Source organism: Brassica napus, chromosome C6 (genome assembly GCF_020379485.1).
Source record: "Brassica napus cultivar Da-Ae chromosome C6, Da-Ae, whole genome shotgun sequence".
NCBI lineage: Eukaryota > Viridiplantae > Streptophyta > Magnoliopsida > Brassicales > Brassicaceae > Brassica > Brassica napus.
Window position 1 is genome coordinate 34,829,281 of NC_063449.1, and position 72,089 is coordinate 34,901,369.

The following is a 72,089-nucleotide window of genomic DNA, read 5'->3' on the forward strand; positions in this document are numbered from 1 at the left end:
ACTATACTATGAGATAGATTATTAATATGCAATATATTTTCGTATTCATTAACATACATATATCAATATCATATTAATTTTTGAAGATGACAAACTCTATACCCATATTCATTGAACATATAAACTAAGTATAATATAATAATATATATTTAAACTAAAAATAAGATTGACAATCAATAAAAAGATATATATATATCTCCAGTCAAAAATGAATATGATACAAAAAAATATAATTTTAAATTAAAGAAAAAGGAATTCCGTGAACCAACCAGCATTGATAAACACATCTGGCTCAACATTATAGTTCAATTACGTTATATCTATTTTATTAACCATTGACCATTAGCCTATATATTAAAAACATTGCCATTTAGTCCATCTCAAAAGTTTCTACTCTACTTTCAACATGGTTTATAATCTCTCTTATTATTAAAACAAAAACATAAGATATTGATTTAGAAGTTTCTATATATATCCGGAGTTATTATATATTCGGAGAATTTTTTAGAAGCACATTATATTTAAATTATAAATTTAGAATTACATATAAATCAAAAATTCTCTGGTATCTTAAGACTTATTCTTGGGATCACCCCCTAGGGCGAACCTCTAGGTTCACCAACCAATAAAATTGTGTTATTTCATATTTGATATCTTTTAAAAAATGAAACAAATATTCTCAAATTATATTATGTCTTTAAAATTAAAAGGTAAAAAAAAAAAAAAAATAGTTGTAATTACAAAAAAAAATATTTTTAACTTCGTCAGCAAAACATTAAACCGTAAATCCTAATCCTTAAACCCTAAATCCTAAACCATAAACCTTTGGGTAAACCCTAAACTCTATGATAAATCCTAAACTCTAAATCAAAATCACTAAACATTAAAACACTCAAGGATTTCGGGTTTTAAGTTTAGGATTTAGGGTTTAGGGTTTAGGGTGTTAGTGTTTTTTTATTTAGAGTTTAGGATTTATCCAGGGTTTACGGTTTACCCAAGGGTTTAGGGTTTATCCAAGGGTTTAGGGTTTATGGTTTAGGGATTAGGATTTAGGGTTTAGTGTTTTGCTGATGATGTTAAAAATATTTTTTTTTTAATTTTTTTTTTCTGTAATACTTTTTTTTTTAATTTTAAAAAAATAATATAACTTGACAATATTTTGTTTCTTTTTTTAAAAGATATCGAATTTGAATTAATGAAATTCTATTAGATGTTGAACTTAGAGGTTTACCCTATGGAATGAACCCAAGAATAACTCGTATCTTAATATCAACACTTCTTAGATGAGTGGTAAGGTAAACATTATTCCCCCAACCATCTCGAAACAATAATCGTTTGCATCACTTATTAAGTTGGTATATATTTTATTTTTAAAAAGTGAGTGGTAAACATTGTTCCCCAAGAATTTCCAAATAAATATCTTTTCTCGGTTAGAAAGTTAGTATATATTTTATTTCGAAAATAAATGAGAATAACTAATAGTTAAGATCTTTCTTTAATCGAAATCTCCAAATTAAACTTTCAAAACACAATAAATTGGTTATTCTAACTTCTTATTCTTAAGGACAATCCAAAATTGATATCTATGCCAGTAACAGAAACATCAATTTAAACGTTTCCATAAAATGTTTTATGGAATAAACCATTCTTCAAGTAACTTCGACTAACTATAAAATCTAACTTTCAACCATATCTCTTGATTTGATATTTCTTATTCATGATTCACTTTCACAGGTAAAGAGAATATTTCTTAAAATAAATAAATAATTGGTATTCCACTCACGGAAAACTATAAATATATATAGTTCAAATTGAGTAAAATACATATATCACATAAAATAAGTGTTATACAACTCGAAATTATATAACTATAAATAATATACAACATGTGTATAAAATTTGCAAAACAAAAAAATCTCGCGCAGGTGCGCGGGTCATGATCTAGTTAGAGTTTAAATGGTGACCAAAAAATTAAAAGGAACATTGATTACTTATCTTTCCAAAAACATCACCATTCACAGAGATAATTTTTACTTCTTGTTTTCTTTTCCATTTATTTTTTGTAGAAAAATATAGAACAATAATATTCTTTTTTAAATTTGGAAAGAAACAAACATTCCTTTTCTTTTATTCATATACATTTTTTTTCCTATACGTTCCTATTGTCCCTAAAAAGATCACAGTCGAAACCTAATCTTTAATAGGGTTATTGGTTCTTGTATTTTAATGTATTTGAAAATCCGAACTAAATCTAGTGTTATTGGTTTTATAATTTTCAAATATGTATTAAAATCATGTGTTATTGGTTTAATGATTCATAAATTCTATATCAAATCAAGTGTTATTCAATCGTATGAATTTACTAATAACTTTGATTTTATAATGGATTTGAATGGATTTTTTAAATTTTTTGGTTAAAAATACAAAGACTCAAATCCGATTGGAAACCTCTGGATTTGTAAATACTAATCTGAAAAAAAATTAAAATCTATATATTTTTCTTGGATTTATAAATACTACATAGATTTCTAAATCAATCAAAATATATAAACCAATAACACCTTCTGAGTAAAAGAAATCTAAATAACTATCCGCTTGACAAACACTTAAAGCCCAGTAGACATGTTTGTCGTTAAAAGGCCAAATTTATAGGATGTGCTGCATGGCGATGTTTAAATCTATTTTATTAAAATAGAATTACAAATAAAAAATAATTCTAAGACTTATAACTTAATTACAATACAATGTCATTGAAGTAATTAATAAGTTTAAATATAAATTAAATTTTTTCCTAAATCTATTCCACAACAAATTCATGATAAATATTACACTTAATGCACATTAATGCACATTAATACTATAAACCTTAATATGTAAAGTAGAAAATCTATTTCCATAAATTCGTGTGTATTATCCTCTATTAAATAATGTTTATTACATTTTTCAAAATTTTATTTTTAATGAAATCAATTAACAATATTTAAAAAATTTAAAGGATAAGCCGTAGTTGGGAATAAAAACTTAATAATGAGAACATATTTAAAAAGATCTATTTTACTTGATAATTCTAAATTTGTACCTAATTTAAATTTTCAAATAACCAATTTGACTAATCTATTTAATTGACGATATTGTTTTAGACATATATAACTAAAATGCTACTAGAAAATTATTTTTAAATTATGTATGTTATTACATATGTTCAATTTAATTTTACCTTAAATTATTTCTCCTTAGTAAGAATTTGAAATATTAGATTTGGTAATAACATGTATATTTAAGTATTAGTATTAAAAAAAATTAAAAACACATATGATTTTTCTTATGAGAATTGTAATAGGGAAAGTTTCAAAAGAATATTTTTCAAGTTTTGTATGTAAAGAAAAACATTTAGACAAGATAACAATGTTCTAAAAAAAGAAAAAAATGTTCATATAAAATAAAAATCCTATATATAATAAAATATTAAAGTCAATAAGTTAAAATAAAATTAATTTGATAATAATATAAATACAAGAAATGCAATTACTCATTCTAACAAATTACTCATTTTAATAAGTATAATATAAATATTTTACTAAAAATGCAAGACGAAGATTTATATATCGGGCTGAGAAATTAAAAATTAAGACTACTTATATAACGGGATGGAAATTTAAATATAGTTATTATTTATAACCAAAAACCTATCAAAACATCTCAAATATTATTTTCGCATATATATGTTAGTTTATGGAAAACAAACACATAAACTAAAAATAAATTAAAAATATACTTTGTATATTTTAATTATTATGCGTAATGTCATAATAAAAATATATAATACGTGAAAAAATAAATAAATATTTTATTATTTATAGAAAACAATAGTATATTCCTAAAAAATGAAAAAGTGGTTTCTTTTTCTTACTAGGAACTCAAATGTTGTAAATAATTCGTTCCAACGCGTATCAAACTCGACCAATGAAAGACTACTAACATTTCCTTTACCACTAGCCAACTCGATATTGGGTAAATAAAAATGATACCGGTTAAATAAAAATAAATATTCTCGTGATATTTACATTTACACTTATATAAATCATTTTACTTTTATTATTAATGGAATTATGTAACAACAATATATGTATTATGTGATGTATTTTTGTCATCATTTTATTATAATTTTTATAGATTATATGATGGTGTAAAAAATATTTAGTTACATTATGTAAAAAAAAAAAACACCAGCTCGGTCGGGCTGATCCAACTCTAAATCTTTTCCATAACAAATTCATGATAAATATTACACTTAATGCACATTAATACTATAAACCTTAATATGAAAAAAAAAACCTTAATATGTAAAGTAGAAAACCTTTTTCCATAAATTTGTGCGTATTATGCTCTATTAAATAATGTTTTTATATTTTTCAAAATTTTATTTTTAATGAAATCAATTAACAATATTTAAAAAACTTAAAGGATATGCCGTAGTTGAGAATATAAACTTAATAATGAGAACATATTTAAAAAAATCTATTTTACTTGATAATTCTAAATTTGTACCTAATTAAAATTTTCAAATAACCAATTTGACTAATCTATTTAATTGACGATATTTTTTAGATATATATAACTAAAATGCTATTAGAAATTATTTTTAAATTATGTATGATATTACATATGTTCAATTTAACTTTACCTTAAATTATTTTTCTTTAGTAAGTATTTGAAATATAAGATTTGGTAATAACATGTACATTTAAGTATTAGTATTAAAAAAATTAAAAATACCTATGATTTTTCTTATGAGAAAATTTTAATAAAGAAAGTTTCAAAAGAATATTCTTCAAGTTTTGTTTGTTAAGAAAAACATTTAGACAAGATAACAATGTTCTAAAAAAAAAAAAGTTTATATAAAATAAAAATCATACATATAATAAAATGTTAAAGTCAATAAGTTAAAATAAAATTAATTTGATAATAATAGAAATACAAAAAATGCAATTACTCATTCTAACAAATTACCCATTTTAATAAGTATGATATAAATATTTTACTAAAAATGCATGACGAATATTTCTATATCGGGTTGAGAAATTAAAACTAAGACTACTTATATAACGGGTTGAAAATTTAAATATAGTTATTATTTATGACCAAAAACCTGTCAAAACAGCTCAAATATTATTTTCACGTATAGATTTTAATTTATGGAAAACATACACAAAAACTAAAAATATATATTTTAATTATTATGTGTAATGTCATAGTAAAAATACACAATACTTGAATAAATAAATAAATAAATATATTATATTATTTATAGAAAACAAAAGTATATTTCTAAAAAATGAAAAAGCGGTTTCTCTTTCTTACTGGGAATCCAAATATTATAAATAATTATTTTCAACGCGTATCAAACCCGACCAATGAAAAGTTACTATCATTTTCTTTACCACTAGCCAACTCGATATCAAGTAAATAAAAATGATATTGGTTAAATAAAAACAAATATTCACGTGATTTACAGTCATATAAATCATTTTACTTTTATTATTAGTGGAATTATGTAACAACAATATATGTATTATGTGATGTATTTTCGTCACTACATAATTTTTGTAAATTATATAATAGTGTACAAAATATTTAGTTACATTGCGCAAACAAAAAAACATTAATTCGGTCGGGCGGGTCCAGCTCTAGTACGAGATAAAAGGAGATGAATAAGAGATGATTGTATATGTGTATGTTTTTAATAGATGTATATTAAATAAATTATGAGTAAACATGATATTTTTAAATTTTAGTCTGAGTAAAAATATAAATAATTTATATCTTAGAAACAACAGGCTTTAATAAAATTATAATATCAATAAAAATTAAACGTTTTAAATAATAAAAGATTTAAATAGAATTTAAAAATTCCTAGAATAGTAATAATAGATTTTACTAAAATTTCCATAAACCAATAAACATAAATTCCCAAAATTTTATAGCTTATATAGAATTTGTCTACCAATAACCTCTTTAGTTCGAAAAATTCACTTAAAAGTTTTAGGTTAATTTTTTTACCCAAACATTAAAAACTTAATAATTAGAAAATTGTGCAAAAAAAAGAAAGAAGAAAAGATAATTCCTCTCAGTTCTTCTTCTTCTTCTTCTTCTTCTTATCTCTCTCTATCTAACGAAACCAATTGTTACAGTTGACAAGTAAATATCTCTCTCTACCAATTAAAGCTTCTTCTCTCTTTCCACGACATCTCCATTAGACCCGCTCCGTGCCCAAATCTTCTCTCATTAGGGTTACTGATCCATTCAACAACAAACCCACATCACCTGCGTCCCTTGGCTCTCTTTCTCTACGCTATGACCTCAAAAAACAACGGCTTGTCAGCGGCGCTTGTCTCGAATCTCCAGGACGTGCTTTCCAAGAGAAAAGGAGTAGTGGACGATGGATCGGCGGAGGAGCCTCCTTCTACTTCCGATGTTACGGCCAAGGAGGAGGAGGATAAAGAGAGTGATGATGACTCCAGACCCATCGTTTTAGTCACGAATGGAGATGGGATTGATTCGCCAGGTCTCGTCTCTCTCGTTGAGGCTTTGGTTCGTGAAGGGCTCTACAATGTCCATGTCTGTGCTCCTCAAACGTGCGTCCGATCTCTCATCCCCCCTTTTTGTTAATATTCTTGTTTAAAGTTTCGAACTTTTGGTAAGGCTTGTGAATTGGAATGTGGCAGGGACAAGTCGGCTTCTTCTCACTCTATGACTCCTGGAGAAACCATTTCTGCAAGTTCCGTTGACATCAAAGGTGCCACATCCTTTGAAGTTTCAGGTTTGTTGATTTGATTGAATGGTTGTTGTTATTACAGTTTTCTAAAGTTTTCACGACATTTCTAATCTGAAAGTTGGAGTCTTTGTTGAAACAAGATCCATTGATCTTCTTCAACTTGTTGGGCTAGTTTAGTGTCTTGATTCAAGATGATGTGATACAGTACAGTCTCTGTTGTTGTTGTGTCTCAGGGACTCCTGTGGATTGCATCTCATTAGGATTATCCGGAGCCCTTTTCGCTTGGTCAAAACCAATACTGGTTAGCATTTTTTTTTAATCATCCCATCATACATTTTTTATTTGGTATCTTTTTCCTTACTTGTTTACTTCAGGTAATTAGTGGAATCAATCAGGGATCTAACTGTGGTCATCAAATGTAGGTGCTTTTGTCTTTTGTATATAACTGGTTATTCTTTGTCTCCCCATCTCATCTCTGCTATGTGTTTCCTGATGCGAGAATCTTCCAGATTCTATTCCGGTGCAGTAGCTGCAGCTAGGGAAGCCTTGATTTCTGGAGTACCCTCTTTGTCAATATCACTGAACTGGTGAGTTGATCATGAGGAATGCCTGTGTGCTGCTGTAGTATTATATCACGGGACGTTTAGGCTATACATTTTTGCTTATATATTATAGGAAGAAAGACGAAAGCCAAGAAAGTGACTTTAAGGATGCTGTTGGCGTCTGTTTACCTTTGATAAACGCAACAATCAGAGACATTGAGAAAGGAGTTTTCCCTAAAGATTGCTCTCTCAACATAGAAATTCCAACATCACCCTCATCAAACAAGGTTTGTTTGCTTCTCAGAAACTGTCTTGGGTTGGTTTGAATTCTGTATGCTAAGAACACAATCTATGCTTGCATTAGAGTCTCACTGGCTAAGTTGACGTTTCATGTACATATGAATAGGGTTTTAAGGTAACAAAACAAAGCACGTGGAGGAAGAGTCCTAGCTGGCAAGCTGTTTCAGCTAACCGTCACCCTGGTGCTGGGAATTTCATGTCGAACCAGCAAAGCCTAGGAGCTCAACTTGCCCAGCTTGGTAGAGATGCTTCAGCTGCGGTGAGTTAACTCCTCCTATTCAAAAGTTTTAAACCTCAACTTTGTTATTTCTGTAATTTTTTGTTGATTAGATACTGATATTAAGATATCTGGCAATCTCAGGGAGCTGCTCGCCGTTTTACCACGCAGAAGAAGAGTATTGTGGAGATCGAATCGGTTGGTGTTGCTGGTAAAACTGAGAGCCGTGTTAAGAAATACTTCCGCCTAGAGGTAAAGAAAAGTTTGAACCCTTCTCTTCACAAACCCTATAGATATTTAGTATGTACCATGGCGTTCACAGATTCTGACTAAAGTATGTTTATGTGCAGTTTGTGGCCAAAGAACAAGAACATACGGATGACGATTTGGATATCAAGGCTCTAGAAGATGGTTTTGTAAGTTGTCACGAACGATCATGCTTTCGTTCTGTATCATTGATAATAAGAGTTTGTCTAGTTATCTTGAACCTTTTTGGCAATGACAGGTTTCTGTGACTCCCCTGTCTCTACTTCCAAACATAGATTCAGAAACTCAAGCCGCGGCATCAGAATGGATCTACAAATACCTTAACGCTGATCAATGAAAAAGGGTGATGTGGCCAAAACACTGCCAACACATCTGGTAACTCGATTCTGCATTTGTTTGTTCGTGTGGTCTTTGTTGTCATTTTAATCCTTTTAGTTTATTTGTTTATTTGATCCCCCTAGAAGTCTCGGGGGGTTGTTTTTGTTGGCTCGTTTGTTTGTTTGTTTGTTTGTTTGTCAGTAGCTGTTTGGGAACGCTTACTTTTGTAATTGGCAAAAAGGGTTGATCTGGTTTTAATGTGAAATGGTGGCTATAGATTTAACCTTAGTATATGATATTGAATCATGATAGTGCAGTGATTTTGATTTAATATAATCTGGCAAGCATCTCGTCCTTGGTTCAAAATGGCGCATGGCGAGGTGAGGCGATGAGTGTCTCGCTTCTCGACTTGCGCCATGGCGACACAAAGCGAGCGCTTTGTGTGTGAAGGCAAAAACTATAGTGCAAAAATATAGGTATAGATAGAATACAAGTTTAGAACCAAAGTGCAAAACAGAGTACTTATTAGTGAACAAAAAGATCAGGAGAAACATCAAACATCAAAGTCGTGAAATAGAGAGAAGAACAATAGCACATGGAACCCTAACTTTAAACTTAGGTTACGGTATATAAGACTAACTTAGGGTTTGAAAAGAGCTTTTATGTGACGCTAAAGATGTGTTACAAATCTAACTCGGTTTAGCAGTTTAAATTTGGCAAACCAATTCGGTTTGACTTAAAATCAATTAAGGCGTTGCTTTAGGAGCCTTAGGTTTAGTAAGAAAGCGTAGAAAGCGCTCGCTTTGTGTAAGTCGCCACGCCTTGAGGTGCTGAGGCGATGAAGACATCGCCAGACCTCGCCTAGCGCCATGGCGCCAAAAGCGAGCGCTTTTTTAAACCAAGATCTCGTCTCAGTTTTTACCTTCTTCGATCTCAGTCCTCCAATGATAACAACCACAGATCATATTTTAGGATAGAAGAAGAAAAATGTATTACATGTTTTGCATAGCTACCACTATCCCTGTTCTACAACAGGGGACAACATAACTTTCTTTCCAGTTTATTCTTATTGAATGCTGAACAACACTAGTGTAGCGAGCTATTAACTTATATAACAGAGCCATCAGTTTCATTGGATGCCGCACATTATCTTCACGTCAATTGTCAAAGCAACATGTGATATGAAGCTGAATGTTCTTCTTCATCTGCTCTGACATTGATGCGATCACTGATACAATTAGTGAAGAAGAAGAAGCTGACGTGGCAGAACAAAGCTATCGAACCGAACCGGAGAACGTCAATGAGAACCAAGATTCCAAACCGAAAGTATTTGTAATTAAATAGTAGTTATCTATTGTCGTATTTCTTGCATGATAAGAGAGAATTGGTCTTCCTTGAGATGAGGAAACCACCTCTCCACATTTCCCACATTCCTGTTTAGTTGGAGTTGAGGCTCCGTAGGTATTGTCTTCTTTGTTATTTAAGTCAAGGAAATAATCAGAAAAGGTAGACTTTAAACTACCAACAAAATTACTTGTGTTCTTTCCTATTGTGCTTATCTGGGACCAACATTTGGTATCAGAGCACTCAAGTGTTCATTCCCATCGTATTGTCGTGTCTTGAAGCGTTATTAGAGTCATGGCAAGCAACAAAGAGAGATTGTCAGACCTGGAAACAGGTCTCGGCATGGTGCAAGACGAGATCGTGCAGATCAATGAAGGGATTCGTGGCTTGGAACTATCCTTTCGACATATGCTGGCGGAGGCTGTTGCGGGTCTGCAAGAAGGAGGCCACACTGCACCGAGGACAAGCCGACATACGGAGGAAAACAACCAGCAGGGTTCCGTGCAACGGGAGAATACCAATCCAATGGCTCAGGCCATGGTTCCACGGCATGTCAAGCTCCAGTTCCCTCGATTCACTGAAGGCGATCCTACTGCCTGGATCAATAAAGCAAAACAGTACTTTGCTTACCAAAATATTCCGCCGGACCATCGTGTGAGCTTTGCTTCATATCATCTGGAAGACGAGGCAAATGAGTGGTGGCAGGCTACTGCAAAGGCTCTCGAGGAGGAAGCCACCTTGATTACTTGGGAAGTGTTCGAAGAAGAATTGTGGGCTCGGTTCGGTCCAACAGCAGCATATGATTTTTATGAAGCCTTATCAAAGATCCGTCAAACTGGCACACTCCGAGAATATCAAAGAGAGTTTGAACGTCTTCAGAATAAGGTCACTGGATGGACTCAAAAGGCCCTTGTCGGTACTTATATTGGGGGTCTTAAGGATGCCATCTCCGATAGCATTCGAATGTTCCAACCCAAAACCTTGAAGGCAACGATCGAGTTAGCAAGGATGAGAGATGAGCAATTGCAACGAAGTCGACGCTTCACATCATTCACCAATCGAAACACTCGTCCTTCACCGGGGAGTTCGAGTACATAGGGCCAGGCTCAGGCATAACGAAACACACCTAATCAGACTTCAAAAAGGCTGAGTTGGGACGAGATGAAACGAAAGAGAAGTCTCGGCTTATGCTTTAGCTGTGATGAACGCTACACACCGGACCACCGTTGTCAAAAATCACAGCTCCGGCTCATCGAAGGCTTGGAGGAAGATGATGAAGATGGGGAGTCACAGTCTGACACTGAGGAAGCTGAAATCACCTTACAAGCTCTGACCGGATGGGATTCCCCTAAGACAATTCGTATCATTGCTGAAACTCACCGCCAGAAGCTCGTCGCCTTGATTGACAGCGGTGCCACACACAACTTTATCAATGAAAAGTTCGCTCATCTCCTCAACCTGCAACTAACACCGACAAAACCATTCAAAGTACGTGTTGCCGATGGGTTTCCATTGCAGTGTACCGGAGTCTACAAAAAAGTGGTAACGACGATCGGCGGCGTAACTTTTCAGATCGATCTTTTCCCATTACCGCTTACTGGGCTGGACATGGTGCTAGGGATGCAGTGGTTACTCCAACTTGGGCCGACGCTTTGTGATTGGGAGGCCCAAACGTTGCAGTTTTCGTGGGCTGGTGAAACAAAAACTATTAGTGGGCTTCAAACTTCCACTATCAAACATGCCCAGTCTGAAGAGGTTAACAAGGAGATCCGACTGGGCCAGTCTTGTTTTGCCGTAAGCATCTATCAAGAAGGAGACAACGGCGACGTTCTGATTCCAAAGGAGATGCGACAGCTACTCCGACAATACGAGGATATCTTTCGGATTCCGTCGACGCTACCACCACCCCGAGAGATCGATCACCAAATTGTGTTGAAGGAAGGCAGTGATCCGATAAACGTGCGGCCGTATCGTTATGCCCACTTTAAGAAGGAGGAGATCGAGAAACAGGTGCGGGAGATGATGGAATCCGGTTTCGTCCGAGCAAGCTCCAGCCCCTTTTCGTCACCAGTACTTCTCGTCAAGAAAAAAGATGGTTCCTGGAGATTCTGCACAGACTACAGAGCATTGAACGCAGCTACCGTGAAGGATCGGTTTCCTATCCCCACCGTCGATGACATGTTGGATGAACTACACGGAGCAATCATATTCACGAAGCTCGATCTAACCGCTGGTTATCACCAGGTCCGAATGCACCCTGCAGACGTCCATAAGACCGCCTTCCGGACACACAATGGGCACTACGAGTATCTCGTCATGCCTTTCGGGTTGTGTAACGCTCCATCGACGTTCCAAGCTCTCATGAATGCGGTATTTCGTCAGTACCTTCGCAAATTTGTGCTTGTTTTCTTTGACGATATATTGGTTTACAGTCGCTCTTGGACTGAACATGTGGAGCATGTCAAAGTGGTTTTTGAAATTTTACGCCAACAACAACTGTTTGTGAAGCACAAGAAATGCGAATTTGGAAAAGGAGAGTTGGAGTACTTGGGTCATATTATCTCAGGTGCAGGCGTTAAAGTGGACCAAGCAAAGATTAAGGCCATGTTAGACTGGCCTCGTCCGACTACAATCACGGAGCTCCGGGGTTTCCTCGGCTTGACAGGATATTACCGCAAGTTCGTACAAGACTATGGCCTCATTGCTCGTCCACTTACCAACTTGCTCAAGAAAGGCAAGTTTGTTTGGTGTTCTTTGGCAGATGAAGCGTTTGCTAAGCTGAAAACGGCGATGACTACAACACCAACCTTGGCCTTACCGGACTTCACCAAACCATTCGTTATTCAAACAGATGCATCGAGAGATGGGGTTGGCGCCATTCTGACTCAGGAGGGTAAGCCTATCGCTTACATGAGCCGCTCGTTGGGAGTAGCCAAGCAGAACTGGTCCACATACGCTCGGGAGATGCTAGCTATTGTGATCGCAGTCCGTACATGGCGGCCTTACCTTCTTGGTCGTCACTTCACCATACAGACGGACCAGCGCAGCCTGCGTTTCCTACTGGAGCAGCGCATTCTTACTCCAGAGCAACAAAAATGGATGGGGACGCTTGTGGGTTATGACTACGAGATAACTTACAAGCCCAGAACGGCTAATGCTGCAGCTGATGCGTTGTCGCGACGTGCGATCAGTCCTTGTTTGCAAGCCATCTTCACACAACAAACTGATTTTTGGGAGGAGCTACACTGTCTGTCCACCTCTGATCCATATCTGCTCAAGATCGGCCAGCTAGCTGATACGAACCCGGGGAAGCCATATGCTAGACGCGACAACTTGATCTACTTCAATAATCGGCTGGTAATCCCACCTGACTCACACTTTGTGCATGATTTACTCAGGGAATTTCATGATACACCCATCGGTGGACATTCTGGAGTGTTGCGAACGCTAAAGAGACTCTCACAACAGTTTTATTGGCCATCGATGCACAAGACAGTGCACAAGTACGTGACAGAGTGTGACACTTGCCAGCGAACAAAGTATGAGAGCTTAGCACCAAAGGGACTTCTCCAACCACTGCCGATACCACAGAGGTTGTGGGAAGACATCTCGATGGACTTCATCGACGGACTACCTCGTTCTGACCGGCATACATCCATTCTGGTTATCGTCGACCGTTTGTCTAAATCGGCTCACCTGGTTCCCTTAGCTCATCCTTACACCGCCAAATCTGTAGCTGCTAAGTTCATTGATGCAGTGGTGAAGCACCACGGCATACCAAGATCAATTGTTAGCGATCGTGATCCCGTGTTCGTTAGTACCTTCTGGCAGGAGCTATGGCGCCTCTCTAACACAAAGCTACGTATGTCTTCATCATACCATCCCCAAACAGACGGACAAACCGAAGTCATCAACCGCTGTATCGAACAATACCTTTGCTGCTTTGTTCATTCCAAACCAACACAGTGGAGTTACTTACTGCCATGGGCGGAGTACTGGTACAACACCACCTATCATGCCTCGACGGGTATGTCTCCTTACAAAGCTCTTTATGGACAGGACCCGCCACCACTGGTTGGATACGAAAGGAATGCAACGTCCGTGCAAGAACTCGATGACCAACTCAGGGAGCGTGACTTGGTTCTTGCAGACCTCAAACGTAATTTGCAGAACTCTGTTAACAGGATGAAACAAGCAGCAGATAAGAAGAGACGAGATGTTTCCTTTACCGAAGGAGATTGGGTTTTCCTGCGTTTGCAACCTTACCGTCAGCATACGATCTTCAAGAGAACGTCACAGAAGCTATCGACGAGATACTTTGGGCCCTTTCAGATCGAAGCACGCATTGGGAGTGTAGCTTACCGCCTGAAACTTCCAGCGGGTACTCGTGTTCATCCTGTCTTTCATGTGTCTCTTCTGAAGAAACGCTTGGGAGATGATACGCCTAGCTCAGGTACCTTACCTCCCATCCGCACTAATGCCCTGCTCAAGCTGAATCCAGAGAGTATTTTGGAGTATCGAAAGCTGAACCCTGAGGGAAACCGTGTGAATGAAGCACTGGTTAAGTGGCATGATCTACCGGTAGAGGAATCCACTTGGGAGTGTGTCGAGCAACTGCACAAGTCCTTTCCTACCATGAATCTTGAGGACAAGATTAAATTCGGGGAGGGGTGTAATGATGCGATCACTGATACAGTTAGTGAAGAAGAAGAAGCTGACGTGGCAGAACAAGCTATCGAACCGAACCGGAGAACGTCAACGAGAACCAAGATTCCAAACCGAAAGTATTTGTAATTAAATAGTAGTTATCTATTGTCGTATTTCTTGCATGATAAGAGAGAATTGGTCTTCCTTGAGATGAAGAAACCACCTCTCCACATTTCCCACATTCCTGTTTAGTTGGAGTTGAGGCTCCGTAGGTATTGTCTTCTTTGTTATTTAAGTCAAGGAAATAATCAGAAAAGGTAGACTTTAAACTACCAACAAAATTACTTGTGTTCTTTCCTATTGTGCTTATCTGGGACCAACAGACATATTGTTCCAATTCTATTTGACGTCGTGGAAGGTATTCACCTGCCGCGATGTAGTTTGATACCTGACGGCTACCGTTATCTTGCGATGCTTCAACCTTGCGCAATGTTATGTTCCAACTCTCTTCGTTTTTATCATATAAAAATGAACCAAGCACTTTGAGAGCCAGAGGAAGACGTCCAGCAAAGTGGACAGCACGGATGGATAACCCTTCAAAACCAACAGGAGGGTAAGGCATCTTGAAAGCACAAAGAGAGAACAGTTAAAGAGCTTCCTCATATCTCAGAGACTCCATGTGGTAGATATATTTTACTCCGCAGGAGTTAAGCGTATAGTCGGCCCAAGATATCATGATAACTCTACTCCCAGGACCGAGCCAACGGGAAACCTTCATTGCATCCTTAAGTTGTTCATGGTTAGTATCATGAACACCATCAATTACAAGCAGGACGTGTCGGTTTACAAGAAATGGTTTGATGGCGTCAAAGATGTTATCGGAACACTTTTTGCTTGTAAGATGTTTTAGTAAACTTGGTGAGATGCAGTTTTGGTAGATGTTATTGACATTGCTTAGGAAGCAGTGGTGTTGAAATTGGTGTGAGATGTCGTCGAAAATACATTCTGTGAGTGTCGTTTTACCGACGCCATCCTCACCCTAAATGCCAACAGTACGTACAGTATCCTTAGATTCCAAATCCAGCAATGCACAGACCGCTGTCTTGTGACGATACATCCCAACAAGACCATCTGCAGGAGAAGGCGGTTCATTCGACAAATCATGGTCTTGGCTCTCAAGTCCAGCTTCTCCAGACCTAGGCAGGCTTTGGGGTACGTGCTTCATATAGGTATCACTCATCAATGTCAACTGGCTTGATGCGCCGCCAGTGGCTGCTGCGCGTCGTAATTCATGCCTGGGAGCAATAGGAAACGGAGGGGAAGAAATGCTGATGATTAGATCATCGATCATCTTGGAATCATCCTCCCTGCAAGAAACACAATCGTTTAAAGAATTTAGAAGTATATATAGGCTTTGATAACTAATCTATTTCTTTTGCATGTTGAGATTACGTTAAGGCTTTGCTCTTTTACTGTTAGAGTTGTGGTTTAAGCTTGATCACAAACAGCTTAAGGGCGTAAACTACATCAAACAATTGTCTATGATTGTTTTCCTAGTTTTTAGATTTTGGTTTCTGGTTTTTGGATTTTGGTTTTTAGTTTTTAGATTTTAGTTTTTAAATTTTGGTTTTTAATTTTGCAGTAGATTTTAGTTTTTTTAAATACATGAATTGTTGTTTCGGATTTTAAATGGTACCGATTCAAAATATGACAAAAATCGATAAAATAATATGCTAATAATTTTTAAAATTTTTATATAAATATATGGTCCTACTAAATTCTTAATTAATAATTTATATATAAATAAATAATATTTTTTTCATAAGTAGAAACAAACAAAATTCAGCTCTGTTTTTTGCTAACACTTTAATTTGTTTTTGATAATATTTAATAAAACTATATCTAAAACAAAATCCTACATAATATAAAAACAAAGAAAATATTTTTACATTTATAAGTTATTTTGTACTTTTAGAATTTAAAGTTAAATGATAGACATATTATTTTGTTGATTCTTAGTAATTTCGAATAGTTGCTATTTTATTAATGATCTCTTTATATTTTGTTATGCTATATTAATGCATAAAATAGTATTGATATTTTAACCAAAAAAAGAGAAAATTAAAAGTCACGTACACTATTGTTAAGAAATGGGTAGTTATTTCAAAATCTAGTTTCTCTATTTTTTAGGAAATCTACTTTGCAAAAATCTTGATTGGTATAAAAGTAGTTTTTAGAAAATCAAAAACCAAAAACTCGTTTAAAAACTGGAAACAATCAACCTCTGAATCACAAAAAATGCTATCAACGTATTGCAGCTCCACAAGTATTTTTATCAGTGGTATGATCATACAAAATTGAGAGAATTTCATATTTAACACTTTTATGGTACCATTCTTCATTAAGTGACAAAAAAATATACTTTTATTCTATATATATAATAAATAATTATTTAAATAAATTAAAAATAAAAAAAATTTGTTCTTTTTTTATAAAAAAAAATTTGTTTTTATGTTTTCTAATTATACTTTTTCAAACTCAAACTTTTTTTTAATTTTTTAATTTTTTTTTTGAATTTGTTTTTTCAAAATTTCTTTTTGAAAATCAAAAATTATGTTCGCAAATATTTTTTTAAAAAAATTTAAGTATTTATTTATATATTTATTAGAATCCTAAATGTCACATTCCAAAAACCTACGCACTCCTCAACTCTAAACACTAAATCTAGATTAGTTAACCTTAGCGGTATAAATGTTTTTTTACTCTTCAGTGAATGTAAAAGTGGTTAAATGTGAACATGAAAAATAGTATTATGAATATAATATTTGTGGCAATTTCTCTACAAAATTCACAATGTCTGATTCTGAGTTAGCAAAATGGCATTTTAGCATGGCTAAATGATTTTTATTAATAGCTCTTACCTAAAGTTGCAAAATCTCTTACCTAAAGTTGCAAAATCAATGTCAACTTTTTGATGAAAAAAAAAGTTACAATGAATTTTAAAAACTACAAAATAATAATACAGTAAAAGTTAGGCTTTGGGCGTTAGCCGAAGTACCTACTTAAATCTCGAACCTGAAAAACCAAAATTGGATCCCAATCATTATACAAAAACATCCAAATGGAACTTATGATTTTAGCAGTGTTTTGAAACCCGGTCCGGAGCCACGGTTGAACCTTTAAACCCGCGGTTGAACCGTTAAACCGTTAAACCCGGTGACCAAAAATATAATCATGTTTGGATTTTATGAAAAACTTATTATTTAAAAATCCAGTAAAACCCGCAAAAAATCACTAAAACCTAGAATCCGACAACCGGTTGAACCACTACTTAAACAAATAAAACCCAGAATGCGACCAGAAGCATGCAGGACGACACACTGGCGATCGGGTGGCTCATTCTTATTGGCCGGCTACTTCTATATATACCCAACTACCCTGGTTCATTTTTACTCATTCAGACACACCAAGGACACTCCAAAACGTGGTTTAGAGAGAGAGAAAGAAAGAAGTGAGGTGATTTAGAAGTAGAGACATTTTTCGAAGACCGATAAACTGCCGGGAAGTTCCGAAAGACTGTACAGAAGAGAAAGAAGGTTATTTCCGAGTTCTGATCAGTCCAGGCCAGTTCATTCAAGACATTGAGGTTGGGTTTTGGGATTTAACATCACGGTACCAAGACGAAGATTTGGAGGGGATAAAAGGGGTTTGGTCAACATCCGGACTCAAAGAGTCAAGCCAAATCGCTTAATCACTGTGAGTCACGGTTAATTGTTTGTTAACGAATTTTTAATGCAGGTTTCTGACATTGGAGACGGATTCTGAGCTAGGATAGCCGGACCGGTCTAGGTGTCAGTTTGTGGAAACGAGGCTTGAGACGATATATGGGCTAAGTGGATAGCAAGACTAGTCTAAGCACCTGGATTATTGTGATTGTGTGATTATTATATGTTGTTATAGTGTGTACCTCGTGTTGGTACTGTTGTGTGAGAACCTCGTGGTGGTTCTAGTAGTAGTTTGCAGGTCATTGCTTCCTCAAATGGTACCACTAAGCCGGTCGTGGTCCGGAAAGTGGTGGGCTCGGTTTAACTTGGCTTGATCACCAAGGCCGAGTGTCACACGTGGATGTGACAGCCCCCGGGGAGTCCGATAGAGGACCGGAGCACGGCGATTCTGATTGAGGACCGTGACCGGGCGATTCCGAGCGCCTACGCCTGTGTGGTGTAATATTGAAGGGATTGCTGGTGTCCCTTATGTGGAGGAAGAATGATTCTGTTGGGCCCTAGGAGTATATATATATATATATATATATATATATATATATATATATATATATATATATATATATATATATATATATGGTTGATTGATGCGACACTCATAAAGAGTGTTTTGATTTAATATGGTTTAATGGTTTATTGCTTTAATCGGTCTTGCTTTACGATCTTGAATATTGATTGTTGAACTATCCGTCTTGCTTGTGTTTGGGGTTGAGTTTAGAATGACGGGTAGTTGTATATACTAGATTGGGAATCCTGGCTCACTGAGTGAAACTAGTTCACTCACTCCTCACATTCTTTTGCAGGTGACAAGTAGAAAGGACCATAGCGCTCGCAGAACTGTAGGAGCTGGTGTAGATTGGACATCTTTTGCTAAAAACTTGTAGACTTCACATGTAGTCTACCTTTTTTTTCTAAGATAAGAAGACTATATATGAAGTCTGCAATTTAATAAAATTTTAATTAATTTTTGAACTTTTTAGTCAAACACAAAAGTAACATATTCAACGAAGTCAAAGTTTTGGTCAAATGCAAAATTGACATTTGCAAACTTCTCAGGCAGTCTACACTTCGTAGACTTCCGTTGAAGTCTACAATAAAAAGTCAAATGCAAAATTAACCTCTTTTACATTGACGTCTTAGTAAGTCTACCTAAATTTTTGTTTTCGTTGTCAAAGAGAAAGACGAAGACTGCTGGGGAAGTCTGCGGTACAAAAAAAAATTCGTTTGGTCAAATGCAAAACTGACTTGTACGTTGACAAGTAGATTGCATCGTACGTCTGCATATAGACATAGACATACAAAACAGTCTACTATCTAGACACAAATCTGAAAAATGATGAAAACCATGTAAATAGTTATCTTTTTCTGATGTAAAGCTCGTTTCCAACCTTCTCAACCTTCCAAACTACAAATATGAACAAAAAGAGCCGCCTTTAACGATTCATTAATGAAGAAATTCAAAAATATGAAATTTGTCTTTATGAAATTGAAAGTTATGAGAGTTTTTTAGATGGAAATGTAGAGGAAATGAGAGGAAATGAAGATTTGTTGTTTTAGAATGAGAAAAAAGTGGTTGAAAATTGAATTTTAGAGCTTTAAGAGCTCAAAAATTGTGGTTCATGATGGTTAAAAAAAATTGATGATAATACCGTTATTGTAAATAAGAAAAAATGGTGTGGGTGTATTTAATTTTTTGTGAATTTTGAAATTAATAAAAAATTAAATAGTAATGGCAATTTTGTAAATAATTCAAAAACATAGGGATAATATAAAAAATTGATGAATAGTAATGACAAAAAAAAGGTTGGTTTTGGGTTTGACTTGAAAAATAGGTTAGTTTTGAAAAACTTTTTTTTTGTTACAAAATAGTGTTATTTTAGAATTTCAATGTAATTTTCAACCTAAAATTAATTAAAAATGCGTTGATTTTATAAATAATTTCATTTATCTTAAATACTATTGGTTGAATATGCGTAACTAATAAGAATTTTAATGCATTTTTTAATATATATAAAATGTCAAATTGACATGTTTTATGAAACGAGTTTCAAATATTAGTTCGTAGTTGAAAATGTAAAACCATATACATCACGACAACACATAAACAGACTTGATGTTGTTAAATCTTCTTCATCGATTCATCTTTTTTTTTTCCTTTTCTTTTTGACATCATCGATTCACCTATATATTCCTCATTTTCTCTTGCGAAACTTTTCTTCATTACTTCTATTATAGTTTTCTCTTGGTCGCCTACGAGTTTTTGCAGCTCCTCCTCCCAAGTCTTTTTATCCTTGCCATGTAAAGAAGAACCTAGGATTTGAAGAGTCAGAGGAAGGAAACTGGCAATCTGAACAGCACGAAGAGCGAGTGATCTAAAAATAGTAGGAGGGTGCTGCTGTTTGAAAGCAGATTGGCAAAAGAGTTGGAGAGCTTCGTCGTATCTAAGAGACAGGAGTTCATAGACATGCTCCAGACCACATTCATCTAACAAACTCTTTTCCTGTGTAATAAAGATGACTCTACTCCCTGAACCTAACCAGCCAACGATCTCTGCTATGTCCTTTAACTGTTGGAGGTTATCCACAGAATCAATAACAAGCAGACCTCTTTGCTGTCCAAGTGCTGATCTGATGACATCAGTTTGAGATTCTTCTTGAATATCTCTGGACGTGAATGTTTCTTGGAGGTCTTGATGATAGTTCTTTTCAGAGTTGTCAACAAACATATGGACATGGAAACTGACAGACATTTCTTCGTAGGCGTATCTTGCTAACGTCGTCTTGCCAACGCCTCCTGGACCACATATACCTACCATGCGGACTTCCTTGTTGGAGTTTAAGTCCAGCAACCCATATAATGCCTGCATATGACGATCCATTGCCACGGGTCCATCCTCTTTGAATTTTGATGGATTGTTCGGCTTATTTGAAATCAAGTGCGATATTTCATTTGCAATCAAATCGACCATCTTTGCTTCTTTGCTCCTGTGATTGAATAAAGGGAAAAATACCATGAGACGAAGTTTATAGCGAACCAGTCTAGCTCGGTCAAAAATTGTTGAGAATATCTGCGAATGTAGTCGAAATAAAGAAAAAAAAAAGCTTAGAGAAAAAACTTGATCGAGACAAATACTAGTTTTAATTTATTTATTGATTGTGTGGATTCATAGATTGCTACCATTACGATCCATATTTATACTCCTCAAAACCTAGTACTCTTTTTCCAAACAAATTTGGCTTTTTATTTTTACTGCACCGAGATTTAAATCACTTATAGAATCAACAAATACATTTACCAAAAACGCGAATCTAGGCCGGATATACTGGTGAGTTTGATAAGAGCCATCCTCCATGATTGAACCTCCTCATCTGAATACTCTTTACCAAGATTTCTGAAAGGTTCGTCTTCTGCGGCCTGCTTTCTTATATTCGAAGTATCCACTCCATAGAAGATGAGTAGGACGGAGAGTTGACCTTCGTCGTGCAAATTTAGTATTGTTTGGAGCTCGTTCAGGCACAAAACAGAGGTTGGATAGCTTTCCGAGACCACCACAACGGCCAGTTTTGAATCTCTAATGTATTTCATTGGGTCAGAACTGGAAGATGGGATTCTCTCCTCCTGCTTGTCATCTTTGTAGTAAGTTGTGACGCCTTTTTCTGACAACAAACGGTAAAGATCTGTTATAAAAGTTATGGTAGCTTCTTCTTCTGCGCTGAAACTTAGGAAGGCATCAAACTGAGGGACAAAAGAGGCAGACATTGAGCGGAGTGGTTGAGATTGTCTTTAGCTAAAGAGATAATAAAATCCCAAACGAGAAGAGACTCCGCTTGAAACAGAGGAATATCCCTACTTGCACAAAGTAAACGTTTTTTTCTAAATAAAATTTCAAGTTGCTGCGACAAAATGCTATTTAATTCCAATTGGCCATGAACGTGCAAGGCAGTTCACTGAGGGTCAGTACGACCTTTTTATAGTTTAATGTACCAAAAAAGGTTATATGATTGCCCTGTTTGGGAACGCGCTAGGCGCTAGTCGGGCGGTCGGGTTAGGGCTAGCCCCTAAAGAGAAAATCAGAATTAATTGGAAATTATGGGGGGGGGGGCAGAATTTTTAAACTGTTTACTATGTTATAAAACATGTTAATCTTTAATTGTGTATAACATTAATACATTTTCATGTTTAAAATTGTATAAACCACACAAATAGAATATATAAACTTAATATAGTGTAATTTTCTTCAAAATTATGAATATAAATGATATTTATAAAATTTTAGATCAAATAAATAAATAAAAATATTATTAAAAAAAAAATAATAATTAAAAAAAATAGATTAGGCGGCCGCTTAGGCGGTTAGGCGGCCGCCTAAGCGGCTAGGCAGTCATTTGGGCGGTCTAGGCGGAGAAAATCGGATATCCAATTTTTTTAACCGACTTGTCATAAATCGGGGTGGAAGAATGACGCGTAGGGCCCAGGCGACCGATTTTTAGAACATGGTATAATTGTTGTGAAAAGTCAATAAAAAGTTGCTCTATTAGTTTTATTATCCATATATATATATATTTTTTTAAAGTTCCTTATGCAAGTCGTTATAATGTATCAATAAAATGACATTCTGACAAGAGTAAAAGGAGAAATGGTGGTGGTATACCAATCGGCAATGAAAAAACCGATTCATGTCACCCAGGAAGAAAAGACTTGTTTCTTTCTTAGGTAGTCTGCTTTAATCGGAAACTAAGGCAATCAGTTTTCTTATCCGTCCATGGATTCCTCGTCCTTATTCTTGTCAACTCGAGTCAGGAGGTATGATGTCTTCCTCAGCTTCCGAGGGGAAGACACTCGGCGCAACATTGTCAGCCATTTGTACAAAGCTCTGTCTCACGAGGGCATCTTTACTTTTAAAGACGATCGGATGCTCGAGGCAGGTGACAACATTTCAGACCAACTCATTGAAGCCATTAGAACTTCGTGGTTTGCTGTTGTAGTCATCTCAGAGAACTATGCTACCTCAAAATGGTGCTTGGAGGAGCTTCGCTTGATAATGGAGCTTCATGGTGCCAATTATATTCAAGTCGTTCCTATGTTCTATGGAGTCGAACCTACGGACGTGAGAAACCAGACAGGAAGCTTCGCGGCTTCGTTTCAAAATTTCGAAGATACAGCGCCGGAGAGGGTTTCCCAGTGGAGAAGAGCTCTCAACCAAGTCGGTCATCTCTCAGGCTTTCATTCCACGACATGGTAATCTTTCTTTATTTTTCTCTAACTAGAATATTGTAGTATTACAACAACATTTTCTATGTGCTTCATGAATTTTCTTAAAACATGCGTATGAAGCCAATATGACTCCGTCTCGTGCATTTAATCTGGTTTGACCGGTAGCATTAGTCATCGCGGGTTCTCGTTAACCCGCAGGTTTTTTTCGCTTAGTCACAGTTATTGGGAATAGTCTGCGTGTTTGTTGTTGGGGTCAAAATCAATCACGATGAAATCAATGTTTCTGAAAGTCTGTAAAAATTGGCATGAACGCTTTTACAAAAAATAAATCTTTGACGTTTTATTTTTACGAAGAATCTTGCGGAGAAAACATATTCACGAAAAATTGGAGAAAGACTCGAACAAGGTTGCCGTATAGCAACCAGCGCACAAGCTGGTCGCTACGTAGCGACCGAGCGCGAACACAGCTCGGTCGCTATGTAGCAACCGAGCAAATACACGGCTTGGTCGCTACGTAGCTACCGAGCAAATACACGGCTTGGTCGCTACGTAGCTACCAAGCTCTCACCGAACCTCGGTCGCTACGTAGCGACCGAGCTCTCCCCGAAGCTCGGTCGCTACGTAGCGACCGAGCTCTCCCCGAAGCTCGGTCGCTACGTAGCGACCGAGCTTCGCTACGTAGCGATCGAGCTCTCCACGAAGCTCGGTCACTACGTAGCGACCGAGCACGTACACGGCTCGGTCGCTACATAGCGACCGTGCTTTCTTAAAAAATCGATACTACACGAATCCATGCATTCTCGTCTACTCTTTAATGCTATCTCCCGAAGACCGTAGCCAACCCATTTCACGTTTCTCGTCATTTGAAGTCATCAATCGAACTTTATGATAAGAACCATGGAAAGTTCATTTTTATCGAAAGAAGCCGTAATAAACGTTTCGAGTCAAACAACAGCCCAAAGAGACCTAAGACGTGACTCGAAACCCACTTACAATTTCTTAACCAAAAGTCCATAAACCGTAGGATGGTTTATGCTTGGTTCGCAAGGAAAGATAAATGTCAAGTTTCCGCGGATAATACGAAGTTTTCGAAGATAATTACCAAAATCGGGAAAAATGAAATATCTCCATTTTTAAGCTATGACGGCTTAAGGGCAGAAGAGGAAAAAACGTAAACCGACCTAGGAGCGAGTATATAAGGAGTCCTAGGCGAGAGGCACAGAAAAAAACTTTTTAGACTCAAAATTCTCGGCACTTAGAAACTTTAGGCTTTATTCTCGACAAGTTCGGTTTCTATGACTGGCACTCAATTACTAGACGAACTCGTCCAGGCAGTTCGATCTCTTGTCCATCTCTATCAATTGAACTACGTTCGGCTTGATCCTCGAAAGGGGTACGTAGGCAGCCTTTAACAAGGTTCAGTCCGAAATCAATCAAAAACTTTTTCCGCATCTTTTTCGTCTTTTGTTATCGAGCTGCGACTCAACTAGGTTTGAGCCTTTAAGCCGCTAGAACTAGGTAACTCACTGACAGCCTTTGCGGCCAAAGCTTTTATGCTCTTGTAATGATCGCAACGCTCTCACGCGGATTCAAAATAAGATCTACTGTTTTCTCTAAACTCATTTGTTATCTTTTCATGATTTCTGCATCTATTTGGTCACTTGTCGTTGTCTCTCGCAGAGATCCGGGACCTCTGAGAAATTAAGGTTTTCCTAGTTTCCTAATTTAAACGTAAATCGACAATGCGAATTTCGGTTCCCACAGTTTGGCGCTAGAAGGAGGGGGGGGGGTACAGATTACTCTAACTCATAGCCGCAAAATGCTTGATCAAAACAATGTCTGGAAATACGAAAGACAAAATCGCAGTTCGCAACAACGCTGGTAAGAAAACTCCAGCCGCCACTGCGCCTATGGCCAACGCCTACGCAAACGCCACAGTTCTTGAGAAAATCGAAAAACTTGGTACGACCTTTCGCCACAGGAAGTGCAATGAAACGAGCTCGCGATTTCTCTTTCTAAACATAAAGGGAAACGATAAATCTTATCAAACCCCGTAAGTTTGGCTCATTACCGAACAAAAGAAATCTCAATGCATAAGGATTTTACCAAAACACGTTTTCCGAAAACATTTCAGAAGGGTAAAATTGGTTCTCCCAAAAACCGCAGAAAACCCCTAGATTAATCGCTGAAAAAGGAAGCACAACAAATCGATTACATAGCTCGGTCGCTACGTAGCGACCGAGCATGCACACGGCTCAGTCGCTACGTAGCAACTAAGCTCAAGCCAAGCTCGGTCGCTACGTAGCGATCAAGCACGCACACAGCTCGGTTGCTACGTAGCGATCGAGCACGCACACAGCTCGGTCGCTACGTAGCGACCGAGCACACACATGCATCGGTCGCTACGTAGCGACCGAGCTCCAGCCAAGCTCGTTCGCTATGTAGCGGCCGAGAAAATACACGACTCGGTCGTTACGTAGCGACCGAGCACGCACACAGCTTGGTCGCTACGTAGCGATCAAGCTCATGCCAACTCTCCACTCGCTACATAGCGACCTGTCAGGCCTCAGAATGGTCCTCGTTTGCGTTCTCTTTTGAATCCTCATCGAAACGCTTTTCGTTTCGTCTCAATCGAAGTTTCCGTTGAGATTTTACGACGAAAACAAGTAGGACTCTTCTTGGTTTGCTTCTACTCGCTACGTAGCGACCTTTCAGACCTTTTGCTCGCTACATAGCGACCTGTCAGGCCTCAAAAAGCTCCTCCTTTGTGTTCTCTTTTGAATCCCGATCGATACGCTTTTCGTTTTGTCTCAATCGGAGTTTCCGTTGAGATTTTACGACGAAAATAAGTAAGACTCGTCTAAACTCGTTCGCTTGCTCCTACTCGCCCTTACCTCCATCTTTGTGTTTTCCTTCAAATCTCGATCGAAACGTCTCTTGTTTCGTCTCGATTGGAGTTACCATTGAAAATTTACTATAAAAAAAACCCGCAAAGACTTATTTTCTCACATGGATTCAGATTAATCGTATAAAACGACAACAGTTAACTCAACACCTTAGCCACCTCAACTATACGATTACGTTGAACCTTTTTATAAAAATTGACGTCGTATCTAAGGAGAAGATAACAATCAAGTTCGGAAGATAAATGTCAAGTTTCAAAGGATAAACACCAATATCGAAAAAAGGCGAACATACACGAGAAGAGGAAGGGGAAATGAGCAAGCAAAACTGAGAAGAGACAAAACTGCATCTTCGAGAGAACTAAGGTATTTCCGACTTGAAATTTTTGAAATCAGACTTGGAATTTTCGTAGGAAATTACTAAGAAATAAAAACGCCTTTGAGACTGCCATAGAACTTTAGGGAACGTAAAACCTAGGTGAATAATCTAGCGAACTAAGTCTTAGGCGATTTTTCCTGTCTTGATATATTGTCTTATAACTGTTCATCTAGATCTTGCAAACCGATCTAAACTCTCCGAAAATCGAGAAACGATCACCACGCATATCAAGCTCGCTTCCTAAGGAGATAAAAAACAAGAGACATGAACGTCGTCTTAAAACCGATTCGTTTCTGGCAATTTTCTCGGAACCGACATATTCAAAGTCGTCAACGTGGAAACAACCAAATCACAGTCCAAGCGTCGTCTTCAAACCGACCCGGACTGTCGATCATTTTATTCCTCGAGAAAAAGGGACGGAGTAGGTGCGTATACTATACTCGTATACTCCCATACTTCAAAAACATATTCAAACAATGCGATGTCTCGTCATGATCAAGAAAACGCTTTCGACAAGAAAACGCTTTCAACAAAGAAAACTCTCGTAGAAACATGCGGAATAATATTCAAACAATGCGATGTCTCGTCAAGATGATCCTAAAAGCAAACGACAATCTGAGATTCGTCTAAACGCTAGAAACTGATCCAAACCATCTTGGAAAAATTCTCAAAGACTATATAGCATCTATTATCGCAATCATTCGTTTAGAAAACCTCTGCCAAACTTCAGAATGAAAGTCGATGATTTGCTGAAGTCATAAAGATCTTTCCGATTTGATAAAACGAGTTTCGTATAAGAGTCATAATACGAGAAATCTTCAGGCATCAAAGCATCGCTCTCATTTTCCGTTGAACCAACCGACTCACCGAAAAACATCAAAAACATTTGCGACAAAGCAAAATCAAGAACAAAAGTAACAGAAAATAGGACAAAGAGAACACGTCCTCCCCGCTCGTCGACTAAGTCTATCGCTGTTTAACTGATTCATTTGGCTCAAGAAACCTGCAAAAACGTTTCGCGACTAGATCTCGGTGAAATAACTTTTGGTAAAACTCCATGAGTGACTCAAAGAAACTTTCACCGAAGAATAAAATGAAAATAGATTAATTTTTCCTTTTCGGCGCGTGACTATTTGTGAATGAATTATAAGATAATGAGATATGTGAGTGTAGATTAGATAAATAGAAAGAATAAGAGTTTAGTGAAGATTAAAGTGATAGATTAGAAGATTAGTAGTGAGACAAGAGAAAATAGAGAATAAGATTCCATTGATCATGTCTATAAAACCAAGAGGGCTCTTTATAGCCAAATACAAGAGATAAAGTTCTAAAAAGATCTATTTTGGACTGTAGTGAACAGTACCACATAATTCCTACAGCACCACAGTGTTCAATACATTAAATCCATCTTCATCATCTTAAGGCTGTAGGTAAACCTTCTTTTCTCTCAAAGCTATTTTGTTTCCTACAATATCAAAGTGCTTAATACAACTTTGTCAGAGTGGGCACTTTAATACTATAGGTAAACTTAATCTCTTCACATTATTTCAACACTCCCCCTCGAGCTTGACAATGGGAATCGGTCAAGCTTGGAAGCCATGAGATCTTCCTCATTAAAAACCTCACCAAAGAAAATCCAGTGGAACAAAACTTTGATGAGGGAAAAATAGTAAAGACCTCATGACTAAATGGATCAGCTGCTAGGTGTGAGAGCACCAACCGAATGTGGATGGACTCAATGGTCTTCTGTCCTGCAGCCTTAGTAAACACATCAGCCAGTTGATCTTCACTTCGAGTATAACATGACAGTATCACTCCAAGAACTATCATTTGTCTCACCTTGTGGCAATCTACCTCAATATGCTTTGTTCTCTATGGAAGACAAGGTTATAAGCAATGTGAATAACAGCTTGATTATCACAATGCATTGTCATATGCGTGTGGTTTGTTCAATACCAAGATCCTTCAAGATACCTTTGATATAGACCAACTCGTTTGTCAATTTCAACATAGCTCTATATTCAGCCTCAACACTTGAACAAGAGACCTCCTTCTGCTTCTTACTCTTCCAAGTAACCAGGTTTCCATCAATAAAAGTGCATTACCCTGTGGTAGATCTTCTATCTACTTTATCACCTGTCCAATCGGCATCACAGTATCCAACCACCTCAGAACTCCCATTGCATCACATCCAAACTCCTTGACCAGGTGATCCATTTAAGTATCTCAGTATCCTGTCAACCATGTTCCAGTGATGCATTTTTTGAGTTTGCATATACTTACTAATTTGGTTCACAACAAAACATATGTCTGGCCTTGTGATGGTCAAATATACCAGTTTTTCAACCATCTTCCTATACATCTTGGCTTCCTCGAACAGTTGGTTCTCTTCAGTCTCTCCCTCAAACAGAACCTTGTATCTATCTTCAAGAGGTGTCTTATCTGTCTTTCCTTCCAGCTTGCCAGCTCCTTTTAATACATCCAAGGTATAGTTTCTTTGAGACATGAATACACCCTCCTTAGATATGCAAATCTCGATCCCAAAAAAATATTTCATCTCTCCCAAGTCTTGGATGTCAAATACTGACTTTAAGAAGTCCTTAGTAGCTTGGATCCCTGCCTTATCACTTCCGGTTATTATGAGATCATCAACATACACCAAAATGACAATGATCCCTGATGGTCCAGCCAGTGTGAAGAGAGTATGATCGAGTTCAGACTTCCTGACACCTCTCCCATTAAGTGTTGTGCTCAACTTGTTGTACCATGCTATAGGAGACTGTTTCAGCCCATATATAGTCTTTTTCAACCTCAAAACATTCCCTGGTTTCACAAGATCCTCAAGACCAGGAGGTGGATGCATATATACTTCATCTTCAAGCTCTCCTTGCAAAAATGCATTCTTCACATCCATTTGCCACAAGTCCCATTCCAAGTTGGTTGCAAGGGATAACACAATTCGGTTTGTGTGAAGTTTGGAAATTTATCTGCTCCATGTGTCACATCTTGATCATAATGACCTGAATCTTCTTGGTGCTGCTCTTGCACTCCTAATTCAGACTCATTTCCCTCCTCATGATCAAGAAGGGTTGTTCTTTCAGCTTCTGTAGCTTGATCATGAGGAGTTTTCCTCCTTATATTCTGATCCTGGGACATGTTCACCCCAAGATTTTCCAATAAGATCCTCAGATTCATTGCCTTGTCTCCTGGTTCTTGAGACATATCTTCTAAATCCTCCCAATTCTTTTCATCATGATATCCTTTTGACTCCATGAACTTAACATTTCTCGACACTAACACTCTCCTAGTTGATGGATCATAGCACTTGTACCCCTTCTGAGTTACTGACTAACCAATGAACATAGCTTTAGTGCTCTTTGCATCCAACTTGTTTCTTTGTCCTCCTGGAACCAAGACATAACACATGCACCCAAAAACTCGTAGACGATCTATGTATGGCTTGGTCTTGTTCAACACTTCAAATGGAGAAAGATTCTTCAAAACCTTAGTTGGAATCCAGTTGATGAGATAGCATGCAGCCTGAACAGCATCACTCCAAATACGTTTTGGGACATTAGCATGGTACATCATGGATCTGGAGACCTCCATTAGGTGCCTATTCTTCCTCTCAGCAACCCCATTCTGTTGTGGCGTGTTTGGACAGCTGGTTTGATGCAATATCTCATTTTTAGCCAAGTGATTTTTTGAAGGCATGACAGGTATATTCACCTCAATTATCTGACCTTAGTACCTTAACAGTAGCATTGTAATGGATAGTCACATATGCTTGGAAGTTTACGAAAGCATCTAACACTTCATCCTTAGATGGAAGCAATTTGATACAAGTATAATTAGACTTCTCATCTATGAATGTCACAAAATACTTCTGGTTGTTTCTAGACACACATGGAGAAGTCTACACATAGAATGAACAAGATCGAAGCAATTCTCTTATATGGTCTCTGATGTTGGAAAAACAGTTCTACAATGCTTCCCTAAGATGCAAGCCTCACATTCCAAATGATTAAAAGATAAATCAGGCAAAATAAGTTTAATTGCACGTGTATGAGGGTGCCCCAATCTCGCATGCCAAGTGATGCTATCACTTCTATCAGTAGCACTACTTAAACAAACAGAATCAAAAGGTTTAGAGAGCTTAGTTTTTTGGAGATGGTAGAGCTCATTCTTGATGTCTCCTCTGCCAATAATTTATCCAGACTTCAGGTCTTGAAACTCAACTTCATTTGGCCTGAACACTACTTGACAATTCAGATCAACAATAGTCCTCTTCACTGATATCAGATTGGATGTGAACCAAGGCATGTGAGTCTTTTTCAAACAACTTAAGGTTTCCTATTCTTTCAATTGGAATCATATCACCATTAGCAATCATGACACTCCCAGTGGTAGCCTTAATATCACTCATCAAGCTCCTATCACTGATCATGTGATGACTTGCTCCATAATCAACTATGATAGGTTTGGAGGCTATGGGATGTGTACTATTTTCCTTGGTGGTAACCAAACCTTGAATGCTTGCTATGAATGTCTCTCATTCTTGCTTGGTGATAGGTCTATCAGCCTCTGAAATCTTGTGCTTACTTGCTACTCTTTCTGCTTCTTTTGATTTATCCATAAAAGCATAATATAAAGCTTCTGACACCTTGGGCTTACTTGCTATTCTTTATGCTTCTTTTGATTCACCTATGAAAGCAAAATATAAAGCTCTCTCTTTAAAGACTTGTTGCTCCGTCTTCTTACACCCCTCAATATCAGAGTTGTTACTATACTGTCTGCTCTTCTTCCACAACTTTTCCTTGTATCGTTTACCCTTAGATACCCTCTTCAACCTTCATTGCTTACTGAACATTGATTCCTAAACACACACACACACACACACACACACACACACACACACACACACTTCATTTTTCTTTCAAACACCTTATGATTACCTTGTTCTCTTTGAACTCTTTCACACACACTTTCAAGGTCAGGAAGTTTGTCTTCCCTGAGTATGTGCTTAACCATCTGATTGTACACATGATTCAAACTCAAAAGGAGGCTGAAAACCTCATATTGCTCCAACCTCTCTTGCGACACTTCCGGATCTACATAACTTGGCCTTAACAGCTTTAACTCAGACCACAAGCTCCTAAACTTCCCTAGATGCTGATTGAACTCATCTTCTTCATGTTTCAGGTTGCTAATAGCCTTCTTAACTTCAAAGACCCTACACAGATTAGACATGTTCCCATACACAGCTTCAAGACTTTCCCATAACTCCTTAGCATTCTCACAATGAGTATAAGTCTTCAAGATTGAAACTGAGAGAGAACTTTGGATGATCTCAAGTGCTCTCAAATCTTCTTGGATCCACTTGTCTTCATCCCTCAGACTTGTCGCCTGACCTTTCTCCATGGTTATCTCCTTCAAAGATTCCATCTTTACATGACTACACCAAAGCCCTTGACTTTCCAAGACTGTTCTAGCCAATCTAGACCACAACCAATAGTTATCCCCTTCAAGAACAATCAGAATACCAGATATGTGCTTCTTCTCCATGCTCGGATCTTCAGTCTTCATCAAGAACACCAAGAACACAACGGAAATGAAAGAATATCCCAGAAACACCAAACTGAAAGAACACAGATTTCACACACCACACTCACTTCTTTGAGCAACATGGCTCTAATCCCATATAAGATTATGAGATTTGTGAGTGTAGATTATATAAATAGAGAGAATAAGAGTTTAGTGAAGATTAAGGTGATAGATTAGAAGATTAGTAGTGAGACCAGAGAGAATAGAGAATAAGATTCCATTGATCATGTCTGTAAAACCAAGAGGGCTCTTTACAGCCAAATACAAAAGATAAGGTTCTATAGAGATCTATTTTGGACTGTAGTGAACAGTACCACGTAATTCTTACAGCACCAAAGTGTTCAATACATTAAATCCATCTTCATCACTTTAAGACTGTAGGTAAACCTTCTTTTCTCTCAAAGCTATTTTGTTTCCTATAGTATCAAAGTGCTTAATACAACTTTGTCAGAGTGGGCACTTTGATACTATAGGTAAACTTAATATCTTTACATTATTTCAACAAGAATTGTATGATATTATGCTATATTATATATGGCAAATAGATAGTATGGAACGATCAAGTCATAACAATAACATATCACAAAGAAGAAAATTAAAAATAAGAGGGAGAATGCAAGGAAGAATAAAAGCAAGACATAAATGAGGAAAAAAATGTTATTTTGTATATAGAGAAGAAGGAGGGAGAAAGAGATAAAAAGAAAGAGAGATAAATAGATGATATTGTATCTTACTTATCTATTCTATATTTTTAAATAGATTGGAATACAACAAAATTGTGCCATATTTGAAAACAAAATCTAACTATGCCATATATTTTTATGATAGTATAGATTTGAAGTTGTGTTTATGGAATATTGTAAAAAAAATTAAAATATATGTTTGTTTTGAAAGTTTCAAAACATATTATATGTAGAAAAAAAATCTATGTTTTTATAATGTTAAACTTAAAGTTTAATAATTGTTTTAACAGAAATTAAAAGCAATTAAAAAACATATTTGTAAGAAAAAAAAAGTGTATATCAAGAGTACTATGACAATTATAATACAAGAATTTTATCCGTGATTGATTATTGAGGTACTGTTCAAGAGTTTGACTTTCGTTTCACCTTATGGTTTAGCTCTGACACCTTAAGTAAAACGTGAGATGAACAAATAATAATTATATAAATATTTTAGTGTGTATATGTGGTCCTGAAAATTATGTTTGGGGGGTGAAAAATATGACGTTGAGGTCTTGTGCAAGACACTCCATTGTCAGCAACTCTGCAAGAGTTACAACATCAAAAACAAGAAGTTGGATTTGATTAAACCAAAAGAAAAGAAGAAGAAGTTAGACTTTGAAAAGTGACGACTTTAATCTAGACTAGAGTTAATAATTATCTCAATCATCTAAACTATTCTAAAATTTAAGAAAAAAATCTTACCAAATCATCACTAGTTTTCCGTCCTTTTTAAAAATCTTACCTAATTTACTCAAATTCTCCTTAAATCCCACCGGATCTAAAATCCATCAAACCATTCTTAAATCATTAATTCAATACACCCTCCTAAATTCTCTTATGGTTATATGTTTAATTTGATGATCTGTTATAGACATGAACAACACAAGTTTCCCATTAAGTTTTAGGACGTAGAATACTTTTGTATATTATTGTATTCTAATTTCACTTTGAATCCCTTCAAATATTAACATAATTTTTTACCCGTGCCCGTTGATGTCATTGTTGTGAAAGCAACGAAAAAATCTATGTTTATTCATAACATAGAGGTCCCTTATATAGGAAATTACAAAGACATAGATAAATAGAAAGAGTACAAATCATAATCTAACAAGGAAAAATGAAAACATACATAAGGGAAAAGAAAAGCTGGCCGACTCTCTCTTTCTTGGGCTGCTGATGGTATAATCTCTTGATTATGAGTTATCCACAATCTGGTTCATAACACTCCCTCTTGGATGCCATAACCATTTAGAGCTTGTAATGTGTTTTAATGTTGCCTCATTAAAACCTTAGCAGAAAAACCCAATTGAGACAAAACCATGGTGAAGGAAAAAGAGTACAACACACATTACTCCTCCTGATTTGGACATTACTGAAGATCCCTTGGACCTCTCCAATTTTCTGCAATCGGTGGGTGATGAAGATCTCGGGCAGAATATGCTTCGTCCTTGAACATGATAGTTGGTTCTTCTTTACCATCGGCCATGCCACAATCTAATCGAACATATTGAGTCATCGACCTCAAATACACACACACGAAATCTTGAATGATGTTGCTGTGATATGCGTGTACCACCATGTGTAAAACATAACCTGTCTGAAAAACAAATCAACAAAACCAAATAACCCCTCTTGGGGCTGGTTAGTATAAAATAAACCAAAATCAAAGGATTCTTCATCGTCCTTCTTATGGACCAAACAGATTAGTATCTAAAATAAGACTTCTGCATCGTCCATCTTAGGACTAAATGGACTTCTTTATCGTCCACCTTTGGACTTAATGGATCAGTGTACAAAACAAGTGATCTCACGCCCATGTACTAGATAATGGGTGAGACTGGTCCATATTAAATCTCTTGAGTACCCTTTTCTGTATATACTATTTGATGCACAAGGATTTCATTGTTAATGTACTCAAGCTGTAATCCCAAACAAAACTTTGTTTTCTAAGATCTTTCATCTCAAACTCTTTCTTGAGACATTCAACTGTTTGGAAAATTGTATCCAGAGGTTCCTAGGATATTCAGATCATATACTTTGATGATTATCAATATTGTTCTCGAAAACTTACTGTTCTTTCAGCTCAATACCCTCTTGTACTTTCATTATCCAGTGGACCATATAAATATGCATTCACTACATCAATTTGCCACAAGTCTAATTTTCTCTCATATATAGCCAGACTTATGAGAAATCTAAAAGTAGTTGCATCCACCACATGGGAGTATGTCTCCTCATAATCTATTACTGATCTTTGTGAGAATCCTTGTGCAACATCAGCTTTATATCTCACGATTTCTATTCCTCACAAGACCCATTTATATCCACTGGTTTTAACATCATATGCGTCTTAATCATATGGCCAAATATGCCTTTCTTCTTTAAACTATTTAACCCCACGTTTCCATTCAATCCAATATGTTCTACGAGTGCGCACTCTTATATTGACGTGGGTTCATGATCCTCGCTTATATTCATAAATTCAAGTGCTACCTTGTATGCAAATAAATCATCTTATGTCGACATTCCTTATTGGTTCCATTATGTTCCAGACATGATATAATCGATTGAGATTCATTATTATCAGGACCTTTAATACTTTGCAGCTTGGCGTCCCAAGCTACATTGTTTGGTACCTGTACCTTAGAGCCGGCCGGCCTTATCTCCATGTTTGGGATGGTTTCCTTAGTAACCTCGGATTTGGATTTTGATTATCATTCTCTGCACCTTTCTTTTGTTTCCGAGGATTCTTATCTTTTGGAACCTATTGGTCTACCACGTTTCATACGTTGTCTAGACTCTATAGCAACTTGACTGTGTCTCTTCTTGGACATCAAATTCATTGGTGCTTTACAAGCTGGTTTATATATGACTTAGTCATTCTTTATCAGGCCAGCAAATGTGTCTGGCATTTGATTAGCTAGCTTTGTTAGTGTATAATCGTTGGACGTCTATTTCACATTCTTTAGTCCGAGGATCTTGCCAAGACATTGATGGTTGATTCCATTCTATTTTCTTACCATTCTTTTACCAGCTTTATTATTTTTCTCCTCCTGATATTAAAATAATATGTGTACCTGGCCTCAAATATAATCACCCATAGTTGGCTCAAAGTACTTTATCATTGTGGGAGAATCATATCCAACATATATCCCCATCCTCCTTTTGAGGTCCCATCTTAGTTCTCTGTGGTGAAGCAATTAGTACATAGACAGCACATCCAAATGTCTTATGATGGGGTATGTCTGGCTCTTGACCCGTTAATAATTGTGATAGGGGATATCTATGCTCACTAAATGGCCTGATGCGTATTAACTTAGGTGCATGTAAATTTCGTGTGGCCCAAGCTGTGAATGAGAGTTTTGACCTCATAAGTTATGGTCTATCAATCAGTTATTTGTGTTTTAAAAGATTTCGGCCAAGCCGTTCTTGGTATGGACATGTATCACAGAATTGTCCACACTTACCCCCATGGACATACCATAATCATTTAAACGCTTGAGACATCTATTCACCAGTATTATCTAGACATATAGTCTTTATTATGAAAAAGGGCTCGTAGTCGTTTTATTGGTGATGGCCTAATGAGTTTCCCTTGTGTTCATGCTACACACGTGAGATTCTTTGGGATAACTCTTCTTATCTTTTAATGTGTGCCTTTTGAATATCAATTTTCGCATCATGTTTGGACAAGGATGGCCAATCCGGTCGTGCCATAAAGTGTATATTTTCGCAGGCTTTTGGTCTCTATCATACTGATATATGCATAGTCTAAGTCAGTAGAGAATGCAGGTATAGTCTTTATGACTTATTATGGCCTTGGGGTGATATTATACTTATATCTGAAGGAACTCTTTGTTTCCTTCGCTCATTGTTTCAATATGGAAACCATTCATTCTTATATCTTTAAACCTCAATAGGCTGCTCTTGCTCTTAGAGCTGGGTGAATATAAGGCATCACTGATTTCTAGATGCATACCCTTAGGCAATAATATATTGGCCTAGCCACAGTCTTCTTTCAGACTGGCGATACCTGCTTTAGTACTTATATTGGCAGTTTTCAGTGTACTCATATAGAAAAATCATTCATTCATTTAATCTAAGCAGACAATGTAATAGAAATAAATTCAAGGAGATAAAAATTAGAGAAAGCATACAAGCAAAACAATCACACAAGTTTGATGTCAAAATCAGATTATCAACTTGATTCTCTTAGGCAATCATAAGTCTCATATTCCATAAGATCATATTGATCATGTTCGAAATTATTTTCACCATCTTTATAGACCAAGTGGGTTTCAGGATTCTTCCCTTTCAGACTCTCTTTTGATAGAGGTCACAAAAATGTTTGGGAGTCCTTCATATCTTAGCCCAATGGTTCCCCATTCCACATCTATGACACACTGATTTTGTCGAGCTTTGTGGTTTAAAGGATATACCATGGCCACTATCTTGACCATGGCTCAAATTGGGTTGATACCCACGGCCTCTGCCATAGTGATTCCCACGGCCAAATGTGTTATAGTGGCCATGGCCACGTCCTTTCCATCCTCCACGGCCATGGCCGTGTGGTCTATCATTCTGGATGTGGTTACCTTTTTTTTTTTTTCTGCGGCCTTATTGGTATCAGGTAATGAGGTTAATCCAGGAGGTCTCAATTCACTGTTTTTCATCAGTAATCCATTATTTTGCCCAGCTCACAGTAGACGCATCCACGGACTTATAGTCCTGGATTCCTCCAATCAAATAGAGCATTTGGTAATAACACCGTTCTTTGGTTATCATATCTCGATTTTTAACTCTGTCCAAAGGTCTAGAGGATTCTCTATAGTCAGATACTGATCTTTGAGACTCTTAATAAGATAATGGCTAATAATTAATATTGCCCTGTATCAATCTTTCTCATTTGGCATTATCGCCTTTTGTGATTCATTCGCCAAGTCCTTTGACTTTAGGATAAACTCAGTATCCAATGCCCATTTCAAATAATTATCTCCTGAGAGATTTAGGGCAGCAAAATCCAAGTTGATTTTCGACATCTCAAACCATATATCAACCAATTTCAGATCTCATAAAATATTTAACATACGGCCATAAACAAGATATGCTATCAAGTCAATACATTTCTAGTAAGCAAACAAGCCACACTGCCAAAGGTGATATAATGCAATAAGGCCACACGGCCAAAGTGATATATGATGCATAATAAGTCACACAGATTTATCAAGCAAGGACCCAACAAGCAATTTCTATATGTTTTCATGCGGCCATGTGATTATAATGCAAACCTAGCATACTGATTCTATATGTACAGGAGTGGAATTATGGAACCTCAAATTAAAACAGTCAGATCATGCAAAGGTGATAATAATCAGATCATGCGCATAACATAAACATGTTGGTCATGATGATATATGATGCAAACTGGCCACACGGCCAAGTGGATATGATGCATTCATTCTTAGCAATCGGATTCTATATTTGCAAGGGTAATATTAAAAACATTCAATCAAGGTTTAGCAATTAATCAATCAGTTTCAGGTATGAGATTTAGCTAGACTAACAATCAGATTCAATTAGGTTTTATCAAGACTAGCAATTAGATCAATAATGAAAAATAATCAAACAGATTCAAGCATTACACAATTTAGGGTTTCGATCCAAAAATAGGGTTTCAATCATGAAAAACCAAAAGAATCAGTTTCAAGGCTGATTCATTCAATTATATTAATCAGTTTCAAGGCTGATATTAGCAAGATAGAATCAAGCAATATGATTTTAGGAATACGCAAATTAGGGTTTAGGGTTTCAATTTGAAATTAGGGTTTTATCAATCAATCATCTTTTAACAAATAATCTTAAACCTCAGAACAGTTGATTATATCATGAAACTATCAACCTAGTATAATATGAAACCTCAAAACATTCAATTCGGATTATGCAATACACGGATTCTATTTTAGGGTTTATCAACTCAAATTAGGGTTTATATTATAACAGATTCTAACATGCAATATTAAACCTCAAATTATTCAATCAGGTTATAAAAACTATCAATCCTAACTCACACGGATTTAAACCTCAAAGAAACATTCAATCAATCAAATAAAACAATCCATGCACACGTAATTTAGCGTTTACAGATTTTAGGGTTTCACTTTGAACATTAGTTCATTCGATTCTGGGTTCTTAGAGTTTAGGTATACCTTAAACCTTTGATGGGTTGAATGGACCACCAAGAGAATGAGCTTACGTGGACTGGTACAAACTTGAACCTTACACGGACTGGTCCAAACTGTTTCCTTGTAGTCTGCGAGCTGAGATCGGTTACAAGTTGAGATCGAAAGTGATTAGGGTTTACCGATAGAGAGATAGATATCGATGGAGATTCAGATAGAGATCAAAAACTTAGCTTAGGTTGAGCTGATCGGGATCTTTGGTACGCGAGCTGGTACTTGTAGTCAAAGAACTCGTAGATCTGGAACAGTTTGATCACGGACTGGAACAGGCTGATCATACAATCTGGAATAGTTGAGGCGTAAGGCGTACTGAAACTTGCAGAGATCAGTCCACAGATCTATCTTGTTGAGATCAGTGGTCGAATATAGATCAGGGTCATGATCAAAGAAAGGTGATCGATAGAGATTAGGGTTTTTAGCAATGGAGAGAGATTTAAGGTTTATGGTCAATATTTTATCTTAGGGTTTTAGAGATCAATCGTGCTGACAACGTGTTGTGAAAGTAATGGAAAAGTCTATCTTTATTCATAACATAGAGGTTCCTTATAGAGGAGATTACACCGTCATAGATAAATGGAAAGAGTACAAATCATAATCCAACTTGGAAAAAGGAAAACATAAAGACATAAGGAAAAGGAAAAGCTGGCCGACTCTCTCTTTCTTGGGCCGTTGATGGTATAATCTCTTGGTTATGAGCCATCCACAATCTGGTTCATAACAGTCATTTACTTATCGCGTTTATTCATATGTTTATTGCATTATTTTTTCACATCCGTTATAACTTATATTCCCTCCGTTTCACTTTAGTTGTCGTTTTAGGTTCATGCACACAGATTAAGAAAATATTTAATTTTATATATTTTCAAAATAAAAACATCATTATCCATACATTTAACCATATTTCAACCAATAGTAAAATAAACAGAAGAATCTTATTAATAAATTTTGCATTGAAGTCATAAAACTACACTTATTTTAAAATGAATTTTTTCTCTATAACAACGGAAGGAGTAACAGTTTGTTTTCCATGTTAGGCTGGATGAGGCAGAATTGGTAGACAAGATAGTTCAAAGTGTCTCAAGTGGACTCCTTAGGATAAGGCCGATCAGTGACGTCAATTTAGTTGGGATCGAAGCACACATGGTGAAGATGCATTTCCTTTTGAATATGGGGTCTAAAAATGAGGTTATCATGATAGGAATATGGGGCATGGGAGGTGTAGGCAAAACCACCATTGCCAAGTGTCTCTATGAACGATTTTCAAATCAATTTCCAGCTCATTATTTCATAGAAGACATTAAGGACAAGAGACCATCCTACTTGCAGGAAAAATTCCTCTTTAGCATCACTGGTCAACATATTGATTTACAGAGGGTTGTATCAGGATCACAAGAAATAAAGGCAAGACTCGAGCACCAGAAAGTACTTCTGGTGCTTGATGGTGTGGATAAAGTAAGGCAGATGCATGCACTCGCAAAAGAGACGAGCTGGTTTGGTCAAGGGAGCCGAATCATCATAACCACACATGACAGGGGTTTGCTTACTTCCTGTGGAGTAAACCATATACATGAAGTTAAGTGCTTGGACGATAAGGATGCCCTCCAAGTATTTAAAAAATCAGTCTTTGGAGGAAAAAGTCCTCCTTCTGGTGAATTTGAGCAACTCTTCATCAGAGCCTCGCTGCTGGCTCACGGCCTTCCATCTGCCCTTGTGGCTTACGCCTCACATCTTAGTGAAAACACTACCATAGAGAGGTGGGAAGATGAATTACGTCTCCTTGAAACATCGCCTCACAAGAATGTGGTGGATATCCTGAGAAATAGCTATGATGGTTTAGATAATAATGACAAGATTGCTTTCCTTCATGTTGCATGTCTCCTGAACGGATACCCTTTCAGCCATGTCACTTCTCTTCTTGATGCTGGTTCTTCTCGGATACATCACTTAAGGAAAAAGTCCATGATCAGCATATCAACAAATGGATGCATAAACATGCACTTCTTGGTCGTACAAACAGGCAAGGAAATTGTGCGCCAAGAATGTAAGAATAGACCTTTCAGACAAAGGTTCCTATGGGATGCTGACGATATCTATAACATCCTGGATAACAAAATAGTAAGTTCATTTCCGATCCGTTTTCTCTCTATTGTAAGTCAGACTCATATGGACATGTGTTTCTTAACCTCTGTGCCTAATGACTTTAACGTTTCTATCAACAGGGTACAGACGAAACTGAAGGGTTGATACTACACATGTGTAAGATGCGTGATACGTTAACTATGAGCAATACAGTATTTGAAGCTATGCATAGTATCAAGTTTCTCAAGTTCTTCCACCACTTGAGTGATATAAAGCCCAACTTGCAGCTCAAGTCAGATGGATTTTATTTTCCCCCGGATCTTAGGCTACTACATTGGGATGCATGTCCGTTGAAAACCTTACCATCCAGGTTCAGACACCACTACCTTGTTGAAGTCAATCTCCGATACAGCAACCTTAAGAGCCTTTGGGATGACACGTTGGTATGATATCTTTAGAAATATGTATTGGATTCACTCTTTTCAAAAATATATTTATACAGATATAAATCTCCACATGTTTTCTTCTTTTTGTTACAGATCCTTCATAATCTACAGAGACTAGATGTGACAGGCTCGAAGAATCTGATAGAACTTCCAAATCTTTCAACAGCCAGGAACTTTGAGGAGTTGATTGTAAGAGGGTGCAAGAAGCTACAGAAAATTCCAGAGTCCCTAAAAGGGTTACTTCAGCTCACAAAACTAAACGCAAGCCACTGCGATAGCCTTACGAGTTTCTCGTTCAAAGTTGACTACATCCTGAGTGGCGACAACTGGGAAGTATTACTAAAATTTCCGGATGAGACAGTGACTATGGGTTATCTTGAAGATCTATCAATCGACGGTCAAATACACTTAGTATCAATGGACCTTAGCGGGTTTACCGACCATATCTCCTTTACTTTCAAACAACATATCCCGGATGAATTTTTGATGATGAAAGAGAGCACATCTCATCATCTAATGTCAGATTCCGAGGGCTTACATTCACTCAACATCAAGAAGTTCAGGTACAGAGAGTCCAATGCTGCTTTCAGCTGTAAAAGCTTTTTAGCCTTTGCCAATTTAACAGAGCTTAAGCTGGTCAACTTGAACACTAGAAAAATCCCAGAAGACATTAATAGCTTGCTAACCCTAGAGAAACTGGACCTTAGTGGAAATGATTTTGTGTCTCTACCCGCAACCATGGGAGAACTGCCCAAGTTGAAATATCTCAGCCTTCAAAACTGCCGCAGAATCAAATCACTGCCACAACTTGCTCAGGTGGAGACGCTCATACTTTCTGACTGTGTGAAACTCAGATCGTTGTTGAAACTTCATGTTGAGGAAGCATGGGCCACAAGGTACTGCTTGCTTGAGCTTTGGCTCGACAACTGCAAGCATATTGAAACATTGTCAGGACAACTAACTCATTTCACCAAGTTAGCATATTTAGACCTCAGCAGGAATAATTTCTTGAGACTGCCTCAAAGTATTAGGGAGCTTTCATCCTTGGAAACTCTCTACCTCAACAACTGCAAGAAACTCATATCAGTGGAGGATCTTCCACATAGCGTCAAGTATCTCTATGCACACGGCTGCGATTCCCTGGAAACAATTTCCATTTCCACAAATCACTCGATCAAACACCTCGATCTTTCCACTTGCCCCCGCCTGAAACGACTAGAACACGAGCATCTAATGGATCTGTTAATAAATGATGCACATATTCAAGAGGTAAGCTTACTGCAATCGACCTGTTTTGTTTCTTTTCAGATCCATCTGTTTTTATGTTATGATTGCACAATCTTTCTTTCGTAGGGTTCACATCGATGTGCTTTCTTACCTGAAACTGGAGGTTTCAGTGACTCTGGTAATGAAACCAGTCAGACATCCAACAAACGTAGCCGAACTAGAATTTTTTTTCGGTCTCTCGGATCAGTGTTTAGTTGATCACTATTCTTCCGTTTGAAGCTAGAAGATGGTGTGTAAAAAAAAATCATTATCATCAAAACACCTTGACCTTAGCCATTGTTTCAGTCTGCAACAAGATGCCCATCTCCTTTCTCACATGAGTGACATAAACACTGAGAAAATCAATGAGTTGCGACACGAATTTCATCTTAAACTTCCAGAGGAGTTTCAGATTCAACCAGCTGAGATAACAGTATGTGGAGTTTGTATGATCAGTGATAACTATAGAAGTTAATTTGTATATTTTCGGTTTGGTTTTATTTTCGTATCAAAGCAAACTTAACCAGCGGTGGGACATTCCCGAATGTCAAGACAACTAACACTCTCGTTGAATTGCTGTTCACGTCTAACGCTTTGGAAGTGAATGCATTGGAGACACCAGAGGTTATTAGGTCAACTGGAAATGATACATTGGAGACTGAGGAAGAGGAAGAGGAAGCGATTACATCACATCACATGGTTATCATCCAAGTCGTAAGTAGCATACACACGGAGATAATCGAAGAGTTGCGATCTGAATCCCATCTTCAACTTCCAGACGAGTTTCGGTTTCCCCCAGCCGAAATTAACACTTTTTGTATTCGCATGATTACCAAAGACTGACAATGGGTAGATTACAGTTTAGGCTTGGTCCGGTTAACATTAAACCAAATCATTCTAAAGCACATGTAACTTTTTCAAATTGTTCATAAGCCTTGGGTGTCTGGGTTAGGATAGGGTTTTTGGGTTCAGTTTCGTAAGCCTTACTTGGGTTTTATATATGCTCAAATCGGATTTGATTTATAATACTTCTGGTTCGGTTAATAATACTTCGAATTTGGTTATTAATGTTTAGGATTCAGGTATATTATGTATTTTTACAAGATCATATACGAGTTCGGATTTTTTGGTTTGGTTGCCATGCTTAGTTGTTCAGTTAAATTCGGTTAATTTAAGATGCGTTTGTTTACTGTACCGGTTCCATTGGGATTTCCAATTTTGCTACTAGTCGACGACAACCTTTACCTTTGTGAGCTTCAATCAGCTATATTTAAAATTTGAGAAGAAATTCTCAAACAAAACTCCAAAGAGATCAGTTCATAGTTATATGAAACCTTATATCATGACAACACATAATGATAAACCCACTTGATATTTTGTTAACGCCTTTCTTGGTAATTAAATCTTCTTGATTGGTCCCCTACTCCTCGTTTGCTCTTGAGTAGCTTTTCTAGTTACTTCTACAGTTTTTTTTTTGAATGAATGTTAAATTTTTATTCATAAAAAAAAACTTTTTACATCGTATGCATATTTTGTGTTTAGAGATAAACTTTTAACAGACTTTAAAAAAAACTTTACAATCTTGTGCTCAACCAAAATTGTAACCCACCCTCCACGCCTCTTACTTTCTTTGATCTCATCAAAGCTTAGTTTATTTCTCAGCCCTTTATCTAGCATCCTCTTCAAAATTTTCATTGGCATAATCTTCTCCCCATGATGCAACTTGTTTCTCTCACGCCAAAGAGAATACATAGCCACTTGGAATGCATATCTGATACAAAACAACTTCTTCCTTTCCATCATCTCATCAGATATCAGGATCAGAATAGCTTCCCACACATTTGTATATGATTCCCTCATAATCCCCTTAACAAGAAACTCCCATACCTGAGTTGAATAAGAACACTCGAAGAAGAGATGATCTCTTGACTCTTGAGCTGTTTTGCATAAAGCACATGTTGTATCAACTTCTTGATTCCAACGGTAAACTCTATCCATAGTAGATAGCCTGTTCAACGTAGCCAACCAAGTCAAGAATGCGTACTTAGGAGTTGCTTGAGAAAACCAAACCCCACGAGACCAACTACACGGTGACTTAGTCTCTCGCAAGATACACCATGTTTCATGAGTTGAGAACTCTTGTTTGAATCCTGATTCTCTTCTCCACAGACTAACATCCTCACTTGTATTACACAACCGATTCTTCACTTCATTCAACTCCACTTCAATATCATTTAACACCTCTATACGATGTCTCCTTCTCCTTCTGATACTTAAAGTTACATCCTCAACCGTAGCTTCCATGCCAATACCAAGGTCAATAATACCTCTCTCACCCAAAAAATCAAAGAGGACGCCTCTTGTAGAACCTAAAATCTACACTAAGTATTTGATAGTGATCAGGAGTTTGATCTAGGGAAGACAAATGATGTAGGCAATGATATATTTAAAACACAACGATGTAAATAGTTTCCAGTACGTAAAAATGTACTTTATTGATTAATAAGATCGAAAACAATGAATTGAACTAGATCAAATGATACAAATGAGATCGGTAAAGAAAGGATCTAAGATTAGGATGAAAACAATGTCGATGTATGTGTGTAGCTCTCTCCAGGGTTTTCAATGTGTCTTTCTTCATGTCCGTTCTCCCTCCTTTATAGTAAGTCGACCTTGTGACTTTCGTAACTGCTCCGCGATCTTCGTCTCTTGTTCCAAGATCTCCGGGGCCCCGAAGTCTTCGTTTCGGGCTCGATTGCTTGCTATGGGCGTTAATTCCTCGCAGTCCATATCTTTGATCGCGGCCCATTAATGTACTGACCGAAATTGAGTCCAACAATTGTCCCCCAGTCTCTTTTGATTTGATCGAAAAGAAAAGAGGCGTTAGCTTTTAATTCGGGCTTCAGCGCTGGGCAACCGATATCGCTCGGATTTGACTTAATAGTGATTCTTGAAAAACCATTATTTGGCGCGCTTTTTCTCCTTTTTTTTATTATTATTTTTAATCCGCAACGGCTATATCAACCCCCGCTAGGGCGTAGGCTAGGTCATCATTATCTTTCTTGAGAATGATGATAGAACCGTTAGGTTGGCTATATATGCATAAGGGGTTTTTCTCTTGTTTCAATTTTGTTTCCTCTTTCTTGTCTCTTTGTCCTTTGCTCTGAAATTCTTTGATCGTTAAACTTGAGATGTCTTCGTCGTTCAGTTTTCCTCGTCCGACTACTAAGACCGATGATCTTGAGGACCTTTACAAGATGTACGGGGTCGATCGCGCCGTCGTTCTTGATTTGGCCGACACGACTGAGACTCTCGAAACTGTGCGGGAAGGTTATTGCGGAGCCTATCTTTCTTTCTTTCACTCATGTGGTCTTATCTTCCCGATCCCGGAGCCCATACTTGAGATTCTGGCGGAGCTTGGGTTATCGCTTACTCAAATCCTCCCAAACTTTCTTAGGTACCTTATCACCTTCTTGGTTAGGGCTAGGGAGGAAGGTCTTTCTTTTGGCCTTAGTGAGTTCCGACAGCTCGTTCTGGTGAAGCAGAACCAACAGAACCCTGGTACCTTCCTTGTGTCTCCGCGCCCAGGTCATCACGTCATCGAGGATATCCCCTATCACGATGAGAAGTGGGGTGAGCAGCTTTTCGTTTTTAAGTTCTCTCGGCTTCCTCGGAGTTGGGCCAAGAATATCGGTTAGTTTTTTTGTCTACATGCCAATTTTTTCTCTTTGGGGAATTGGTGACTCAATTTTTCGTTTTTCTTTGATCGATTCAGCTCCTTCTGGAAGCTCGTCGATGTCTGACGAGATTCGTGGTTTGATCGGGGTTCTTCGTAGAGCTTGTTCGAACTGTGTGGGAACCGAAATTCACACTGTCGATTTCCGTTTAAATTAGGAAAGTAGGAGAACCCTAGTTTCCCAGAGGTCCCGGATATCTGCTAATACCACACGCTAAGCAATCAAAACACGAGATAACAACGATAAAGTATATGAAATCGTAAAAATAGAGCAAAGAGAAGTCTTATTCTGAATTTACGTATGAACGTTTACAACAAGGTATAAGCCTGGGCTCGAGAGCTGTCGGCGAGATTCCTAGTTCTAACAACCCTAAGACGGCTACACCTAATTGAGTCGCAGCTCGAATAACAAAAACGGAAAGTTGCCTAATTTCTCTAAGTGCTAAGTTTGCTCTGAAAAAGTCTCCCATGTGCCTCTCGCCTAGAACTCCTTATATACTTGCTCCTAGGTCGGTTTATGCTTTTTCCTCTTCTGCCCTTAAGCCGTCATAGCTTAAAAATAGAGATATTACGTTTTTCCCGATTTTCGTAATTATCTTCAAATACTTCGTATTTATCCGCGGAAACTTGACATTTATCTTTCCTTGCGAACCAAGCATAAACCGTCCCACGGTTTATGGGCTTTTGGTTAAGAAATCGTAAGTGGGTTTCGAGTCACGTCTTAGGTCTCTTTGGGCCGTTGTTTGACTCGAAACGTTTATTACGGCTTCTTTCGATAAAAACGAACTTTCCACGGTTTTTATCGTAAAGTTCGATTGATGACTTCAAATGACGAGAAACATGAAATGGGTTGGCGACAGTCTTCGAGAGATAGCATTAAAGAGTAGACGAGAATGCATGGATTCGTGTCGTATCGATTTTTTAAGAAAGCACGGTCGCTATGTAGTGACCAGCTTGTGCGCTGGTTGCTGCGCGGCAACTTTTTTCGAGTCTTTCTCCGATTTTTCATGAATGCTTTCTCCGCAAGATTCTTCGTAAAAATAAATCTTTTGCGAAGAATTATTTTTCGTAAAAACATTCATGCCGATTTTTACGGACTTTGAGACATTGATTCCGTCGTAGCCGATTTTGACCCCAATAAACTGGTCCTCGTTTGACTAAACTCGGATTCGAGCTGCCTTTTCCATGCCAGAGGGGACCAACAAAGCCCCTTTGGTTGGGGGTTCTGAGAAATCGGAGAATTATTTTTCGTAAAAACATTCATGCGACTCCTTCTGTTCAGGCTAAGTCTTCAGATCGATTGACTAGACAGCTCGTGAGGAGGTCGTCGTTTCGTACTTCTGGGTCTGCATCGAGGAATCGAGCCTCTGGTAAATCTACTTTGATCTCAATTCACGACTCCGACGATGAAGGTTCCTTGGGAGAGAGGCGGTCTCCTGTCTCGTTGAGCCCCTGATTTGGGAGACGAGACATGTGCCGCGACTCGTGATATAACTCAAATTACCCTTAGGAGTGATTTATCCTAAATAAGAGGTCGAGTTGTAGTACTTAGGGATCAAATTCACAGGGAGCTAGGGAACCAATTAAATCTAAACAGTTTATGATTAAGCTAGGCTAATGGTTTATAAAGCAGTAAATAAGCAGTAAACAAGTTGAACAAGAAAATTGTTCAGCTTGGTAGGGAGTTGTTTGATGGAATGATGGTTTGCTAGATCTAGGGTTTCTATTCAGGAAATTAGGATTATAATGATATAGATGCATAAGATGTTTGTTGGATGCACAAGAACTCGAACAATAACAATAATCTACCAGCTCTCGCATGTCTAGATTATCTATCACTAGATCTAAGATCCCAAGTCTCACATGTTGATCTGTAGAAAGTGTCAATCGACGATTCGATTGGAATGTCGATCGATACACCTTTCAGACCGTCGATCGATACAACTACCGAGTTATAAATCGAAGATCCTTCCAGCGAGCTTTACCGAGCAGGTTTGAACTATGTTCACTAGGTTCCTAGATCAACTCTCGTCTTTCTCTAGGAATCCTAGCACAATATGAATTGTTCAGGAGATAAACCATGCTGTCGCGTGCGCCTATTCAGCCTATCCATCTCGTCCTAGGTTTGTCGCTGAGGGAGACGGTTCTTTGTTTGTGGCCCAAGGTGAGCTGATTTCCCTCGCTGGTCATATGAGGTCTGCAGGCTGCCGTCTTCCATCTCTTGCTTCTTCGGCTGAGAAGGAAGCTTACGCCAAGGTTGCAGTGGCAGGCTCTAAGGTTCGTTTCTCACCTTTTTATCTTTGAAAAATTGCTTCGAGGTACTTATTCACCTGTTTTGATTTCTTCTCCGGTTATGGAATCTTTTAATGAATAAGTTGTAGTGATGGAAGATCATGTCGTGGTTTCTCGGAACAACAAGGAAATCGAAAGTATCGGTTCCGAGATTAAGAGGCTTTCGGAGGAGCTCGAAGCCACCAATCGAGAAGGGAAAAAGGATGCCGAAAAGATCGAGGCTTTGACATAGGATTGGAGGAGAATTAACCAGGAGAACTAGGCTTTTACGACCCAGGTGGTTGCTCAAAAGGCAAAAGTCGCGGCGCTTGAGGTCGAGAGGGATCGGCACATTCGTCTTGCTTCTCGCATTGCTCGTCGTGATATCGAGCAGCGGTACCGAGAGATCCTCGAATCTTTGAAGGATAAATGGAAGAGCAAGAAGAAAGAGGTGTCTTCTGAGATCCAATGGCAAGAAGTGACCGCCCACATCGATCTTCTGAACGAGCCCAAGGACGGGGGCCTAACCGTAGACGCAGAGCTTGCTCGTTAAAAGAGATAGAAGGGGATTGTGAGGATCTTGTTGCTTTAGCCGCCGTGCCAGATTGGTCGATCTCTGAGCTCGATCTTCCTCAGATCTCTGAGGATTCGGTGGATCAAGTCGGGGGGTCGTTTGTCCCCGATGATTCCGCTTCTAGCTAATTTTTTGTTTAACATCTTTTTGCATTTTGTTTTTTGCGATCTTTGATCGTGATGTTTCGGATATTCTTATCGGATAAGCATAACGTTTCGGAATATCTTTGTTTCCTTATTCTTCGGGATTCTTTTTGCTCATATCGTTGAGATACGGCGAGGCCTTGATCTTTATAAAGCTTTACTTTGTTTTAGGTTTTACCATAGTGCTTCATTTAATTTCGTTTTTGCTTGCCAAGGGAACATGGCATCGAGAAGATCAAACCCTCACGATTCTGATAGGGTGCAAACTCGAACTGGTAGTGTTAACGCGGAACACATTCGATCCGGAGATGTGAGCGAAGCGCTCACAGAAGTTCTTCGTGAGGAGACCCGACATCCGCGGGCTTCAACCCAAGAGGTAAAGGGCCTCGAGGGTGAAAAGTCTACTGCTCGTGTTAAGTCGAGTAGCCCGACAGGTTTGGAGGGGCGTGACCGACCCCCGAAGAAGGCTAAAACGAATGGTTCAGACCATCGTCTCGGTGTTTTGGGTGAAGCGGCTGTAGCTAAACCGTTCCATTGGCAGTTTTCTCACTCCAAGGATTTCCCTATTACGGATGACCCGGATAGTGTTACTCACTTGGTGAGGCACTTCAAACGGTTTAGCACGCGAGGTTATGTGAATATGGCTGTGGCCCATGCTAAGGTCGTTCTTTTCGATATTCGATCCTTTTTGAATCTTCGGTTTGTTTTGTCTATGCTGATTTGCTATGTTCCAGCCTATGGAGGCTAACAACGCGTTCGCAGCGACTTTAGAGAAATGCCTGCAGGATGTTCCGCGTTCTGGCGAGCTTTATAAAATAAAGAAGGTCGTTCGAGAGCTAAAGCTTGGTCTGAAGATGGCTTAGGATCGAGCGCGTGCCAATGCTGCTCAACTGGCCGCTGCTGAAAAGTTGGGGAATCAGGCTGCTTCGCTCGAAGCTCTTCTGCGAGTTGTGAGTAATGAGAGGAAATCGGCCCTTGAGCAAGTTTCCTTTTTGGAAGCGAAGGTTGAAGCTTCTGCTAATAAGTTCTCTGACGACCTTCGTCGTGCAACTTATGATGCCAAAAAGGCTCTGGCGTACAACTACTTGGATGTGTTGGTATCTCTGAAGGAGAAGTGGGAGAAGAAGAAGGCCGCAACTGATTGTGAAACTCGTCTTAGGGACGTGTGTGGATTTTTTAAGAGACTTGTGTGGCACGAATCAAGCATCTTTCCAGAGACCAACTGGAAGTGCTAGACCAAAATTTTGGATTTTTTTTTTGTAGCGCGCTTTTATCCGTGTGTTGGATGTTCGAGGATCAAAAGGATGATCGGGTTGCGTTTGTTTAAGACGGCTGGCATGTTCGTCAGAGCCAATAGGCGAACGGGGTGTAAATTTTTGTCGGGTTTTTATGGTCGCGTTCGGACAATTGTTTGCCGAGTTTCGAATTTTAACTTGGCGACGTCTCACAGTTGTTTCGAAGACTATACATATATTCTAGGTGCTGAAGAATGATTGCTTTGCGATTTGGGCCGGATAAGGCTGTTGACTAGAGTCTAATGTTTGTAGACTTTTTAACCGTGTCCTGAGACTTTTTACGTTAACTGGAGCGTAAGCGTCTAATAAAAGAAAAATGCGTATTGTAGTAAAGTTTTAAAAAGCTCGATTACAATGATGCATCTTTTAAAACGTGGGAGCATACGAGTATACGTACCCACCCCCCCCCCCCCCCCCTTTTTGGAGGGGGATAGCTGAACTCGTCTTTGACGAGCTGCCTACGTACCTCTTTCGAGGATCAAGCCATCTCGTAGTTCTGTTTTATGCCGCAAGTATTCTTACTTGGCGGTTGTCGCCGTGCTGATCGCCTTGATCGTGGTGACCGTGGCAGGGTCAATGTTTTTATCCGGGCAACGAGTTGTAGTGTCGGCTTCGGAATCGTGTTGAGTTTTGATATCCGAAGCGTTCGCGTCAGCAGACGATATCGAATCTTTTTTCTTTGAGGCGTTTTCGGCCGAAGTTTGAGCTGTCTTCGTGCGCTTGCGAGTTGCCATTGCGGGAGTCACAACTTGTCTTAACTTATGCTCCGCGAGGAAGCATAGCCGCGACTGTTTCTTACAACCCCAGATGGCTGCGACTCCGTTCTGGGTTGGGAATTTGACGCCGAGATGATACGTAGATGGAACAGCTTTCATGGCGTTGAGCCACGGAGTTCCCATGATCACATTGTAGATGGCAGGATGATCGACCATCGCGTAATCGACGACTTTTGCGATTTCCTTGGCCATGACTGGAAGCTGGATCGATCCGAAAGTCATCGACACTTAACCCGTAAGTGGTTTTGGCATTGGAGTTACTTCTCCGAGTTCGATGTTTATCCGATTGAGAGTGTCGCGGAAGATAACATTGACCGTGCTTCCTGTGTCAATGAGGACTCTCCCGACTTCCAGGTCTCGTATGACCAGATCTTTGACGAGTGGATCACAATGAGGTTGATCGATCCCGCCGGCTTCGTCCTTCGCAAAGGTTATTGAGCTGCTTTGACCATCACGGGGAGGGGACTATGTAGGCCAGTTTGCACTTGATTTGGCCTTCCTTTGGTATGCTTTGATGGCCAAAACCGTATCGTTGCAGTACTACGATCCTCCGATATTCATGTTGACTCTGCGACGATTGTTGTCGTTTCCTTTGTCGTCCGGCCTTCTTCCGCATTTATCCCCGGATTGGTTTCTTTGAGGGGACTTCTCCACAGGCGGATTTCTGTCCGTCTTCGGGGGGGGGGGGGGGTGATCAGTCTCGAGGATGAGATCTTTTACGCTGGTTATTTCTGAGAGCTCTCCAGCTAGTAGTTCTGCAGCCAGCCTCGCTCCCAAGACTTTGCAGTTAGTCGTGGAGTGTCCCCGGGACTGGTGGAACTCACAGAAGGTGTTTTCGTCATATCCTTGATTGCACGTCCACGTATTACCCGTGGTTCGGCCTTGTTCCGAACTGATAGCGTAATTGTGTGCCCCTTGGAGCTTTTCCCCTTCGTGATGGACGTACTTGTCGTTACGAGAGTTTTTCTTCCTCATTTTTGGGTCTACATCTTTCGAGGATGGTCTCGTTGACTTATGTTTTTGCGACAAGAATTTTGTTTCCTCTTCGATTAAGATGTAGTCCGTTTCCTTGTGGAGGGCGTCTTGGATCGTCTGAGGTTTGTCGAGGGTGTTAGGGGATTTTTGTGTACAAGTGATTCGTGCTCAGCACTACGGAATGATAGGAAGAAGGAGACTGGTCATCGTGGTACTTTCTCCTGCTTCGGTCGTGGATAAGCCAGGAGATCCTGCTCTGAGGGTAGTGCCATACGGGTATGGGCTGGTATATGTCGTCAGTGCCTTAGTAGCAGTAAGAAAGGTCGGTTGTTAGGCAGGAAACACCTGTCTATAGTGAAGATTGCAGGGTCTTCTGGGTCAGCAATTGATGGTCCCAACTCCAGGATCGGTCCCTGGGTGCCTCCTGATCTGTAGTTGAGGGTTCCGGTTACCAAGGTTGGTCCTTGAGGAACCCAGGAAGATGTTTGGGATTTATAGCTGCATCCTTCAGGGGGGATTGCCTACGTACCCTTCAATGAGGAATCAAGCCGTTCGTAGTTCATGTATTGGTGGAGGCGCGGAGCCTAAGTGGGAGCCTGGCCTAAGGAGCACGTAGCTCTGATGGAGGCACGTAACCTGGATGGGCACGTGGCCTTGTAAATGATAGGAGTCATCTGTTCTATAGGGCACATGACCGGAACAGGTGGTGGAGTAATCAATATGCTGCAGGGAGCATGGCGTTTCGATATGCTTTGATGAGCATGGAGTGTCCCTGTCGGTACGCTGGAGATCGTGGCGTGGGCCAGTATGTAGATTTGTAGACGTGCTGCAGGGAGCATATATCTTCCCCTAGTCGATAGTAACCACCGGGATCAGCCTCTCATAGGCTTGGCCGAGAAGAAGGTCTTCTATGTGTAGAATCTTTCCTTGGCGGCTGTAGAATTGGTGAGCTCTGGTTATGGACGTCTTCCCCTTTCTTTAGGTTTAGAAACCTATATTTATAGAAGAGGTCGTGCCTCCCTTCTTAGGATTTGGAAATATTCATTATATCCTTAGATAATAGAATATTTCCATTTTCTTAAGGGAGGTCGTATGTATTGGAATACTTCCCCTTTCTCTTAGATTTAGGAAGAATCCTTCTTGCCCAAGCTAGTTACCTGATAAATGGAAAATTTTCATTTATCTTAAGGCAGGAGAAATCACTTGGCCTGGAAGACAGAGGAAGGTCCCAGACTCGGGGACAGGGACCCGGGACCCAGAGGCAGGGACCCGGACCTGGGGGCAGGGACCCGGGACCCAGAGGCAGGAACCCGGACCCTGGGGGCAGGGACCTGGAAGACGGAAGCTGGAGTAATCTCTTCATGGAATATTTTTCCCCAATAGTTTGCCCCTTATTTTCTGGCTTCATGTTTGAAGGCAGGAAATAACATGACTTTCTTCATAGGTCTTTATAATTTGCACCGTATTATCACGCTGCCTTGTCGGTCGTTCTCAGATGCACTTGCGGTCGGTGTAAAAGGATTTGCAGCCTTGTTGGAGAAGTATGACCTTTGATTCGGATGACTTGTAAGACTTTCTTCTTCTGCTTTATGAAGATGAGACGTTGCCCCCATAGTGGGGATAGGCCGGAGTTGGCCGAAAGTTTGATGGAGAAGCCAGGAACATCGGCATAAAGGATGATGATTCTGATCGTACCCCAGGTGCTTGTATGGCTTCTGTAGCTATACTCGGCCTCAGCTCAGGCAGGGCTATCTGGTTCCGTAAATCGTGTGGAGGAGTGTATGGGTCAGTACCCAGGAATTCTGAGAGGGAGAATCTTGGCGAGGCTAAGGATCAGGAGGACGAAGAGGTTGAGTAAGACCCAGAAGCCGAAACCGAGGATCCTCATGCTTGATTCTACTAGCCTTGCTTGTGCCTCTCGAGCTTGTAAAGGCTGTTATGGACTTTCAGGAGGGTCTCCGTGCCGGTTTCCTTTTTGTGTTTAGCATACTTGATGCTCCTTTGGTGTTGATGTTGTAGCTGTAGCTTCTTACCTCGTCTCTGGATCGTACCTTGACTTTTGGCAGACGGGACATTCAGCATGTTCGTCTTCACTACAAGAAAACATAATCTTAACGAGGGCGTTTTTCCTCGTGAGTTCGTCGTAAAAGAGGCTTTGCGACGAATTAGCGAGGAACCACGTTTGCTCGTTACTCATCTGTCGTAACACATATTTCCTCTCTAATTCGTTGTAACTTAGCGAGGAATATATTTCGTCGTAAAGACGAAGTAGATGATTTCGTCGTAAAGACCACGTCAACATTCCACGTAAGGAGGTCGCTATATTTCCTCGTAAATACCTCGAAACGAGTTCCTCGTAAACTACACGTAAATACCTTGAAAGTGTTTCCTCGCAAAATACACGTAACGACCACGAAAGGATTTCCTCGTAAAATACTCGTTTATCTTTCCTCGTTATTTCCTCGTAAATGTTTTCTCGTAAAATACTCGTTTATTATTTCTCGTCATTTCCTCGTAAGGTTTCCACGTAAATAGGTCGTACATTAGCTACGAATTTACTTTGTTTTATTATTTTACAGAATTTTAAAATATAATTAAAAAATAATTAAAATTATTTAATTTATTAATAAAATTAAAATTTAAAATAAAAATAAATCAATATGAAAGTATTTTATATATAAATAAGTTTTGAATTTATAATACAACAACCGGAAAAAAAAAACTAAGGGTCGTTCATCGCCTGGTAGAATTCATCACTCCTCCTCGTAACATCCACCTCGTTATGTACGTCGGATGACTCGCCTCGAATGGGATGTTGTTGTCGCATGTTCCTCAACATTGACTCCCATTCCGGATTTGTGGCCGCTATAACGTACAAGAAGCCCTCGACTCCACCCATACGAGATTTTGTCGCGGCCAACTCGTTACGCAGCTGAGCGGACTCTCTACGCAGCTCAATGACTTCATCAACCCGTCGCTGATCATAAGACGATGTCGCTCTCGGAACATCGTTGACGGAACCAATCCCCAACGTCCGTCCCTTTTGTTTAGGGACAACCTTAAAAACAAAAAATAAATATTGTTAGTAAAAATTTAAAGTTATATTAAATGAATAATAAAAAATTAAAATTTACCTCCTCGTAAATCTTATCCACTTGAAGTGTGGATAAGGTGACGGGTAATCCGTCGGTAGACTGCTGGGTCAGCTGAGTCTGGCGGTCTTCAACCCGAGCAACCACGTCGTTGTAGATTTGCTCGGACTTGCCATCTACAAATACGCCCGCTTTGTTCTTGTGGGTCCTCTCGTAAATTTCCATAAGAGACGGGAGATGTCCCGTCTCTTTGGCCTAAAAAACATTTAAGAAAGTTAGAATAAAAATATATATATTAAAAAAATTATTTAATAAAATATTTAATTACCATTTCCAAACGGACACCAGCGTGGGGTTTTTGGCCCGTAGTGTGAAGCATCGGCCCGTTTCCGTGCTCATCGACCGTGTTACGGGAGTTAGAGCAAGCCTGGGAGATTCTAATGGAATCAGGAAGGCGCCAATAACGGATGAGGCCATCCCACACATCCGTGGTGAGCTCAACGGGTTTGCCACGCTCATACCCCTTCACGATCCAATCACCCTTCCAGTTGGAGACCGTGTCCAACAAGCGAACTTTCGCCTTCGCGTTAAACTTCTTCCTCACCCTCTCAGTGATCCCTAAGGCCCAATTATATTTTTGCTGTTGGAAAAAATAAATTAACAATTAGTTTTTTAGAAAGTATATATATAAATCATGAAAAAATTAAAGTATATATAATTAATTAACAGAAACTTACAGCGTAAATTTTGAACCACGTCTTTCTGACATAGTGAGGCGTCTTACTCCAGTTTGGATGTGCCATGGAGAAGTGACCTTTGATCGTGTCGGTTACGTCCGATGCAAGACATCCGTCAACCCCCCACCTGGAAAATACAAATTTAAAATATAAATTATTTTTTAATGTTATAAAAGAATTTTAAACGAATTAAAAAAAATTAATGCAACATACCACAAAGTTCCGTCCGGTCGGTCGGGGTCGATGACTGGTAAACCTTCTCTGCCTGGCAGACGGAGAATGTCCTCTACAGTGTACTGCGAGTATGGAGCACTCGGAGGCACCATCAAATCGGGATGAATATCGGCGGCCATCGGAGGAGGCACAGGAGGAGGCACAGGAGGAGGCATCGTCGGATGAGCCATCGGGGAAGGCACATGAGGAGCCGATAGTGCACTAGAAGAAGTAGACCCAGAGACTCTCTGAGTGTACTGAGTCTCGGGGACAGTCTCCTGACCCAAAGAACCGGGGGCTGAAGAAGATGCCGGGTCTAAACGACTACCCGGTTCACCGAAGATCTCTCTGTAATGGGCAGTAAGTCTTCCTTTTCGAACATGAGAAAAAAATTAAAATTTTAAAATTAACATGAACAATATATTTCCCAACATTATCCACATAATGAACACTAAATAACATAAAATCCGTAAACCTATCTAAATTCCCTATACTAACCACCTAATCTATCCTAAACTAACCAAATTAGAGAAGAATTAGAGAGGCTTACCATTGCTACGAAATGGAGAGGAAGTGGAGAGGAAGTAGAGAGGAAAGAAAGAGTGAGCGCTCGGGGTATATATAAGATTACATATCGTCGCAAATTCGTCGTATAATTACGACGAAATAGCGAGCAGTCACAAAGGCCCGTGTTTTTCAATACGAGGAAATTGTGAGGAATCACAAAGGCCCGTGTTTTTATATACGAGGTATTAACGACGATCTTGCTTACGTGGAATTAACGAGCCTTGCTTTCCTATAAATATAACCATAACTCTCATTCTCAAACCACACACAAACTCTCAAATCACACCCTATCTAAAATCACATTCCTCAGTAAAATCCTATTCAAATTATAAATATTTGAAAAAAATAGGAAAAGGATAAAATATTAGAATTCATGTGAGCGAGACTTACGTATTATAATTGCTGGAAGTCTTGCCACATGTTAATCTGGTATTTTTGTCCTTTTCTTTTTTTTTTCTAGTTTTTACACTACGAGGTATTTACGACGATTTTCACTTACGTGGAATTAACGAGTGTTATGTTTAAATCCTTTTACGTGGTATTTACGACGATTTCATCCAACGTGGCCTTTACGACGACGTCTGCTTACGTGGAATTAACGAGTGTTTTGTTTAAATCCTTTTACGTGGTGTTTTACGACGATTTCTGCTTACGTGGAATTAACGAGTATAATGTTTAAATCCCTAAAATCCGAAACCTCCAAACCCCAAACCCCAAACCCCAAACGCCAAACCTGAAACCCCAAACCCGAAACCTCAAACCCCGAAACCTCTAAACCCCAAACCCGAAACCCCAAACCTGAAACCCCAAACCCCAAACCTCAAACCCCGAAACCTCTAAACCCCAAACCCGAAAACCCAAACCTGAAACCCCAAACCCTTAACCCCAAACTCCATATTCCTTATTTTCATATATTCCAAACTCCATCTTTATTTTTAAAATTTCGTCGTTATTTCCTCGTTGGCTTACGAGGTATTTACGACGATTTCTGCCTTCGTGGAATTTACAACGATTTCTTATATGTGGTCTTTACGACGATTTGTGCTTACGTGGAATTAACGAGCCCGCGTTCTTTATTTTAATATTTCGTCGTTATTTCCTCGTTGTCTTACGAGTCTTTAACGACGATTTGTCCTTACGTGGAATTAACGAGTGTTATGTTTAAATCCCTAGAATCCGAAACCCCAAACCCAAACCCCATATTCCTTATTTTCTACTTCATATATTCCAAACCCCATCTTTATTTCCTTTCCAAACCACAATTCCCACATTTGCTTATTCATAAAACAAACTCCCACATTACCTTATTCATAAAACAAACCCCACATTATCTTATTCATAAAACAAACTCCCTCATCTTATTCATAAAACAAATACATCAATCGGATACATCGACATTCTCGTCATCACTAGAAACATCATCATTTTCATTAAACTCGTCTTCAACACCTTCGTCTGTGGCATCATCGGTAAGATCTTCGTACTCGTGATTATGCGGATCAATGAGAAGGATGTCATCAATTTCTTGTTCAGGTTCCTCGACTTCATTTATCTGTTCTTCTTGAAATGGTGGTTCTTCTCCACTGATGATTCGTCCTCGAGGTGTAACTTTGATCACTGCTAACCAATTTAAACCTGAATCTCTCATCCGAGGGTATGGAAGGAAGCTAACTTGGTCTGCTTGTGAAGCTAAGATGAAAGGCTCGAATTTGTTGTACCTTCGTCCACCGTTGACATCAACTACACCGAATTTGTTAGACCGAACACCTCTGTTGACGACGGGGTCGAACCATTCACATTTGAAGAGGACGCATTTCAGCTTCAGTATCCCGGGAAATTCGACTTCAATAATCTCCGTCAAGATCCCGTAGAAATCTGTTTCCCCTTTCACACATATTCCATAGTTACTAGTCGCCCGCTGTCTACCATACTCATATGTATGAAAAGTATAGCCTCGTGTGAAATACATCTGTGATGTGGTGACCTTTACAAGTGGAGATTGAATTACTTCGTGTAACCACTTAGGATAATCTGCATCATCGTCGTCATAATCAACCTGCAAAAATAAAGAGAATGTTAATGAAATACAGATCATGTATGAAAAAAGAGTTTGAGTTAATACCTGATTCCGCAACCACTTAATGAAGTGTTAATCTTTCTTTTTGTCTACGTCACTTGTGGATATACCAGGAAATGTTTCTTCGACTTGAGAAACAAATAGGCTGTAAAATCACATTTTATAGGAATGAATCTCTCGCAATTATACAATTAATTATACTTATATGTGTTTAGAAGTGTCAATATATGTTACCTTTCAAAATAACGCATCAATGGATCTTCGCAATTGAGTAGAATATAGGTGTGTGCACTATGAGCGTCTTGTTCACTCGACCACCAAACCTCTTTAGACTTCCCACCGAGTCGCCCAATCTGGCTAAAGATGTCTGGAACACCAGCAACTGCATATGTTGGCGCAACACCACCATCATCATATCTTCTTGGAGCTCTTCTCCGGGTACGTACTTTTGACGCAAAGTAGTACGATGTGAAGTGAGAAACTTCTTCCGTCAAACTTCCAGCAATTATAAACCTTCAACTTTCAGGTTCTTTGCTTTTCCCTTCAAATATTTCATGTCTCGCTCATATTGATACATCCATCCGTAATGTACAGGTCCACGAAGCAATGCCTCATATGGGAGGTGGACAGCTAGATGCTCCATGACGTCAAAAAATTCGGGAGGAAATATCTTCTCCAAGTTGCACAATAAGATGGGAATGTTCTCCTGAAGCTGTTCCACAACTTCTTCTTTAAGAGTGCGTGTGCTCAGAGCCCTGAAAAATGCTCCAATGCCTTTTATATTCAAAAAAAATTAAACACATTGTTAGTCATATATTATTTTGTAAATTATTGTCATATAATACAATATGTACCTGCAAGTTCTTCATGTACGTTTGTTGGAAGTAGCTCCGCAAATGCAAAGGGCAGTAGTCGTTACATAAAGACATGACAATCATGACTCTTCATCCCGGAGAACTTTTGACCCTTTTCAACACATCTAGAGAGATTCGAAACATACCCATCAGGGAATTTCACTTATGATGCCACCCAGTTGAACAACACCGACTTTTTATCTGAAGATAATCTGAATATCGGAACGGGAACTTGTCCATTGCTTTTAATATGTAACTCGCTTCTTGAGCAAATATCCGGCAAGTCCAACCTCGATTTTATGTTGTCTTTTGTCTTCCCTGGGACATTCAATGTTGTATTCATGATGTTCTCAAAGAAATTCTTCTCTATATGCATCACATCGAGGTTGTGGCGCAGAAGAAGATCCTTCCAATATGGCAACTCCCAAAATATACTCTTCTTGTGCCAGTTGTGATGAACACCGTAAGAATCAGGCATATTACGAGGGACATGCCAATTACCACCCCAACGAACTGTTTCGTTAGCTCCGTAGTAGTCTATTTGCGCTTCAGTTTGTTCTCCAGTTAGATATGGAGGAGGAGTTTCTCTCACAACCCTTTTGTGCCTAAACAAATTCTTGTTTCTTCGGTAAGGATGGCCAATGGGAAGAAATCGACGGTGACAATCAAACCAACTTGTCTTCCTACCATTCTTCAGTTGAAACGCATCTGTCGTTCCATTACAATATGGACAAGCTAATCTCCCATGTGTAGTCCATCCAGACAACATCCCATAGGCAGGAAAATCACTTATGGTCCACAAAAGCATCGCTCCCATCGTAAAATTCGTCTTCGTTGAACAATCATACGTCCTCACCCCTGTTGACCACAAATCCTTCAACTCTTTTATCAGTGGTTGTAGGAAAACATCCAGGGACCTTTTTGGATGGTTCGGACCAGGTATTAATATGGTCAAGAATAGCAACTCCCGTTGCATGCACATCTCCGGTGGCAGGTTGTATGGAGTAAGAAAGACTGGCCACAATGAATATTGTCTCCCTGACATTCCGAACGGACTAAATCCATCTGTGCATAGTCCGAGATACACATTCCGGATATTGCTAGCGAAATCCGGATGTACTTTGTTGAAATATTTCCAGGCTCTTGCATCTGATGGATGAGTCATCTCACCATCCGTCTGAGTATGCTCGGCATGCCATCTCATCTTTCCAGCAGTCTGCTCTGATTGATACAATCTTTTCAATCTGTCTGTAATTGGTAGGTACCACATCCTTTGGTACGGTACCCTATTACTTCCCCGTCCTTGCGGCTTAAATCGTGGCTTCTTGCAGAATCGACATTCTTCTAGCTTCTCATCATCTCCCAAATAGATCATGCAGTTGTCGATGCAAACGTCTATCATCTCCGAAGGCAACCCAAGACTATAAACCAGTTTCTGAATCTCATAATAAGAATCAGCAGACACATTGTCTTCCGGCAAATACTCTTTAAACAAGTCCGCCCATTCGTTCATGCAACTTTCAGGTAGATTGTGATCAGTTTTAATATTCATCATTCTAGCAGCTAACGACAATTTAGAGAGACCTTCTCTACAACCACTGTAAAGTGGTTGATTCGCCGCGTTTAACATTTCGTAAAACTTTTTTGCATCTATATTAGGTTCTTCATCTTCATCATGAGCTACGAATGCATCAGCTACCATATCATGAACCCTATCATAATCTACCATCTCCTCCTGATGGTAACTATGTTCATTATGCAAATGATGATCAACCGGTTCTTTTTCCTGAAAATTGCTATTACTACTACTAGCTTCATTCTGATCATAATTAAAACCTTCTCCATGTTGAAACCAGATATAGTAATTTGGCGTGAAACCTCTATTTATTAAATGCTTCCAAACATTTTCACGATTTGCCAGTTTCGAATTGTTGCATTTCCGACAAGGACAGAACATCTTACCACTTTCTTGGGCGAGCGGTGTTGAATCTGCTTGATGCATAAATATCTCCAGACCCGCAAGGTATTCTTTCGTCACTCTCCCGTTAGCATCTCTATGCATATACATCCACTTCCGCAACTCGTAAATAGTCCCGGAGCCAGCCATTTTTTTTTCTTTCACGTTTTTTGTTGTTGGTGTGTTTAAAATGATGTTCAAACATCCATATTTATAGGAAATTTTGAATCTGGTAGTTGTAATTTTCCTATGAATTTACGACGAAAATTAATTAGGTGGTAAAAAAAAACGTGTAACACCTACAAAGTTGGTGGATTCAAAATTTCCTCGGTAAATACACGTAAACTACTTCCTCGTAAATAACACGCAAAGTTTACGTCGTATTTACGAGGAAACAGTTTTTCCTCGTAAAATACTCGTTAAATTACATGTACTTTACGACGAAACACTTTTGTCGTTACGTTACGAGGAAATAACGATGACTTTAGTTTTCCACGTAAGGTCCTCGTAAAATCGACGTAAATTTACGAGGATTGTTTTTCCTCGTTAAATTTCCTCGTTAAGCATGTGTTTTCTTGTAGTGCTTGGTGCCTGGAGATAACCTAGTTAATTCTTGGTACCGGAGTAGATCTCCTAGACATGTTGTTTGCGCGAGCAGTAGTTTCCATGCCAAATAAAGAAGGTGGAAACATTGGTTGAACTCTGCCATTGATCCTTGGCCACTCTCAACTATGTAGTACTGCAATCTGCCCTTCAGAGGTAAGACACCATCAATGCTGGGATGACCTTGCGTCGTGCTTTCATGGAACTCGGAGTGTTCCTAGGCATGCTCTCTCAAAATCTGGAGGTTTAGAGAAACATCTTTCTGAAACCCATAGGTTCAAGGATGTGATCGGAGGTTGTATAAACTTTCATCCAGGAACCCAGAGGCTGGATGGACCTTAGTCCAGGAACCCTTAGGTTATAAGGATTTTCGTCTGGGAACCTGATGGTTGTGTGGACCTTCAAGGGGACCTTCCTGTATATCTTTTCGAAATGAAGTCGTCTTCGTCGGGTAGACTCTCGTTGATTGCTAGGTAGGCTTTTTGGAGCAGTGTCTTCCTTTACGTCGTCCAGCTATCCTTTGGGAAGTCTTAAAGACGGAACAAGATGTGTTAGACTCGTGAACCTAGAGTATAGGGATGCTTCACATTCCACCTTCCGTAGATTGGTTACTCGTGAATTTTTCTGATGAGACAGCAGGTCTCTCTTAGGGACCCGGAGATTTAATGGCAGGATCCTGGGATCCTACGGAACCGTGGTACTGCTTCAGAATCCGGAGAGGTTGTTGGGACCCGAAGATCATTTCTGGATCCCGGAGGCTGCCCTAGACCTGGAGATCGCCTTTAGAACCCGGAGGTTGAGTGAGGACCCAGAGGTCGATGGGGAACCCGGAGGTTCCTCTAGACCCTGAGGTCGTATTTAGGACCCTGAGGTCGTTTAGGGACCCGGAGGTCGATTGGGAACCCGGAGGTTCCTCTAGACCCTGAGGTCGTAATTAGGACCCTGAGGTCGTATTTAGGACCCAGAGGTCGTTTAAGACTAGAAGGTCGATTGGGAACCCGGAGGTTCCTCTAGACCCTGAGGTCGTATTTAGGACCCTGAGGTCGTTTTGGGACCCTGTTGGGGTCAAAATCGGCCACGACGGAATCAATGTCTGAAAGTCCGTAAAAATTGGCATGAAATTTTTTACGAAAAATAAATCTTCGGAAAAGATTTATTCTTACGAAGAGCTCTGCGGAAGAAACACGAGACATCGGAGAAAAGCCCGAAAAAGGACACACGGTCGCTACATAGCGACTGAGCTCGAGCCAAGCTCGGTCGCTACACATCCCGCTCGGTCGCTACACATCCCGCTCGGTCGCTACGTAGCGACCGAGCACACGTCCCGTTCGGTCGCTACGTAGCGACCGAGCTTGGCTTAGCGACCGAGCTAGGCTCGAGCTCGGTCGCTACATAGCGACCGAGCTCGAACCAACCTCGGTCGCTACGTAACCACCGAGCGTGTGTTCCGTTCGGTCGCTACGTAGCGACCGAGCTCTTCCGAAACGTTGATACGACACGAATCCTTGCATTCTCATCTACCTTTCGATGCTGTCTCCCGAAGACCGTAGCGAACCCATTTCATGTTTTCCGCCAATCGAAGTCATCAACCAAACTTTACGATACAAACCGCGGAAAGTTTGTTTTTATCGAAAGAATTTGTAATAAACGCTTCAAGTCGAAAGACGGCCCAAAGGGACCTAAGACATGACTCGAAGCCCACCTTACGATTTCTTAACCAGCAGCCCGTAAACCTTGGGACGGTTTACGCTTGGTTCGCAAGGAAAGATAAATGTCAAGTTTCCGCGGATAAATACGAAATTTTGAAGATAATTACGAAGATCGAGAAAATTGAATATCTCCATTTTTAGGCTATGACGGCTTAAGGCAGGAGGGGAAAAGCGTAAACCGATTTAGGAGCGAGTATATAAGGAGTCCTAGGCGAGAGGCATGGAGGGAGACAACTTTTTAGACTCAGAATTCTCTGCACTTAGAAACTTGAGGCTTTATTCTCGACAAGTTCGATTTCTATGACTGGCACTCAATTACTAGACGAACTCACCCAGGTAGTTCGATCTCTTGTCCAGCTCTATCAATTGAACTACGTTCGACTTGATCCTCAAAAGGGGTACATAGGCAGCCTATAACGAGGTTCAGTCCGAAATCAATCAAAAAACTTTTCTGCATCTTTTTCGTCTTTTGTTATCGAGCTGCGACTCAACTAGGTTTGAGATTTTAGGCCACTAGAACTAGATAACTATCTGACAGCCTTCATGGCCAAAGCTTTTATGATCTCTTATAATGATCGCAACGCTCATACGCAGATTCGAAATAAGATATACTATTTTCTCTAAACTCATTTGTTATCTTTTCATGATTTCCGCATCTATTTGGTCACTTGTCGTTGGCTCTCGCAGAGATCCGGGACCTCTGGGAAATTAGGGTTTTCCTAGTTTCCTCATTTAAACATAAATCGGCAGTGCGAATTTCGGTTCACACAGCTTGGCGCTAGAAGGAGGGGGTACGGATTACTCTAACTCATAGCAATAAAACGCTTGATCAAAACAATGTCTGGAAATACGAAAGACAAAATCGCAGTTCGCAACAACGCTGGTAAGAAAACTCCAGCCACCACTGCGCCTATGGCCAACGCTTACGCAAACGCCATAGTTTTTGAGAAAATCGAAAACATTGCCGCGACTTTTCACCACAGAAAGTGCAATAAAACGAGCTCGCGATTTCTCTTTCTAAACATAAAGGGAAACGATAAATTTTATCAAACCCCGTAAGTTTTGCTCATTACCGAAATAAAGAAGTCTCAATGTGTAAGGATTTTCCCAAAACGCGTTTTCCGAAAACTTTTCAGAAAAGTAAACCTTGCTATCCCCAAAAACCGCAGAAAAACCCTAGGTTAATCGCGGAAAAAGGAAACGCAGGAAATCGGATACATAACTCACCGCTGTACTTCTTCCGAATATCTTACGGAAAAACCCTAGGTTAGTCGCGGAGAAAAAATGGGAAGCACAGCAGATCGGATACATAACTCGCCGGTGTACTTATTCCGAATATCTTTCGGAAAAACCCTAGATTGATCGTAGGAAAAGGAAAGTGCAGCCAATCGGTTAGGAAACCCCCGCGGCTGTACTGCTTCCAAATAACTTTCAGAGAAACGAAGTTGATTTCCATAGAATCACTCGAAACCTAAAACGACTGACGAAGACTAAATAAAGCAAAACGGGAGATCTTATCCCCACCGCTAAAACGTTTTCCGAAATCTAAGATTTCGTAAAAATTCAAGTATCACATCCATAGTAACAAATTCTGCAAGTTGTCGATGTTTCTCACCTAAGTCTTACTTCGGAAAAAACTACTCCAAACTTCCACGGATCAATCCCACGGATAAGAGAAAAACTTCTGACTAAGTTTGGTTGCAATAATTAACCTCGTCACGGCTCTCGTATAGCCAAAACTTGAAAACCTCTTTACAAAATAAATCTCGTAAAAATTAAGCTCGACAACCATTTACGAAACATCTTTCAAAAAATTAAAATCGATAACATTTTGCGAAATAACCGTCGTAAAATTAAACCCGATATTATTTTTCGGAAAAACTTTTGTAAAACTAAAATTGGCAACATATGACAACCTTCGAAACTCTAACGACGATCTTAGAAAAAGAGTCTCGGATAAGGAAAGAGATGGAGCGAAATCCGAGAATCAAAATTCGCCCATCCACCTCTCTTCACGGTCTCACCATCCTTCCTCTCTCGCCTTGATCTGTGGCCAAAACCTCATCACCTATATTGGCAGTAGCCAAAACGCGGCCAGGAAAGCACAGAAGTCCAAGAAGAATTAATATTCTTGCTATTCGAAGTGGGCAGACAGACACAAAAAGAGAAGGGAAAATGAGCAAGCAAAACGGAGAAGAGGCTAACCCGAATCTTCGAGAGAACTAAGGTATTTCCGACTTGAAAGTTTTGAACTCAGACTTGGAAGTTTCGTAGAAAATTACTAAGCAATAAAAACGCCTTTGAAACTGCCATATAGCTTTAGGGAACGTAAAACCTAGGTGGATAGTCTAGCGAACTAAGTCTTAGGCGATTTTTTCTGTCTCGATATATTATCCCATAACTGTTCATCCAGATCTTGCAAACCGATCTAAACTCTCCGAAAATTGAGAAACGATCGCCACCCGTATCCAGCTCGCTTCCTAAGGAAAGAAAAAACTAGAGACATGAACGTCATCTTAAAACCGATTCGTTTCTAGCGATTTTCTTAAAACCGCATCACAGTCCCAGCGTCGTCTTTAAATCGACCCGGATTGTCGATCATTCTAAACCTCAGAAGAAGAAACGTACACAACCCTTCAAAGTATCGGTTCAAACGTTTTCTTTCGTAAAAAAAGGGGGAGGATTAGGTACATATACTATACTCGTATACTCCCAAACTTCAAAAACCATTGCCTTGTCATCAAAAAAACGCTTTCGTCAAAGCAAACTCTCGCAACAATAGACAGAAAAAACATTTAGGCAATACGATGCCTCCATAAAATCGTCCCAAAAAGGCAAACGGCAATCTAAAATTCGTTTAAACGCTAGCAACATATCCAGACGATCATGAACATAATCTCAAAAACTATACAACCTTTCTTGTCGTAATCATGCGTATAGAAAACCTGTACCAATATCAAATTGAAACTCGACGATTAGCCAAAGTCTTGAAGCCCTTTCCGGCTTTATAAAGCCAGTTTCGTATAAAAATTTCTACGAGAAATCTTCAAGCATCAAAGCATTTCATTCAGTTACCGTTGAACCAAGTAAGTCGCGGAAAAGCAACGAAAATGTTTGCGACGAAGAAAACTCGAGAATAAATGTAGCATAGAGCACATTAAAGGGAACACTTTCTTCCCGATGGTTGGCTAGATCTACCTCTGGGTTACCAATTCGTTCCAGAAACGAATGTGTCATGAGAATCCTCTCAAAAAACCTATGAGAAACATTCTGAGACTAGATCGTAGTAAAATAAACTTCGGTAATACTCCATGAGTAACTCCAAGCAACTTTCACCTAAAATTGAAATCACAGCAGAAACGTTTCTCGTAAAACCCGCGGAAACAACGCTACTTTGACATGTGTATACATATCACCGATTTACAATCTTCGTAAAACCGGTCTCCGTTACTTACACGAAAAATCCTTCGTACAATCAGACCAAGTCTTACGAAGAAACTTTTGAAAGTAAACATAACTTGTTTTACGAAGAAGTATATTTTGTATAGCAAACACAAAGCTGTAAAATCTGACTGACCAATCTAAAGAGAGAGATCTTCGCATTACGATTTAATAGATCTCGTATAGATCTCGTATTTTAGCCATACGGCTCACTGGATTCTGCGTTTCGTTCCCCTCGGTCATATCCGAGCAGGCAATCGTCCCGCAACGGACTCCGCACTGGTTTTGTATCAAAACTCTTGGGCTTTGTCTTCCTCAGACTAAAAAGACTCGATTTTCATAAGACTATAGGTCACATTATACGGAATATTCGTCGTATAACTGAAACCCAGAGCGGAGAATCGTTTTCTACGACTATCAGCCATATTAGCACGGATAACTCTGGCAAACTTGGCCCATCAATCTCGACAAGCGCTCTTTGGCCCTCGGTCAATTAAGCCTTCCAGTAAAGGTCCAAACCATAATTTGCCATCCCCTTTAAAGATGATCATAAACTAACACGACCTTAAATGTTAAAGTACCATGGTCTAATCCTTGACCTACAACATCTTTGGCTATCTGAGTAAACACATCATTCACGCCAAGCCAAACTATTTGAGAAACCATCGCTCCATCACTTAACGGCTAACGACAATCTACGATTTGTCAAAAAACGTCGTGAGATTATTAAGAGAATAATTATCGTATAACCCACGATCGGAAATCATATGATAAACACTTCGTAACGAAACTCAGCACTAACAACCAAACGGTTAACGGAAAACCAAAACTTGTCGACAATCGACCAAGTTCGATACATTCCACATTTCACTTTAAGCCCGCTATGTTTTACCCATACTACGCGGCATGTATGGAAAAATTCGTAACAAAGCTTCTAGAGCTATACGAAACATCCTCAAAAATGCACGAAATAGATCTCGGAAGGCCAACACCTCACAAAGCACTATGAAGGAAAACGCTTCTTCCCATGGACAAATTTACGCGACACCTTAGTCCTAATTCCTTGATCGCAAATCAAATTATTAGCATCCAAACAGAAACAACAATTTTGGCTGCGAACATCCGTAGTCAAACCAGAATGTTTCTCAAACGCAGGGTTAAGACTAAACCCTTGCAACATCGGGAAACATCTTCAAGCCCGCGAACATTTCAAGCACGAAACGCGGCATACGAAAGAATAACAAATCTTCAGCATCGCGAGACATCGCAGACGCCTGAAGATTCGTTCTTCGACGAAATTTCCTTCCTCGATAAAAACACTTTCTTGGAAGACCAGACAGTCATACGCACTAACATCTTCTCAAAACATATCCTTCGCGAAGACTCGAAACATTATTTTTTACCATTAAGTTTGTTGCTGATCACAACAAACTCTTAACGTCCTAAACAGACATAGCCATCTCGTGGAGATGACTCTCGTACATCCGACACAAGGATAATATCGCTATAAAAGAAACCCAAAATTTATGGTCAGCACTTCCAGGAGGCTTTAAAATTGTCCTTGGAGAGATGCTCGGTTCCAACCATACAAGTCGTATAAGCCGAGAACCTATCGCGGACTTTAAATCGGTATGGAATCAGGATGAAACTGAAACGGGATATGTAAGTCGAATTAGTCATCGCACCCTCTAAAACCAGGAGTAAACCTAGGTATTGCCCACAACCCAGCGCACTGGTCTCTAACATCTCTGGGCATAGTATCAAACACCCTGATACGAGATCCCAAAATTTGTCTCTTTGCCAATATTCGAGCGTCTTCAGAAATCCCGCAAGTTTACACACTGCAGAAAACTCTCGAAACAGATCACGGATATAGCAGTTCGTACAGAGTTAGATTACGGGATGACAACTCGTAGTCTTTCTTCTACACCCATATAAAATGCCATCGGCAGCAACACGCCTGATAACCTCTAGACTAGACCGTAAAGGTCTCGCTGGAAATCTAGTCATAAGAACCTTAACTCCAAGACGAACTACAAAAGGCTTGATCCCTTCAACAAGGGTATGTAGGCAGCCGTCATAAGGTGCAGCCCCAATCTTATCGCTTTCTACTTTTAGAAGAGCGAGAAGACCACTTACCACAGACCTTTTCGACCATTAAATTCCGCCTAACTCACCTAACTTGCCTAACTTGCCAAGCCACTCGCTAGAACCTCACGCTAGAAGCTCATGGTTCTAACGAGCTGGGGGGCTAACTGTTGGGGTCAAAATCGGTCACGACGGAATCAATATCTGAAAGTCCGTAAAAATTAGCATGAACGTTTTTACAAAAAATAAATCTTCGGAAAATATTTATTCTTACGAAGAGCTCTGCGGAAGAAACACGAGACATCGGAGAAAAGCCCGAAAAAGTTCGCACCATCGCTACGTAGTGAACGAGCTCTTCCGAAACGTCGATACAACACGAATCCATGCATTCTCGTCTACCCTTCGATGCTGTATCCCGAAGACCGTAGCGAACCCATATCATGTTTTCCGCCATTCGAAGTCATCAATCAAACTTTACGATAAAAACCGCAGAAAGTTTGTTTTTATCGAAAGAAGTCGTAATAAACGCTCCAAGTCGAAAGATGGCCCAAAGGGACCTAAGACATGACTCGAAGCCCACCTTACGATTTCTTAACTGTGGGAACCAAAATTCGCACTGTTGATTTTTGTTTAAATTAGGAAAGTAGGAGAACCCTAGTGTCCCAGAGGTCCCGGATATCTGCTAATACCACACGCTAAGCAATCAGAACACGAGATAACAACGATAAATTATATGAAAAAAAGAGAGCAAAGAGAAGTCCTATTCCGAATTTGCGTATGAGCGTTTACAACAAGGTATAAGCCTGGGCTCGAGAGCTATCGGCGAGATTCCTAGTTCTAACAACCCTAAGTCGGCTAAGCCTAATTGAGTCGCTGCTCGAATAACAAAAACAGAAAGTTGCCTAATTGCCCTAAGTGCAAAGTTTGCTCTGAGAAAAGTCCCCCCTCATGCCTCTCGCCTAGAATTCCTTATATACTAGCTCCTAGGTCGGTTTACGCTTTTCCCCTTCTGCCCTTAAGCCGCCATAGCATAAAAATGGAGATATTCCATTTTTTCCGATCTTCATAATTATCTTCAAAATTTCGTATTTATCCGCGGAAATTTGACATTTATCTTCCCTTGCGAACCAAGCGTAAACCGCCATGCGCCTCACGGGCTGTTGGTTAAGAAATCGTAAGTTGGGCCTCGAGTCATGTCTTAGGTCCCTTTGGACCATCTTCTGACTGGAAGCATTTATCACAGCTTCGTTTGATAAAGAACGAACTTCCCGCGGTTTTTACAGTAAAGTTTGATCGATAACTTAAAATGGCGGGGAACGTGAAATGGGTTCGTTAAGGTCTTCGGGAGATAGCATCGAAGGGTAGACGAGAAAGCATGGACTAATGTCGTATTGACGTTTCGGAGGAGATGATCGGTACGTAGCGACCGAGCGCTTGGTCGCTACGTAGCGACCAAACTTCGGCTCGAGCTCGGTCGCTATGTAGCCACCGAGCGGACGAACGCTCGGTCACTAAGTAGCGACCGAGCTTTGGCTCGAGCTCGGTCACTATGTAGCGACCGAGCGGAACACGCGTTCGGTCGCTGCGTAGCGACCCTTTCCGAGCTCTTGTCCGATGACTCGCGTTTCCTCTGCAAAGCTTTTCGTAAGGAAGAATCTATTTCGAAAAAGAATATGTTGAAGAAGGTTTTTCGTTTTCTTCTTCGGGGATTTGGACATTAACTTCGTCGCAACTGTTTTCGACCCCAACAGTTAGCCCCCCAGCTCGTTAGAGTCGAGACTCTAGCCGGCGGTTTGACGATTTTGGCAAAGTTAGGCGTATTGAACGAAGTTTACTTCAAACTCCGCGGAAGAGAGTTCTCGAGAAAGTGTTTATTAAAAAATATAAAATTTCGAGCCCATGCTTCTATAAGTAGTGAGCTCTTGTCATTCATT

At 39.2% G+C, this 72,089-nt stretch overlaps 3 protein-coding genes across 3 annotated transcripts; 2 read left to right on the plus strand and 1 right to left on the minus strand.

Moving 5' to 3' along the window:
- Nucleotides 1-6,108: 6,108 nt before the first annotated feature.
- Nucleotides 6,109-8,695, plus strand: LOC106402682 (5'-nucleotidase SurE). The gene is made up of 10 exons (XM_048760068.1): nucleotides 6,109-6,635; nucleotides 6,726-6,820; nucleotides 7,009-7,076; nucleotides 7,150-7,193; nucleotides 7,285-7,362; nucleotides 7,451-7,604; nucleotides 7,724-7,876; nucleotides 7,979-8,086; nucleotides 8,185-8,250; nucleotides 8,340-8,695. Exons 1-10 carry the CDS (start codon nucleotides 6,355-6,357, stop codon nucleotides 8,436-8,438), a joined length of 1,146 nt encoding a protein of 381 aa, XP_048616025.1. The 5' UTR covers nucleotides 6,109-6,354; the 3' UTR covers nucleotides 8,439-8,695.
- Nucleotides 8,696-20,173: 11,478 nt separating this feature from the next.
- Nucleotides 20,174-22,071, minus strand: LOC106404505 (disease resistance protein CHS1). The gene is made up of 2 exons (XM_013845229.3): nucleotides 21,488-22,071; nucleotides 20,174-21,176 (listed from the first exon to the last, which is right to left on the minus strand). Exons 1-2 carry the CDS (start codon nucleotides 21,949-21,951, stop codon nucleotides 20,312-20,314), a joined length of 1,329 nt encoding a protein of 442 aa, XP_013700683.1. The 5' UTR covers nucleotides 21,952-22,071; the 3' UTR covers nucleotides 20,174-20,311.
- Nucleotides 22,072-22,399: 328 nt separating this feature from the next.
- On the plus strand, nucleotides 22,400-43,818 carry LOC106403746 (protein SUPPRESSOR OF npr1-1, CONSTITUTIVE 1-like). Its single transcript, XM_048760070.1, has 4 exons — nucleotides 22,400-23,430; nucleotides 40,291-41,371; nucleotides 41,476-41,778; nucleotides 41,875-43,818. The coding sequence occupies exons 1-4, from the start codon at nucleotides 22,955-22,957 to the stop codon at nucleotides 43,132-43,134; spliced, it is 3,120 nt and encodes a 1,039-aa protein (XP_048616027.1). The 5' UTR covers nucleotides 22,400-22,954; the 3' UTR covers nucleotides 43,135-43,818.
- Nucleotides 43,819-72,089: the final 28,271 nt, after the last annotated feature.

What these genes read in the sequence shown, in the direction of transcription:
- LOC106402682 (XM_048760068.1), top strand. Translation starts at nt 6,355, where the DNA reads ATGACCTCAAAAAACAACGGCTTGTCAGCGGCGCTTGTCTCGAATCTC. An exon ending in CACATCCTTTGAAGTTTCAG is followed by an intron (nt 6,821 to 7,008) that starts GTTTGTTGATTT and finishes GTTGTGTCTCAG; the next exon opens with GGACTCCTGTGGATTGCATC. An exon ending in AGAAATACTTCCGCCTAGAG is followed by an intron (nt 8,087 to 8,184) that starts GTAAAGAAAAGT and finishes GTTTATGTGCAG; the next exon opens with TTTGTGGCCAAAGAACAAGA.
- LOC106404505 (XM_013845229.3), bottom strand. Translation starts at nt 21,951, where the DNA reads ATGTCTGCCTCTTTTGTCCCTCAGTTTGATGCCTTCCTAAGTTTCAGC. An exon ending in GGCCTAGATTCGCGTTTTTG is followed by an intron (nt 21,177 to 21,487) that starts GTAAATGTATTT and finishes ATTCAATCACAG; the next exon opens with GAGCAAAGAAGCAAAGATGG.
- LOC106403746 (XM_048760070.1), top strand. Translation starts at nt 22,955, where the DNA reads ATGGATTCCTCGTCCTTATTCTTGTCAACTCGAGTCAGGAGGTATGAT. An exon ending in GGCTTTCATTCCACGACATG is followed by an intron (nt 23,431 to 40,290) that starts GTAATCTTTCTT and finishes TTTCCATGTTAG; the next exon opens with GCTGGATGAGGCAGAATTGG. An exon ending in ACATCCTGGATAACAAAATA is followed by an intron (nt 41,372 to 41,475) that starts GTAAGTTCATTT and finishes TTCTATCAACAG; the next exon opens with GGTACAGACGAAACTGAAGG.